This window comes from Aythya marila, assembly GCF_965140915.1.
Source record: "Aythya marila genome assembly, chromosome: 16".
Taxonomy (NCBI): Eukaryota; Metazoa; Chordata; class Aves; order Anseriformes; family Anatidae; genus Aythya; species Aythya marila.
In genome coordinates this window covers 14,375,188-14,435,447 of record NC_139057.1, presented here as the reverse complement: position 1 = coordinate 14,435,447, position 60,260 = coordinate 14,375,188, and the positions used below count along the sequence as shown (strand labels likewise).

The 60,260-nt window shown below is 55.1% G+C and overlaps 4 protein-coding genes across 6 annotated transcripts; 3 read left to right on the top strand and 1 right to left on the bottom strand.

Moving 5' to 3' along the window:
• Positions 1-525: 525 nt before the first annotated feature.
• Positions 526-17,627, top strand: PKIG (cAMP-dependent protein kinase inhibitor gamma). Of its 3 annotated transcripts, none has more exons than XM_082773107.1 (4): positions 526-732; positions 6,049-6,116; positions 13,822-13,997; positions 15,070-17,627. In XM_082773107.1, exons 3-4 carry the CDS (start codon positions 13,847-13,849, stop codon positions 15,147-15,149), a joined length of 231 nt encoding a protein of 76 aa, XP_082629233.1. In that variant the 5' UTR covers positions 526-732; positions 6,049-6,116; positions 13,822-13,846; the 3' UTR covers positions 15,150-17,627. The 3 variants fall into 3 exon arrangements, with proteins under 3 accessions (XP_082629233.1, XP_082629232.1, XP_082629234.1); XM_082773106.1 differs by lacking the exon at positions 526-732 and adding an exon at positions 740-989; XM_082773108.1 differs by lacking the exons at positions 526-732; positions 6,049-6,116 and adding an exon at positions 740-989.
• A 139-nt stretch (positions 17,628-17,766) lies between these two features.
• Positions 17,767-34,598, bottom strand: ADA (adenosine deaminase). The gene is made up of 11 exons (XM_082773105.1): positions 34,516-34,598; positions 28,150-28,211; positions 25,965-26,087; positions 25,725-25,868; positions 24,423-24,538; positions 22,442-22,566; positions 21,737-21,808; positions 21,518-21,619; positions 21,060-21,127; positions 20,657-20,786; positions 17,767-19,495 (listed from the first exon to the last, which is right to left on the bottom strand). The coding sequence occupies exons 1-11, from the start codon at positions 34,549-34,551 to the stop codon at positions 19,394-19,396; spliced, it is 1,080 nt and encodes a 359-aa protein (XP_082629231.1). The 5' UTR covers positions 34,552-34,598; the 3' UTR covers positions 17,767-19,393.
• A 15,904-nt stretch (positions 34,599-50,502) lies between these two features.
• On the top strand, positions 50,503-55,937 carry CCN5 (cellular communication network factor 5). The gene is made up of 5 exons (XM_082773135.1): positions 50,503-50,884; positions 52,896-53,103; positions 53,657-53,902; positions 54,063-54,256; positions 54,770-55,937. Exons 1-5 carry the CDS (start codon positions 50,825-50,827, stop codon positions 54,776-54,778), a joined length of 717 nt encoding a protein of 238 aa, XP_082629261.1. The 5' UTR covers positions 50,503-50,824; the 3' UTR covers positions 54,779-55,937.
• A 1,723-nt stretch (positions 55,938-57,660) lies between these two features.
• LOC309884203 (P2Y purinoceptor 1-like) lies at positions 57,661-59,507 on the top strand. The gene has a single exon (XM_082772943.1). It carries the CDS (start codon positions 57,750-57,752, stop codon positions 58,785-58,787), a length of 1,038 nt encoding a protein of 345 aa, XP_082629069.1. The 5' UTR covers positions 57,661-57,749; the 3' UTR covers positions 58,788-59,507.
• Positions 59,508-60,260: the final 753 nt, after the last annotated feature.

Sequence of the window (60,260 nt, the reverse complement as noted above, 5' to 3'; positions counted from 1 at the left end):
CACCCCACTTGGGTGCCCACAGCTGCCCAGCAGGGCTGTGCCAGAGGAGGACAGGCAGGACAGCACTGCCATCAGCTGTGTGTGACTTCTGTCACCCAGAGCCGCCTCAAGGCGGATGGGATGCAGGGAAGTGACACTACCCAGGGTGACATTCCTGGGCAGGGCTTCCTCTCCTGGAGCAGCCCGAGTTTGCCAAGAGCCCCCTGCTGCCCTCCACAGCGGGGTGGGCGCAGAGGCAGGTGCTTGGCACGCAGCGCTGCCTCGCCATGAAGACCTCCCCCCTTCCATTCGGATGCTGTCACCAGCTCTGCATTTCACCCCCAAATAAGGCTGTCACAGGGGCAGATGAGCCCAAGCACACTTGAATTTCACCAAAGATACCCCTCAGGAGCCCACAGTGCAAAAGGCGCTCCAAAAAGACACGGAGCTATTTCCTTGGGAGGCTCTTCCACCCGGCAAAGCCGCCCAGGCGGTGTCGGGTGCGATGGAGCCCGTGGCTTGGAGGGGACGAAGGGCAGGGGGCAGCTGAGCCGTGCATCCCAGCAATGCGCCCGAGATGCCTCGCGGAGCTGCGGGTGCTGCCGGTGACAGGTGGAGCCCGCAGAGGAAGCACCCAGCAGCATCGAAGGAAGGATGTTTGGGCACATGCAGCTGCCGGGAGATGAGGTTACAATGCACAGCTAAACAAAGATCCCCGCGAGAAGGAAACGGATCCCTCCTGCCGCCTGTAAGGTAGGAGCCGAGCAGCGGCAGCTTGACATCATCGGGCCGAGCATTGGATTACAGCAGGCAGGGACTCACCCGGCGGGGAGCAGAACACGCCCCTCGGCCCCACAAGTGCAACTTCATTTAGAGGCTCCCAGCACAAGGAAGCCACGAGTCTGGAGCTGGCTGCGGCCAACCTGGCTGGTGGGGCGCATTTCCAGCCCCGATCCCTCTGGCAGCAGCGGGGCTTTGGGACTCAAGCAGCAGCCGGAGCCGTCGTGCCTGTAAGTGAAACGCGGGGAGCAGGGTGCCAGGGGCAGGATGCTGCCAGGGGCTCGTCCGCGGCTGGGGGCTGCCGATGGGTGGTTGCTTTACAGACTTAACTTCTACCTAACGGACTGTCAGCAGCAGGATTTCGCTTCCCGCAAGCTGTGGGCTGAAAAAGCAAGGCTGCGTGCCGGCGTTGTGCCGTGCCGGTGGCAGGGAGGTGGCTGCGTTTCACTTTGAAAATTGCGTCGTGCCGGGCTTGCTGCGGAGGGGAGAGCAGCCTTAGAGATCACAAAGGACTGGCTCAGTGACCCCCGTGGGGATTTCTGGCCTCCTTTCTGCCGTTTGTCCATTTATTTTGAGAAACTGGCCAGACAGGATCCCTTACGACACAGGGGCCATGCTGTGCCTGTCCAGGAGCAAATGCCAGGCTGCCAGACACCGGGCTCCCTGCCCGTGGTGTGGGTTGGGGCCACCCCAAGCCCTGGCTCACAAATGGGGTGGAAGCAGGCTCAGAGACTCACAGGCATCCAGCTTCCCAAGCAAGTGTTTTAAAAGGCACAGAGTTGGGATAAAAAAAGAACTGCTGCGTGGCGATATTCTCAGGAGGCTTTGAAAATTCTTCCACCTCAGAGCTGCCTGGAGCTCTCCTCTCTCCGGTTTCCCCTAAGCAGCTGGTAGCGAGCAGCAGCGAGCTGGCACACGAGTGCAACACCTCAGTCCTAGAGGAGCATTTGGGAAGCATTTCCCTTGCATTGGAAGAGGTAAATGTGTCCACGGAACAAGAGCCAAGCTCAGCTGTATTCCCAGGAGCAATGCCCCTGGCAGCTGTGACCGTGGGACGAACAAGGAGGACGTGCCAGTGCCGGATGAGCAAGAGGTGGCTGTGGCGGGGTGGCTGCAGCAGTGAGGACAGCTCCAGGGGAAGAGTAGGCTGGTGGCAGCCCTCAGGCTCTGGGCTGTGCTTGCTCATGGCAAGATCAGTGTGCCCCATCCAGCTGGCTGGGGGATGTGCTCTGGCTTTGTGGGCTCTTGGCTGGAAGGGGCCACCTTGGTGACGTGGGGCCACCCAAGTGAGAAGCCATCACGTGTTTACTGTAATGAGGGACAGTGTCTGGGAAACGAGGATGCATGAAGGGATCCTCTAAGGCTGAATTAATTCATAGCATGGATGTGGATTAAATTGCTGTTTGCAAACACCAAAGCTTCCTGCACCCTGAGCACAGGACAGGGCGCTGGGCTCCATGTCCTCCATGCCATGGACACTTGCCAGAGGGTGAGGACCTGGATGCCCCAAAGAGCTGGAGGCCATTAAAATAAAGTACATAGGCTGCTGATACAAGTAGCATCAGAGTGGAGACGCTAAAACCCAAAGAACCCTGCATCTATCCAACCACTTGTAATTTCTGTGCTCATAGTGGCTGATTCTGATGAGGTGTAAAGGCTAAAATGAGCTAAAGTGCTGTTTCACTTCCCCCCATTCTCTTATACCAAAGAAAAGAGAATTTTGAGCCCACTTGGAAGCCTGCGCACAGACATGCAGCTCTGCCCCCCCCCCAAAACACAGCTATGAAAAACATTTCCCAGGTTGCTAATGTTTCCTGGACCTCCCGTGTTTCAGGGCCAGTTATTGCAGCACTGATCCCTCCAACCTGCCTGGCTAACCAAACACCAGCATCATCCCTGTTTTACCAAATCAGGTGCTTTTCCTGGGCTCATACAGGTCTGTAGCAGAACCAGGGGATGAATCTGAAATTCAATAAGGAACAGCAGAAGCTTCAACACTGCTTTTTATTTGCCTTACTGCACCACCCTGATCTCAATTTTCATATTCAAAGCCTCAATCCAGCTGCTGCTCCACACTGCGGAGGGTTTCCTTCGAGTCACCAGAGCCATACAAATGGAACAATCCAGCAAACAAGTTTTCCAACACAGTACCTGTTCCTTAGAGAGGATGAGAAGGGGAAAAAAACAACAACAAAAAAAAAAAAAAAAAAAAAACACACAAACAAACCAAACAACATGCTCCCAGCCAAGCCATAAAGGGAGGTGCTCCCAGAAGCTTACTGGTACCAGCTGGTGCGGTGGGGAGGGTCGGTGGCTGTGTGCACTTTGTCCCCAGCTCCTCCCGACGGCAGTGACAGAGACGCCGAGGTGTTGCTCCAGGGCTCAGCCTGGGACCTGTAGCATGAGCAGGAAGAGCAGTGGTGAACTATGAACCATTTATTCCCCCCGTTTCTAAACTTTCACTTCTTTCAAGCCTGCAGGGCTATGTACTTTGCACCACTCATTTCTGGCTTGCGCTGTGGGTTCCTAAATGCCTTCCTTCCCGGCACAGCCCCAGGAGGCACAGGGCTCTCTGCCTCTCCTCCATGCCTGCACGCTGCTGGCCACAAGCTGCTGCCTCAGGAACTTCCAGGCACAAAAACCCAAATGCCAACGTTTGTTGATATTGACAGTGACGTAATAAGCCAAACATCCCCACCAGAGCGTCATCAACTTCACTGGAATTACTCTTTCCACAAAGTAATCATTCAGTGGTGCTCGTTGCCTCTAGATAGCCCTGGCACTCAGTGCAGAAGGTGCTGTGTTGGATGCCAGGTCGCTATGGAGGTAACAAAGCTATCCTGGTTGCAGTTATAAGGATATTGCATTTCAAGGATTATAAAACCTCCTGGTTCATGGCAATTAGTAACTGATGAAAAATATCCCATCACAACTACGAGTCTTCTTGCATCTCTGAGCCAAGGATGCCAGCTGCTGTTGGAGACAGGATACCGAGCTAGACAGCCTTTCAGCCTGCCCCGGGAGGAGCAGTCTCCCATTCTAATCAGTGATGCATTTGGCCTGATGTTTACCCGTGAGTCAAGAGCTACGAGAACGACCTTCTGTTTGCTGCCATCACCTTGGTTGAAACCAAAAAAGGATTTCCTCTCTGGATCAAAAGCAACACCAAGACATCTGCTGTATAGAATAGGGCTGATTTCTGCCAAAAAGCACTCTGGGCTTCTTGGAACATGTACTCATTTTGAAGCAGTGCATTTGTTTTGTGTGTTCCTTCTGGGTAACAACTGAAAAACAGTGAGAGAGTCTGGACCTCAAGCAGTGTGTATGTACCATGCTGATGGCAGTGCCCTTGTAATTCCCTCCTCATTGGGTGTGGATGTTTAGCTATCCCTTGGACATTTCCACAAGGTCCCTAAATAACACAGTACCTTGATGCACTTTAGCACCAGATTAGGAAGAGTAAAATATTATTTTAGAAGTTACTTCAGCCCATCCCTACCCTACTGCAAGGGCTAGTCCCCATCACCAGCCCCAAGCTCCCAGACCCCCCATGTGGGATGCTGCCTGCCTGTGCACATGGGGTCTCACAGCTCTGCACCCCTGGGGCTGGGGGAGCCAACAGAGGACAGAGCAGGGCACCCAGCTGCTCTTCTGCAGGACCCCAAGTCCCCAAGGTAGGGCCATGGGGAGAAACATCCAGCTGGAGCCAGTGCCGGAGGGGTGGGAAGCCAAGATCAGTCACTAGTGGATCCCTCTCTCCAAAATCAGCTCTTTTGAGAGAAAACAGGGCTTCCCCGACATCCCCTCAGGACCAGGATTAGTGATGGCTCTTCTAGTTCAGAGCATCCTTGTTCCAATTTGCTTTAAGCATCTCCTGGCACAGGGCCACAGATTTGGAGAAGTTTCGCAATCCATGCGAAATGCCAGAGGTTTTGACACAGGAGCCGGAGTGAGGCAGGAATGCAAAGAGGGGAAATTGAGGATTGGGAATTTCCAAAGCTGGCTTTCTTCCTTCCTGCTTTTGTCAGCCCAGTTGGTGTCCCCAAAAGGGCGATGTGTATTCCCAGAGCTGTGGGAATGCTGTTTCTTTTCCTGTCTAGCATTTTCAATAAGCACTTCACTGTAAGTGGGGTAAACACTAACAGAAGTGTATTGTTAAACCCTTGCGCCTGTGCTTGGACACTGCCACGATCTTAATTAGTATTTACCACTTCTGTAAGCCTGTCATCTGCAGATCTCAAAGCTTTACAAATATTTGAAACATCTCATGAGGAAAGAGTATTAATAGCTCCATTTAACAGATGGGCAAACTGACACACAGAAGCAGCAAGTGCCCTGTCCTTGAGGTGGGGCTGGAGCAGGCGAGCAATCCTCAGCTCCAACAACGAGGCAGCTTTAGAAGTGGGTCAAGGAACGAAGAGGAAGTCTGCAGATCTGTCCTGGTTTGGAAAATGACCGCAGTCGGAGTGGCCCAGAGCCCAGGTGGACGAGGCAGAAGAATTGCTGAATGAGCTACTGCTTGCTTCCTTACATGGTTAATCTCTTGCTTTTTGTCTGATAGGATGTGTCCCTGGGACCAAGTAAAAAAAAAAAAAAAAAAAAAGCAGTCCATGATATTCCAAAAAGTCTGAAAGCTGAAACAGCTGCTAAAATAAGCAAGTGTCTTGTTGGCTGGGCTCTGCAGGTCAGGAGATTGCAAGTCATCCGCAGATGTTAAGGCCACAGAGGAAATGTCTTTGAGCAGGGCTTAGGGACAAAGGGAGAAGGCACAGCTGTGTGCAGAGAACCAAACAGCACCAGGCAAACCAAGGTGACTGAAGTACCAGACAAACTTCCCCCTTTCTCCCCTCAAAGCAGCTAACATGGAAGTTTCACTTCTTTAAATGGCAGTGGGGCTGCAAACCAATATTTATTTATACTTTTGTCACCATTACCGAACCCCCAGCCGTCCCTGTGGTGCAGGTCAGGGGACCGAGAGGCTTCGGTTCTTCCCAGCATGCTCAAATCAAGTTGTTGAAAGGAGAAGTAAAACCAAAAGGGAACTTCTGCGAGTACAGGCTGCTGGTTGGGCTTTCTTTGCTCTTAGACCCAGCAAAGCAAACCACTTCTAATGCAGAAAAACACATGCTGAGAACATTTCTGATGAACCTGTGTCCTGAGGCCTCTCACTGCTCACCAACCCCACGCTCCCTCCCCGTTACAGGTGGTGGAAAAAGCTGCCAAGCTTTCCACCTCCTGACATGAGCATGGACACTATTTTCTTATATTTATTTTATTTTCCTTCCCCAGAAGCCACTGCCCTGCTGTGTATGAAGCTTGTCTGACGTCATGTCCAGAAGGAAAGTCAACTAACCCAGGTAGGGATTCACGCTGCAGACTGATAAGATTTTTATTCACAGGGAAGTATTATATAAACAGGGAAAAGATTTTTCCTTCCTGTTTTGTAAGAAGTCATTTGACCTCCTCTGTATTCTGTCTTACTAGCTGCTAGGAAGTTGCTAGGAGGAAACCAATATCCACAGTCGTGCTGTAATGACTTCCCCGCTGCATTTTCCATACTTTGCAGCCACACACACCAAGCCGTGTCGTGGTGCCAGCTCCCTGGGCAGCCCTAGCATGAGCTGCATAGCATGGCCCTGCAGTGTGGCTGATAGCTCACTGCTCCCACGCGGCCATGCCAGTTTTGCTCTGTGGATAGGGTCAGCCCAGCAAGATGCAGGGAATCGCCAGCTCTGAGCCTTTCTGTGACACTTGTGTGAGTGGTGAGCCTGCTGGCTCAGACGATCCTCCCTGTGCTCTGTGTCTCCTGCTCAGAGCTTCTCAGCCCCATGTCTGGCTGTGCAGGTCACCTTGCTGCTTTCTCTCATCACTTACAGGCAGTTTGCACTGAGCAGGTGTCTGCAGATCTGGCACCAACACATCTCAGGGCTGGCTGGTGCACTGTCCTTCACCCTGCAGGTCTCAGAGCAGCTCACCTACACCAACACATTTCTGTGCATGCTGGAGACGCCCCATGCCCTTCTGTGCCCAGGCTGCATTTCAGTGGACCATAAAATATTTGGCAACTCATTTAATGTGGCACTTTTCCTTCTGAGACCATAGCTTGCAAGGATCTCTGCAAGTACACGCACAGTGTTTTGGTGCATCTTGAGCACCACTTCAACTCATGTCAAGATCTCACATCCCTGGTGACTCACATGCAGGGACTTACCCTGCCTGCAGCAAGGCTCAGCAGCTGCTACACCTAACACAAATGTACCAGAAGCCTCCCCCCACCACAGCAATGCTGTGAGGTGGGTGCACAGGGCTCCAGCAAGGCAGCACAGCCAAAGGGGCTGCTGCTTTCAGTGGGTCACAGGAGCCACAGGGTCACACAGAAGGACTCAGCTCAGCCAGCTCCTACCAGCTCTTCTTTTACTCCTACACTTCCCATTTCAGCTGTCAGCAAATCTCCAATAGCAGCAGCCCAGCCACTGACCCTTGTCACTGCTCCTATGGGGATCTACCCCCATTTCCCAAGCAACCACTACCCCTCTCCTCTGAGTTACATGTGTGATTCTTCCTCTGTGCAGCAGCATGAGTGAACCGGCCAGGAGAGCCCCAGGGAGCAGAGCTAAGCCCATTTCTGCTAATCAGCCTGCCTCATTCCATAGCGACACTTTTAAGAGCTGCCCTGGTTATTTTTAGGGCCCACTGGGAGCTGCCAGGGCTCTGGCCCCTCAGGAGGCTGCAGGGCTTCTCCCACAGCCCCTCACACCACACGGAGTGGGAACACGCTGCTCTGGTGTGGCTGTGACACCCGTGGGGCTGGATGAGCCTGCATGAAGCAGGGCCAAGCAGGTGTGTGCACTACAGCTAGGTGCACTTCCACACAGCAGCTGAACCCAGCTCTCCAGACCACAGAACAAGGCCACACAGGATTTGTTCTTTGTCCCTCTTAATACAGAAGTAAAAACCCAGGCCTACATACCTCAGTCTTCACAGAAAGGTCTTCCCCCAAACAGAGCCATCCCATCAAGAGCTGCTGGGCCTTCCCCTTCCTTTTATACAAACAAGGGCAGCTGTGCTCGAAAATAGGCCCCAGCTGCATCTCCTCTGGGCTGAGGGAAGTCCTCCTCACCTGGGGAGGCTGCAAGGTGCTGGTGTGCTGGGTGAGCATCCCAGGCAGGGATTGAGGAGGTCACAGTCTCTGAATTCAATGCCCTGAGGTAATCAGAAGAGCTGTGGGACGGTTGGGTAGTTTCCAGCCTTTGTAGGAAATTTGAGGTGAAAGACAGCAGGGACTTTTCTTCCATAGGCCTGGATGGCCTGGGGGAAGGCAGGGGATTCGTGGGGATCTCCACTGCAAAGGAACCCATCAAATGGCTCTGACGTGCTGGGACATCACAAGTGGGGACAATACAAGGGGTCCTCCTAGGACATGACTACAACAGCAGCTGTGAGACTGTTACAGCTGGAGGGCTTATAGTGTCTGGTCTGTGGTTAGTCTGTTTTGCAAATTCAGCCATTAGCAAATCTTCCACAGCCATGGTTTTGCTCATGTGAAAGTGCATTCGCGTACAAAGGCAGCTAAACAAGAAGTAGGGGGAAAAATAAAAATAATGCTGGGTGGAGCCCACCCCTCATGCTCTTTGCTTTGATGGGGTCTCTGTGGGGGACTGAGGGGTGGGGGCTCTTGGGACCAAGGGTGCTTGGATGAAGGGCTTGGACTTGCTGCTCCGCACAGCGCATGTGGTGGAGCCGTGTCTGCCTGCACTGGGAGGGGAAAACAGGGGAGAGCAAGGCACCAGCTGGCCACAGCCCAAGGCCAACATGTCCCCCACCATTTGGGTGCTCTCCCTGCATGCTGTGGGGCTGCCCCGGCCCCAGTCCATGGCACTGGGGCTCATCCCGACCGGCCCTGTCTCCCTGAGCCCCGAGGGATGTGTGGCTGCCCCAGGGATGGGGACAGCGGCACCTCAAAGCTGTGGGATGCAGAAAACAAGCTCAACCTGGGAACAAAACACAAATACAACCGCTGTCACGGCAACTGCCTCCAGATGCACGGAGAGACCAATTATTTCCATTAATCAACTTGGTGAGAAGCTGCAGAAGAGGCTTAAAATGCAGATGAGGTTTGGATGCTGCGGGAAGGGAGGAGCCCCAGAAAAGCTCGGTTGCCAAGGAAAAATGTGATTTTTCCCCTCACGGAGGGCAATGACTGGCATCTTTGTGCAGCCACCAACATGGGGCTGGAGCCAGAGCCAGGCCAGTGGGGAGATCGGCGCTGAGTAACGCTAACAAAGAGGTGTCATTGTGGGCTGGGGGGCTGAGCAATCTCCTCCGTTCTCCTACAGAGACCCAGAGCAGGGGTCCCCAAGAGCAGGCTGGGGATGTGCTGAAGGGCAGGAGTGAGGGAGAAGCTAAATGCAAGGGGTGTGAAGTCCTAAATCCTACAGGAGTCAGGCTGAGCCACATCTTAAATCAGAGGCTAAGCAGTGAGTTAGCAGCTCTACAGGCCTCCAGTGATCTTCCTGCCACAAAACAAGGCCAAAGCAACAGATGGAATCTGTTTTACACACTGAGCCGCAATCTCCCTGCTGTGCCTGTTCTTCCGCTCTATGAATGATATTTTTCCACCAAGTCCTGGAGAACCCTAAAAGCTCTGTTTTTGCAGAATCCCTGCAGTGGAAGGAGACGCCGTGATGTCGGGGCTGGCTGAATTCACTGCATTTAGTGTCAGAGCCAGAGGGTGCAGAGTTACTACGAGGAATCCCACAGCAAAAGCCTTCCAAAAATACCAATGTGACATGCCCAACCTTGGCATTTCTTCACCACCACAGCGCAGCGAGGCTTTTCCACGCCGCTCAGCACGTGAGATGGACACCCGTGCCTTGGCAGGAGATCAGGCTGCTGCCTGTTTTCTCTCCCAGGCATGAAATTGGGGGTCCCACAGCTTGGAGCCCATCAGTTCGGGTAGGGACAAGGCCACCACCATGTTTTGGAGGATGCAGGCCCAGCAGGAGGGCAGGGGAGCTCTGTGCCTCGTGAAGGCCCTGCTGCCAGCCCTACCAGCACCACCAGGACTGGAGACCCAGCAGGGCTTCTACAGTGTCATCCTGGTTTCTGGGCCTGGATCAAAGCTCCAGGACATGGGGGTCTTGAGCTGTAGCGAGGTCGTAAAGGCACTGGCACAGGTCTAAAAATACTCCCTAGCCCTGATAACCGCATTATGGAGCCTTCATCCTTTGGTGTGCAACCTCTCACGCATGTTCCCAGACAAGAGCCAGTGGAAAATTTGCTGAAATTCCAGCTGGAAGCTGTCAGACAGTTGGTGGAAACCCCCTGACCTCAAGTGCTGGCTATTGCCCTGTGGGATTTTTTCCCTCCTGGCTGGATGAAGCTCTCGCAGCAGGGAACCTCACAGCAGACCGCAGGGAGCACAGAAACCCCGGTGCTGCCGCCTCTGTGCTCTACCAGGCCCCCTCAGCAGCAAACCATCTCACGCTGTAAATATTTTACAAGCCCGGCAGGGCTGTTGAGTGTATTTTGCTGTTGTTATGGATCTGCCCCCAGCAGGAGAGGGCTAATAATAGTCAGGGTACCCGGGAATGAAAGGGCGAGGGGTGCAACGCGGAGCTCTCGATGGCATTGTACGTCTCCATGCCCTCATCCCTGCAGCTTGGTGGTAAAGGGAAGAGAAGCAGGATGCGAAGCCTGAACAGAAAAAAGGGTCCTTATCCCTCTTCCCCTGCAAGGTTCAAACACAGCAAGGTTTAGTTTGGTTTGGGAAAAAAAGCTTGGCTGGGCCTCCCGAAGTTCGTAGGCCAAGCACAGCAGTTCGATCCCCTGGTGTGACACTGGGAGAGCAGGATCCGGCCCTGTGGGCATGGAGCTGTTGGTCCCAATTGCCGCTCACAACGGGTGGTGGGAGCACTGGGGATGTAAGTGTGGGGGACTCCTGCACCTCAGGGCTCCGTGTCCCCTGCCAGCCCTTGCCGGCTGCCTGCTGGGGTCACTGAGACATTCCTCGTGTGTCCCAGGGGACAGCGTGCCCTTGAGGAACGGAGACATCTCTGTGCGGCCCCAGAACCAACGGCAGGCACAGGCCCTGCCCTGCCCAGTGCCACGCCTGGGAGTGGGGGAAGCAAGATAGGGCCCAATTCCATCCCCCCCCCGTGAAGGGAAGCCGTGGGGGCTCAGGCTCAGCGCTGCAGAGACACCGGCTGCTGTTTAACCTTCGTGCCTCCCCCCTTCTAGCCACCCGCTGGGCTGGGCTGGCTCCCTCAAGGGACAAGGATGTCTACGAAGTGCTCCAGGGTGTCCTGTAGCAGGAGGTGCCACCAGGAGGCGAGCAGGAATTTGTCTGACACAGACAGTTTATGCAGTTACTGCGAAGCCCAGTTGGTAGAGCAAAAGCCTGACAGGACCCTGAAGTAAGAGAGGCAGGCCTGGGGCAAGCTCAGCACGGCCATTCTGCCTGCTGGTAGCGTGCAGTCCAAAAATAGCTCCTCTTAGCCATGAAAATAGCTCTTGCTGGCTTACAGGTTAACCTAGATGAGGGACAGATGCAGTGTCATGCGAAGGGCTTCCTTTGAAACTGGAGTCCAGGGCTGGGTGTGACTGCAAAAATCTACCCGAGCCCTGCAAGCCATGGGACACAGGCCATGGGACATAGGCCATGGGACATATATGTGCGCTGCGGGCGCGGGGCCCTTGGTGTTTAACCCCCCAGGGGTGTTTCCAGGCCGTTGTCCACCTCCCAGTGCTTGCAGTACCTGCGTGCTCGTAGTGACGGGCCTGGGAGCTGCAGAGGAGCAGGCAAGGGGGGAATGGGAATTTGGTGCTGGCTTGTCTGTTGGATAGAGATAGAGAGGTGTGCCCTCCTTTCTGGCTCTCTTGCACACTGAAAGGCAGACGAATCGTTTAACCCTTTAATTTCTTAGCAGCCACACCTTCTGAATGGGTGAAATTCCACCTGGGTGTGAGCAGGGCTCGCTGGTCTGCAGCAGGGAAGTTCAGACCCCGGAGAGCAGAGCCAGCTGCTTCTCCCGCTGCCCACGAGCTCCCCGGGGAAGGACAGCGAGCCCAGCTGGGGTCTGGCACCAAAACCTGCCCCAAACACGACGTCCACAGCAGCAGAGCCGAGACTGTTGCGGCTCAGATCTCCCATTTTGTTCCAGTCCTCACAAGATGCTATGGAAAAATAAGCTTGAGCCAAACAGCAGGCTTGGCAGGGCAAGGTTATTTCAGCAAGGCGAGGAGCTTTAAACTGGGGAGCTACCGCTCCACGACCATCCATCCACAGTGACACGGCTCCAACTCTGCGGGCAGGAGGGAAGCGGTTCTTTCTGATCACTGGCCGATGTTAAGAGATTTTTCACTGGCTAAACCCCACCGAGCTGGTTTGAGCCTGCCAGGAGCTGCAGAAAAATCACATCTCCCCTGAAAAGTGAGGCTGTGGCTCCTGGATGCAGGGGCTTCCCAGCACCCTGCTGGCCATGGGGGCGGGCAGGGACCCCCCTGGCCCGGCCGGGGGGGGCTGCAGAGCGGGACAAGAGCTTGGAGCAAGGGGCCGGGACGAGAGCTTGGAGCAAGGGGCCGGGACGAGAGCTTGGAGCAAGGGGCCGGCGCTGCGGGGAGCGGCCGCCCCGGCCCCGGTGGCGCTGCGGGGCTCCGCGGACTGAGCCGGGCGGCAGAGCTCAGCCGCCACCTCCCGGCGGCTTCTGCCCCAGCATCGTCCCTGCTGCTCCCCACGGAGCTGCCGAGCTCCGAGGAGGACTTGCAAGGGGATGGCTGGACGCTCGCCGTGCCCCAGGATGGGGCGCTTTGCACGCTGAGGTCCGCCAGCCTCGGCGGTGGAAGCTGCGGGTTTGAGGAGCTGGGCTTCCCAGCAGGCTGCCCTGGTAGGGAGATGAGCACTGAGCAGGATTGGTGCAGGAGCTGAACAAGCCTCTCAGTGGCATGTTAGCCCTAAAACACTAAAGCAAGTGAATGCAAGAAACTGCATTTTTTCCATTAGATGCCGACGTTCCTGATTCGTTCACCTCCTCCAGGTGGAGGAGCAGGGCAGAAGGTGTTCTTTCCAGTGGGTGAAATAAGCCAACCGATAGCCTCTAACTTCCATGCAGGAAAAAAACAAAAAACAAAAAACAAAACAAAACAAAACAAAAAAAAACCAAAAAACAAACAAAAAAAAACGAGTGCCAAACTCTGTGAGCGGGAGAGGGAACCAAGAGCACCGGGTTTCCATTGCCGAGGCAGCATGGGACAGCTAGCTCTGTGCCCGGGCGCCAAGACGCTTGTGATACGTTCCTAAAGCTGCTCAGCTCCCTGCACTGTGTGCAGGACAAACGCTGGCAAGTTAAAGCCTCAGCTAAAATGAAAACCAACAGCTTAAACACCCACCAGGCTGGACCAAGAGCTGGCTGGCAGCTTGTGTTCATTGTGAACCTTTCTCTGCAGTCTGCACTTGGCACAGACAGGAGCGAAGGGATCCAAAAACCTCACAGAAAGGTTGATTTTCACATGGTAAAATGCTTATCAGAAAGCCGTCTCACCAAACTCTCTGTCCGTTACATGAATGTGACAAACACACCAGTACTGATGTGGAGCACTCACCGGCTCCTGGAGCTTTTGGGTGGCTGCCTCCTGGAGCCCCATTTCTGACTACAAATTCAGGTTGGATCAGCCCCCCCAGTGCAGAGAGCCAAATTCAGCCTCCATTCAAAGCTCCTCAAATGGCATTTGGAGGAGGAAGAAGGGCTTGGGCCAGGCTGATGTTGAGCTGAAATGCTGAGCTTTGAATCCAAGACAGCCTCCGTTCCCCATCGTGCTGGGAAGCCAAGCAGCAGGCGCGTGGTGTGCACTGACAACAAAGCTGGTGGCAGCAGAGCCAGCAGCGGGTTGCTACCTGAGATTTCAGTAGCTGCTCCACCTGGGAGCAGAGTTGTAGGGGCTTTTTTTTTTTTTTTTTTTTTTTTTTTCAGGCTGTAATTTACCTGCATAAAGTCATCTAACCTGGATGCAGCTGTGCATCCAGGGCCAAGCATCCTTGACCTCAGAGTTGTGTTTTCTCTACAGGATTTTGGATGTGCATAGAAATTCAATGGAGGTAGAGTCCAGCACATACACTGACTTTATTTCCTGCGATCGGGCTGGCCGGAGGAACGCTGTCCACGACATCCAGCGAGATGCAACCACCATCAGCATGCGCAAGCTGACCGAGGACATCAGTGACCTCACCGTTGAAGGGGCAGGTGAGCTGCTGCAGGCACTGGTAACCACAGCTCATAGTGCCCAGCCTAGGAGGACATGTCATGAAACTGCAGCAAAGCCAGGCGCAACGGGGGGATGCTCAGGGGATCCCATCCCTCACTGCAGCCAGCAGGAGGCTCACAGGCCGAGGGCCTCTTGCAACCAGCGGGGTGGTCCGTGGGGTCCTGGTGCAAGAACACTGCAGCCAAGATCCTGGTCCTGTTTTAACAGGATGAGCACCAACCAGCAGCCTTCTCAGGGCAACGTACACATCAAAAAATACCTTAGGCTTCATAAAATTCATGGGGTGGGAGCTATAGTTTGCTTTTTCCATTTCTCTAGTTATCCTTCAAATAGTATTTTAAATAGGAACAGAATTAATTTTAATCACCACCAGCCATCTCCATGCCTCCCCCATAGCCCAGACGTGGCAGGATTGCCCTGCTCAACGCTGCTGCCCAGCTGGCTATGGGATGCACGAATCCTCAGCTCTGAGCCTGAGGCTGGGTTCACTAACAAGCAACCAAACACAAAGCACAGCTGCAGAGAATAAACTCCTTTCCAGCCCTTTCTCCAAGCTGCACTCCATACCCATAAAAATGCTTTAAAATACATTACCCCAGCTGTACCTCTTCAAACATATCCCTAATAGCACGTGTCCATACACCTGTCTGCAATAAGGACAAACTGGAGCTCATCTAGAGAGAACCCGGGTAACTGCCTGGCTGTCTGCTTGGAGCTTGCCTTCGTCAGTTAGGCAAGGAGAGCTTTGAAAGGGACTGTTGGTGTAGGACTGCTGTATTTATGCACCCTGCAGTCATATAAACTCCTTGCACCTGCCTTTGAGACCCGAGGCACCCTCCCAGCAGCATCAGATACTCTTCTTTGAGATGGGTTTGTGCTCTGGGAACGTGATAAGACAAGCCTATACATTTAAGCCAAATATCCGGCCGCAGATAGGTGGCAATAGGGCTTCAGCTAGCGAGCTGCATGAAATCAGCTGTAGCAATGACTGATGCCTTGTGTCCTGAGCACAGCGTAACCATGCTTTCCTCCCACTCCTCCCTCCTGCAGACAGCGAAGCACCTAGCACCTCTTCTGAGAGCGACCCTGAAGCACGACCAAAGGAGCAAGAAAACAAACCCTCTCCATGACAGCGTGCAGGGGGTGGGATGGGGCAGCAGGAGGGATTGCTGTGAATGTTAAACGAGAATTTGCTATTGAATTTGTGGACAAAAGCCAACCTGGACCAGGCAGTTGTCTGTCACACGCCTCTGCAGCAGCCGTTTTGTTTAGAGCACCGCAAGATGCTGCACAAGGACTGGCACCTCCAAAAGACTTATGCTCCCATCCCTAACGATTTAGAGCAACACTGCAGTGTTTGTAGTGGTATGAGCCATTCTCAAGATGCCTTAGCTGCAATTTTCCCCTATGGGAAAAGGCAATTTCAGTAATAATATACACACCAGACTTTCCTGTCCAAGGTACCTTCCCACCATTGCAAATTTAGCCTATTATTTATTCTGTTTCCATAGATTAGAAGTTTAGACAATTGTTTTTTCCACACACTGCCCTCATCCTGCATCTCACAACTGAGCTGGCCTCTGGACCGCCCATGGGGCCGCTCTGCAGGGCAGGCAGCGGGGGGGCCCCCGTCGGTCCCACGCATCCATGGCCAGCCCCGTGCAGCCCCGCTGCTGCTGCTCAGCACCAGGAAAGGACCAAAGCACAGCCCCGTGTGGACAAGCTCCACCGACAGGCGCAGCAGCATCAGCCACAGGCATCTTTTCTTTGGGTTTTAGCATTTTAAGGTATTGTTAAGGGGAGGGGAGAAACATTTTGCTGTTTTGACTGTTGAAATTCAGGCTTAACTTTGCAAGCTGTTAGCTGAGATTATCTCCGGTAGGATCTCACACCATTCTCTCTTTTAGGAGACATGTTTTGTGTTAAAGATGGTTTGATAAAACTATATAAGCTGTTGGAATAAATAACACAGCCTTCAAGTACCGAAGGTGTTCTGCCTGGATGGTTGTTCTTCCTCTGTTTCACCTTGTAACAGGTTGGGCTGCAAGGAGGTTACACCAGCCTCTAACAGGGAGATAGAGAACTGTATGACATGAGAGTCCCTTCTGTTTGGGCCTGTGAAACCTCCCCAAACATTTGCAGCTCCCAGTTAGAAGCACATTTAAATATGGGGATGGAGGATGCCAAAAATCTGCCCCAACTTGCCCAGGTTTGCTGCAAGGCCGCGCTTTTCCACGTTTGGTGGAAGTCAAGCAGGGTAAAGCTGGCTTAGGACTTGGCAGAGCAGCCGAGACGCCAGGAGAGGAGATGCTGGTGGGAAGAGGTTTCCTCAGCACAGCACCGAGCTACAAGGACATCCATCACTCACGTTTCACCCACTCAGGACAGATGACCCCAGCAGAGCTCTGGGAGATGGCCCCAGCCCCACAGGCATCAGTCCTGCAATGGACAGGGCAAGGCAGAGCCAGCCTGAGAAAGCCTCCAGCAGTGACACGGGGACAAGCACCTCCTTGACAGCTTCGGGGAGAACTGAACGTTACAACTTTGAGATTTATCAGAGCAAACAAGGCCATAAATAAGCAGAGAAGTTGCTGCCAGACAGCGGGCGAATTGTCTGTGGGTCTCCAAGAAGCAATGGCCGTGGGACCAGGACAGAGATGGATGTTGCTCCAGCCTGCCCAGGAAATAAGGAGTTGGCAGCCAGGTAGAGGCTGCATCTGCTTCCTTGGCAGCCCTACACGAGCTGTCCCCGAGCTGCCTGAATACTATTGCAGCTCTGTTCCCAGATGGCGGCCAAGGGCCTGCTCCTTTTTCCCCTTGCTTGGGGGCAAACCAGCAGGTAGCTCCTGGTCTTGGCTGACATGCAGTTCAGTGTTTAGGCCCTATTTCCAGCTCTCGCCTCCACCGAGCAGTATTTTTGGCTCAGACACACATACGAAGCAAGCTGAAAGGCAGTGCAGAGGGACTGTGCACCACGCATGACCTCCAGCAGTTGAGAGAGGGCTAATCCTGGGTCTCCCTGGTCAGAAGATAGCTGCTGCAGTTATATTTAGGCAGATCACTAGTGATCCGCTGGCCAGCCACCCTTGGAGCACAGGCATCAGGTTCCCCCCACGAGTAAAAGAGCCGGGTCAGCTGCCATTGCTGCAGGACCAAGGGCACTGGGTGAATCCAGCGACGTCCTGACTCGCAGAGCTGCTGGGTGCACAGATGCTCTGAGCCCCTGATTTCGGCTGTAAATCCAGGCATGCGGGACCTCCGCCAGCTCCACCCGAGCGCTAAGCGATGGGAAAGTTGATCAGAAAGCACCCAAAGCACCCTGCTGCCTGAGCTGATGCCACAGCCCAGCAGCCTCGCGGCCCAGACCGTACCGCTTCTGGCTCTCAGCATCAACAACGCGTGCAAAACTCAGGAAGTGGGGAAAAATATCAACTATTTGTGATACATGATAGAAAAAGCGATAAGGATGCTGCTTCTAGGGGTAAGATACGCATTTCTGTGGTTACTGAAAAGACACGAGGTTGGAACAACTTGCATCAATAAATCCAGCTTGCAAGTCTAACAAGGGAGCACGAGTACCTTCCCTCTTCTGTGCCCTACATTAAAACTTTCAAAGCTACCTGCTAGCAGCAGGAGGCAGGAACTGGGCTGCCACACCAACCGATTGACCCCTCTGCCTCCAGCAGGGGTACAATGACTCACACTGCAGCCCATGGAACACGGCTCCTACTGGTGTCCCTTGAGCAGAAAGGCGAGAGGATTTCTGTTTTAATATAAATTTGTTATTTTATTAAATGGGATTAACAATCAACTGTCCAGAATCCAAACAAGCAGCTTCTTCAGAAACAAATTTTGGAGAAAAATTAACTCAAAAAAGCCTGGCTCCAACAGCAGCCATATTCTTAAAAGTGATGATTTATCGTTTGCTTTTTAAAAAAAAAAAAAAGGAAGAAATTCACTCTCTCCTATCTATCTAGGTATATGCACCACGTATTTCAGAGACGAGTATTTTACTCAGAAGACAAATATGGAAGTCTAGAAAGAAAGGAAACATTCCCAGCACTCGGTTGCTGCTGGCTGAGGCTGAGCAGCCACTGTCCAGGACCACCACGGCCCTTCACCAAAGGCAACTTTTTGGTGTAGTATCTTTGGAGCAAGCACCTTTGTAGACGCCTGGGATGCTGAGGCATGCCACACACACTACGCTCCCTCCTCATGTGCATCGAGGAGCTCTATGTCAGTAGGAAAACTGTCACTTCTCTGGCTGCATGGCTCTATTGCATAGTAAGTAAAAATACTGTAATGCACCAAAACGGCTTAGGAATTTTGGTGAATATTTCCTTGCAAGTTCTCCACCAAACTGAAGGTCTGACTCCTAGCCGGTGTTGTGGTTAAGCGAGAAAAGCAATTCAGATGGGACCTGAGTCAATATTTGATATTGGGCCCTAGCTTATTAATCACTGAGTTTAATAGTGCCGTAAGATTATGTCACATCAGGAAAAGAGCAGAATGGTTAAAACAGGCAATCGAGCACAATTTTTCTAAGGTCCTAAACTAGGATGCAGGAAGAGCAAAATGCAGTTTACAGCAATCGTCTAGGATGAGTACAAAACTGGGAAAGTCCCAGAAGGCAGATTTGGGCCCAAAATGGTAAGAATCCGTTCCAACTTCCTATGCATGTGTGAACACGCTCACGGTCAGCTGTGAGCTCAGCTGCAGCCCACGGGGTGCGCTTCTGCGGCAGCGACGTTGTAAGGCCTGATACACACATCTCCTTAGCTGAGGGAGGATGCCAAAAAAGGCCTTTTTTTTTATATTAAAAAAAAAACAAAACACCTTCAGACCTGTGCACCAGCTTCCAGTTTGTTCTTGTCCTGGGCTTGTTAGCACAAGACTAACCACAGGTAAACACAGCTGCAGCCAAAGCTCCCTACCCGCACGGATGGGGATAAACCCTCACACCTACTCACTCCAGACCTGGCACACCTTTTTCCTAGAACGGTGGAGATTAACCCTGACAGTCAGAGCCAGAGGAGATTATTTCTGCACCACAGGCAAGGGCTAAGGCAGGTCAGCAGGACACAAGAGGTCCTTCTGCTCTCGGTTACAGTACAGAGGGACCAGCCGCGAAGGGAGGTGTTAGGGTCTGCGTGCACAGCAGCAGAGGAAGCTGGATGTCCATTTGGGAGACGGTTCACGGGGGTGACGGGGGGGGTGTGATTGAAGCCTGATTCTGCTTAGCACTGTAAAGGTTTACACGGGATGCCAGGAATGGAGACTGACCCCAGGCACCTTCTGGCGCTCCCACAGCCCAGAGGAGAGTTGAGCACGCACGAAGAAGGGCCGCGGCTCCACGCTGGCTGGCAGGGACGCATCACGATGCGTTGGGCACCATCCCGTAGGCTTCATACAGCGTATTGAGAAGTTCCTGCTTTTCTTTCTCGGGTAAGAAGCTGGACTGAGCTGCGTTGATGTTCTGGAAAGGCAGATGGGGAACAGAAGGGAGACGTTAAGGCACATCGGAGATGAAGATGTCGCTGTACACATCCAAACCTCTCTCTGACCATCAGTGAGCCAGGGAAGGTGAAGTTTCCACTCCAAGATACATTTCCACAGCCTCATTTCCCAGGGCAACCATTTTGGCCCACCACCAACAACAACCCCAAAAGGAACAGGGCAAGCACAGGGAGGGGGCCTTTCAATACTCTGGAGTTTGTAGGGTACACACTTTAGAGCTGTTCCTACACACCAGGTGTCCCTTTGTGCCAACACAGCTGGTGCAGGCAGCCTGACGCACGCTGCTGTGACAAAGCCCAGCTGCACAAGGGCATCTCCAGGGACCTTCCTTCGTTACACAGAGCCAGGACGGCTTTTGCAAGGGCAGCAAAGGACAGCAGGCAGCCAGGGACCCCAGGCTCAGAGCTGCCCTTGTTCTCCTGCACCTGGGGAGCCAGGTCTGCAGTCGGGGCTCCTTCCCTGGGGGGCTCCAGGCAGGACAGCACACCCTTCAGTGCACCCTGCATTTCCAATTCCAAGCACGTGTCTTTGCAGACATGGAGGTGGCAGTCATGAGCATGACTGAACGCTAACTTGGAAAGCTCCCTGGGTACACGGATAAGTCAAACCCCCAACAGTTATCCTGTCTCTCTGCCTTGGGTGAGTAATTCGGAAAACTAATAGATAAAGCCAGGTTTGGGGATGTATTGAAAACACACAAGTGGCTGCGCACCAAGCCAGCAGTCGCTTTGTTTTCAGTTCAGTTCACAAGCAAGCTCTTTTGTGCATGCTGAACCTTACTGACTTTCAGGCCAGGCCTTGAAATAACCTCCCTGTAATTCCAAATCCATGGAAAAAAAAAGCAACAGGCAGCTTCCTTCCTACAGTTCAGATCTGTTTTGAAGACTTTGCTGGACCATTTCTACCCTAACCCGTTCTCCCCACAGCCCAAAGCAGCCACACGAGGGCTGCCACCCCCAGTGCCCCCCCCTGCACAAAGCCATGCTCAACCCCTCCAACTCTCTGCACCCCCAGCAGGATTTTTATTTCCCCTGAAAACTCTTCAGCTTATAAAGAAAACAAGCAGATGTCTCTGGGCTTCACCAGGACCCCTGCAGAGCACCAGCTGAGGCCAGCTTACCACTCTCTTGAAATCCTCCTCGGTGAAGCCCATGTAGTCCTTCGTTATGCTGTAATCCGTGTCGATGGTGGAATTGAAGATGAGGGGGTCATCGGTGTTTATCGAATAGTTAGCCCGATCCTTCCTAAATCTGTAAGGGAATATAAAAATGGTGGGTGAAGCAGTTCATGCACTTCAAAGGGTGAGATGTGGTAAAAGCAAAATCCTCCCAGCAGCAAGGAGCAGAGTGCGGGGCGCCTGCTGCGTGTGGGTCCGGGCACCCCAGTATCACTCACCCACACCCCAGGGACGTACCACATTGTCCCAGGTGGTTTGCATTTCCCTCACACAGCAATAAAGCAGCTATAAGTAGCCAGGATTTGGGTTAATGACTTTGAGATTAAGCGTTACGCGCGCGTCTTACTGCACGGCTGGGTGTTTCCTGAAGTCTGGCAGACATGCTCCTGTCAGATAACTGGACCAGGGGCAGACCTGGTTGGGGGAGTTAAAAGAAACATGAAAACAGCATCAGCCACACAGATCTGAACTGCAACTGTGAAGGCAGATAGCGGCGAGCAGGCAAACCAGACGGAGGTTCAGGGCTTTGTTCACAGCCTGGGGAGCTCCCACCCTCCACCCAGCCATGCTCTGGTACCGCAGCCTGCTTTGTGGGATAATTCTGCAGGCTTGAGGTCCATAAATCAGCAAATAAGCTGTCCAAAACATATCCTCAGCCAGAACAGGATCCGTTTCCTCTGCCACATACTTGCTGTGAGCCGCTGTGTGCTCTGTGCGGCCCAGAGCCCGGCCAGCAGCCAGGCACCAGCGCCGCTCCTGCTGCGGAGCTCGGGGCACCCAGCTTCCATTGCGGGGCGTCCTCACCTCAAAGTGCATCTTGGTTCTCAGCAGCTCCTTGTAGAGCTCAGGGTCCTCCAGTACGTGGTAGCCATGGCCGATACGCTCGGTCTTCAGGAGATACACCGCCTGGAGAGCACGGGGGAGCAGCTACAGCCTCCGAGCCGCAGCCCAGCTCCCTGCCCACCACCTGAACACCGAAACCCCTCGGGACTTCCCAACCCCAGTGCCCCGAGCTCCTCATACCTCTTTGATCATGGCAGGCGGCCCAGCCTCCCCGGCGTGGACGGTGCGATGAATGCCGCATCGTTCGGCCTCCTGAAAGGCGAGGGAGGAAACGCTTCGGTGTGAGGGCAAGGTGAGCAAAGCTCCGGCACAGCCAGCAGGCTCGGCTCCCGGAGCTCCCAGCCCATGAGGGGTCAGGACAGTAAGGCCAGCAGCAGCACTCAAAAAGCTGGGTCACCTCCCACACAAAACTCCCAGCCTTTCTCCGAGGTTTTTTAATAAGCACTGGGCTGTCCCCTCCCCGGGGGCAGCAAGCCCGGGGCGCTCCTTCCTCCACCCACTGGCCTCTGCCCATGGACTCACTGCAACTCCCATCTGTGGGGCTTCTTCCTACTCCAGCAGCAGCCACGTGGGGGGATTTAAAGCTGCCGGGGCAGGGGGAGGTGATGCTCGGCAGCCTTGGGGCTTTTTGGCTGGATGTGCCTGGCACTGCACACTGAGCTCCAGCTCTCAGGATGTGGTTAGGCAGCGATGTCTGCCTTTAATCACTGAGATATAAGATGGGAGTAGCTTTGCTATTTAACAAAATATTTTTAATTGCTAAAATCAATTTTTAAGCTCTCCCAGCTGCTTTGTGGTCTGGATACAGTGCTGCATGTCGCCTAGCCAGGAATAACTCAGTGTGTGCTTTCTTATCGCTTCTATTAAGAAGCTTATCCGACAAACCTCGTAAGCCTCCTTATGGCCAGAGGTATCCTCCACCTTCAGCGACTCGTCCCCGGCCAGGTCTATGGCCACCACAGAGTTGTTTCGATACTTCTTGCAGAGCTCCACCACCTCCGGAGACCAGCCTGGAAGAGACATCAGCAGGATTCAGGATAAAGCTTTTGTATAGTCACACTTTGAGATTTTTTTTTCTAAATACAGAAAAAAAACGTGCTTTCACGGTGTGGTGTCATGGAATAGTTGGGGCACCTCCAGAGGCTCCCTGCGCAGCAGTCACCCTGCCCTGCTGCACAGCATCCTCCGCTCCCCCGGACAGGATGAGGGATGCTACTTCTGGTGAAAAGGAGCTGCACAACCTCCTGAAAGGCTGACCTTTAACACACGGTTTTATCTTTTTGGCATCAGTGGGAGAGAGTAACAAATGGCCAACAACCACCCAGGAGTTATCTCTGATCAGGATGCAGTATAATCTCTGACAAAGCAAACCCATCTATTAGCTGATACTTCACCTAGCCTTAGCAAGAAGGCCAAGAAACAGAGATAAACTGCAGAGTTAATAATTAACCAGCACCTGCTGTGCACATACAGTCCTGAAGGCATACGAACACACAAGAAAATGGGTGCAACCACAACTTCTTTTATCACCAGTTTCGAACTCGCCAGGTCAGAGCCATTATTTCATTGATAACTGTGACGTAGCTAGCTCTTGCTGGTATTTCTGCCTCTCCCTCAACACTTCCCAAGTTTTGGGGTGGCTTCCCAGGACGAGTTTGTGCCCAGAGCCACCTCTTCAGGTAGCACATGCACAAAAACGCAGACTCAGCTGTTTGCAGGAGGAACTCAGCCACTGTGCAAGCGCACACTGCACGTGCTGCTGGCTGCCCCCACAGACATGTGGGACAGGGTCACAGCTTCCAGTTTCTACAAAGAAATAAGTTTTCTTCCTAGAAACCAGAAACCCAAGGGTCAGGGTTTCAGATTATTGTTTGGCCTTTTTTTTTTTCCCCCCTATCTCTACCTGGACACCCTCAAATCTTCCAGTTTCCAGGAATATATTTTCTTTGTATTTCTAGGAACAAATTAGCTGTGTGTTTGTTACAAAAACTTTTTGCCCTATTAAACGTGCCTAAAATTTGTCAGGATCTGAAGGCATTTGTAGCAAAGTTTCAGTGTAAGACAACGGTGTAATGCAACTCATTCTGTCCATACTTTTCCTTAGGTGCAAACGTTCACAAAGCTCAGCAGCTCAACAAAATGCTGAGAATTATTTTTTTTTTCTATTCTGTGTCATAGCACCTGACACAGAATGACACGGAAGAATTTCAGAGCTGCTGGTTTTAGGAATAACACTTTATATTTGTGACTTAAACATGTTTTGCTTGTTTTTCCAGCTTAAACCAACAGTGAGTTAGCAGCCAGCAGATTCTCTGGCTAACCCACACTGGAGCTAACTAAGGCGCGTGCTGCTGCAGCGGCATGATGGTGAGCTGGAAGGTTTAATTTCTGCCTCCAGAGCTGTGGGACATCAGCCTGGCCCTCCTCTGGGACCATTTCTTCCAGAGCCATGGGATGGTCATGGCAGATGTGGCCGCTGGCTTTGGCAGCGGTTTCAGCCAGCCCAAGGAGAGCTCCGAGCCCTGGGCAGGGAGCAAGGCAGGAGCAGAAATCCCAGCTCCAACAGGAGAGGCAAAAAGGAGCTCTGTGTCCCTTTAGCAAGGCCTCCAGCTAGCTCTCCTGACGCTGGCTGCGCCTACAGCCCTGCTTTCACTTCCAGCTTCACTTCACAAAGGGTAAGGGAGCAGAGGACCCTGATCCAGAAAGAGCAGCCCGTTCTCAGCACCATGTGGTCCCACGTCACACACAGGGCCACGGGGCCGGTGCTTTCCCCACATTTCCGCAGGGACCTGAACCCAGGGGACATCCCCCCCCGCCGCGCGTCAGGGAAGGGGAGCAGAGCAGCAGGGGAGCTGCAATACATTACTTGGCATATGGCGCATGCAGCATAGAATAGACCTGGCTTTGATGTGGAAATCCCTTTCTCCATCCTGCAGTCCCTGATTTACGAGGTGAACAACTTCATCCGGAGTGAGGTCTCCCCTGCGGGGCAGAAGAGGTGGTGGTGAGAGGCTGGGCACCGCCTGGGCGGGCGGGCAGGAGCTGTGGGGACCAGTCAGAGACCCCACAAAGCCCAGGTCCCGCTGGTGGCAGCATCTCCTGGAACCCAATAGAACCACCCCAAGCAAACAAGCACCTTTTGCACCCATGCCATGTGGACACGTTCAGGAAGATTTAGAAAAGCCTCAGGGAATTAGGTGCCACTGCTGCTTGGGCACTTCTGCAGCAGTAGGTGCCCAGGGAGCTCTGTGTCCAAAGGGCTCCCCCCATGTGGCTGCCCTGCAGAGCGCCTGGGCCAAGTTTTGGCCAGCGAGCCCTGCAGGGGCAAGTTGAGGCTTTGGTCAGTGTCTGTCCAAGTGAACGCCCCGAGGAGCTGAGCCCAAGAGCCTCTCGTTTGCCAGGAGAGCTCATTAGGCTGCACAGCTCCCTGCGGCGTGGCGAGCACAACACACCCAAAGCCACCACGACACGTCCTACAAGGCGCCGCCAAGCCCAACACTGATTCAATGAGCACCAGGCAGCAGCGCGGGGGTGACATTTAAACAAGGGAGCAGATTGCCAGCCCCTTGCAACACTGCCCGCTGGCTCAAACTTCTGCTTTGCAGGCAGGCAATCCCGCTCCGAGCCCGGCTTTCCCTCGCAAGGGGAATGGCTTCAGCCAACAGCTCAAGCGCAGCTGCCTCGCACATGCTGAATTAAGTGCCTGCAACAAGGCACATCAAAACACGACAGCACACAGAGGTATTACAAGAGGAAAAACGCTACGGACAGGGCAGGGAGAGAAAAGTGCCAGAGCTGGCTGCACCGGCAGAGCGAGCAGCCCTGGGTACCCAGAGGTGCCGGCTCACCCACACGGGTCCCAGCTCCTGGGTGCTAGCTGAGGAGCTCAGGCAGGAGCACATACAGGTATGGGGCAATTAAGTTAAAGGCCGTGACGAAACCTTACTAATTAACGCGCTGTGGCAAGTTGTGAGAGGGGAAAAAAAATTATTAGTCTTTACATCTGACTGCGTTGTGACACCTTCCCTGCAGCTTTTCAGAAGAAAGGATGATGGGGTAGCCAAGCAGAGCCGAGCCCATCCATTGGCACGGCCCTGCCCTGCTGCCCCTCTGGGATGGGGTGGGACGGGGTGGAGGGATGGAGGGGGTACTCGGGGGGGTCACTCACTCAGCTTGTCCCCAGGGGATGGGGCTGACGGAGCAGTTGGCCAGGAGGTGAGGGCTGTAGCGGATCTCCACGTAGGTGACACCTTCCTTCGCTTTTGTCTCCACCAGCTCGTACGCAATCCTCCGCACCGCCTCGCGGTCCCCCCTGCAGGGACAGCGATGGGACCCGTCACCCACCGGCACCAGGAGGGGACCCGCAGGGACGCCACCAAGCGCGGACAAGCAGGCAGCGGGCACTTACGCGATGGCGGGCATGTAGTAATTAAATTTCTCTAGAAACTCAGGAAGTGACAGCGGCGTATTGTAGCTGATGTGCTTCAAGAGCTCATCCACAGTGTCACCGGGGAGAGGAATCCCTCTTTTCCTGGAAAACAAGTCGTGATTTACCGACGGGGAAGGCTATCGTGTTTTGAAGAGGTCTCTAAGCGCGGCCTTAGCTGGCAGCATCGGCCTCTGTTTCTTCACAGAAAAGATATGGCACAAGCTGTCCTTCCAAAAGCTCCTCGCAGACGTGGCCCTGGATCTCCGCAGGGAGCACAACGATCCAAGACACCAAACAAACACGAGCACATCGAGATGGAAGCCCAGGGTGACCCAGCGGGAGCGGGGCCAGAGGCCACATTTCAGGCTTAAGATGGAGCTCCTCGGAAGGGGCTCTGCGTTATTTCTTGGCATCTCCCCCTCCTAGAATTGCCAACATTCCTTAGAAAAGTTAATTTCTACTTATGGAGGCTCAAGGGCCTGAGAAATGACAGGGAGGTGCGTGGGCTCGGGACCACCCGGCTTTGCTGCGGGGGAGCCCGGCCCCAGCAGCAGCTCCCACCAGGGGGCTGTGGGTGCCGAAGCCCACCCAAGCTCTTCACCATCCCCACACCACGTCACCTGCCCGCGGACGCCAGCCTAAAATTGGGAATAACAACCAGACATTTGGTTCTAATCCCCTTTCCTTCCTTCCCGGCGCTGCCGCGATGAGTTACGGCCGGCTGATGGATGTCCCCCTGCTGACGGAGACCAAACCCCAGCCACAAGTCCAGCAACCTGCTGCCAGCAGCTGTCCCGAGAAGCGATCCGCAGGAAAGCAGCCCAAACGCCGCTGATCCTGGGCTGAGCGAGCGCTGCTCGTTTCCCCATTCGGGCAGAAAGGAAAGCAGCCCCGGGCGCAGCGTTCAAAGGCAATCTGTCGGGATTAAGTTGCTGGCGCTCAGCGGGGGCTGCTCACTGCTGCCAAGGCATCAGCTTTCCCCCCCGCCTTGCCCTTTCCATGGCAGTGACACATTGCCGTGTGCCCCAGGAGCTCTCAGCTCTTCCTCTGCCGAGGGAGACACTAAACACGGAGCCCCGCAGCCAAGCTGCTCTCCTGCTCCCCTCCACACACCCCCAATGCATCACCAGTGGTGATGGTGCTTTGGGATGACCCCCAGCACGAGGATGCTGGGGCTGGCTCTCTGTCAGAGCAGGGTGGTGGATGTGGCCACCGTGGTTTTGGAGCTGCTGTGGAGCCCAAACCCCCAAGAACTGCAGAGTTCAGGGCTGCCCCTGGGAGTTCGTGCATCCCAGCAGCTTTGTGCTACCTGTACGTGTCCAGCCACCACCTGGTAAATTGATTCCCAGCTCTTTGCCTTTAAAAACAGACCACAAACAGCTTTGTGTGTCCAGGGGGAGGTTGCAAGGCAGTGTCCTGCACTGCCCCTTTGCTTTGGGGTTTGTGTACACACTTGTTTTAGAGCCTGCAAATAGCACAGCCTTGCTCCACCCCAGCTGGGCACCGAGGGCTGGCAGCGCTGGGCTGCTTAAAAATAGGAGGGAGCTCAGCATGCTCCTGGGGAACCAACGTTCCTGCCCTAGGCAAGTGAGGAGCAGGGGATCCTCAGCCAGGTGCTGTCTCCTGGGCCTCCAGGCCCCTGCTGCCCTGCCAGGCACTGCACCAGCAGCAGGGACCCCATTTGTTTGCTCACAGGGACTTTCATCCCCACACCGCAGCCCTGCAGCAGCAACCTGACCCCACAGTGAGCAAGGGGGATGTCTTCAACCTGGCCTCTGTATTCGACTGATGAATCTGTGGCCATTCCGCATAGAAAAAGCAGCTTTAGAAAGAATAGCTCCCCCAGGATCACTTTGCCCAGGACCCACTAGGCTCACAGGATGCCAAAACCACTGCCCACCCTCCCCAGATTGACTTCTTCCCCGAATTACCAGAGCTGTGCTTAACAGCTGTTTTCTGCAGTCTCTAGGCTTGACACATCCTTGATCAGCACGTATCTGCTTTTTCAGTACCTTTGCTTTTTCAGAAATCTCACTGGAGGAAATCCTAAGTTTATTCTGCCTCCAGCTACAGAGCCGGGTCCTCACCCCGGTTACTCAGCCAAAGCTAACCAGCTACCCACAGCTAACCCATTACTCACAGCTTTCTTCCCCCAGATACTCACTTGCCAAAGTATAGGATTGTTTCTGGTCTAATGGCTCCATCCAGGTGGATGTGAAGTTCTACCTGCAGTAAAATAAAGAGAAATCAGTGTTGTACTCCTAGAGCTGCAGCAGAAGCTTACAGGTAGGTGGGTGGTGCTAACGCAGGCATAAATGCAGCTAACACAGGGCAAAGTCATGAAAAGGAAGTGCAAAACCATTTAAAAATGATTATTTTTGAATATCTAAGTATCGTCCAATTATTTTCTTATTCCTACTGCAGGTCACAGATTTAAGAGATCTTTCAAATTTCTTGTGTCTTCAGTAATCTGCACACTGCTTCAGGAACTGCCCTACCCATACTTAGCTTGCATGGCTTGGAGTTTGGGGAGATCTGAAAACAAGAACAGCAATACCGACCCTCAAACAAGCATCAATTAACTTGATAGGAGCGTCATTACACAAGAAGTCAGGCTTCACTTCCACGAATCTGCTCTGGGTTTATTGGTAATTACCAGGCATTATCACAGCCTGCAGGATTTCTAACGCTACACAGAGTCCCAAGATACAAGGTGCTGTAAGCAAAAGGACAAGAGCTGTCCCATAGTGCTCACAAGCTTCTTTCAAAATAAAATGGTTAAGTTAAAACGGGACAGTAAATGAATTCAATCCTGTTTCCTTATTATTGCTTACACAATGCATTTTGGAAGAGGCACCATAGAAAAGAGCCAGCTTTCTCCATTAGTCAGCTGTGACTTCGGAGGGACATGACAAATACATGACAAATGTAATTTGGAAGTTGAGCTGGGAAGGAAAATCTTAGCTGTAAAATGTTACAGCTAGATCTTATTTCCAGAACTGTCTGCTTTTAAGCAACAGAATAGCCTACCACACATACATGTATATTATATACATTAAAGGAAGGACAATGAAGCACAAAGCAGTTACTGGGAAGGAATGGCTGCAGGACCAGCTTTGCTCATTCCAGGTCTTTCAGATGTCAGTGAATTCAGGCATCTGAGAACTAAGCTACCCAGAGAGAGACTGCCACACTGTACAAGATACAACTGGGGCCATTACCACCTAGGAAATAGGTTTGTAAGAGGTGACTCAGGGACATTTTCTCTAGTCCTGTAACGCCCCGTACAAGCCAGGCGTGCTTCGTGCCCAGCTCATGGTTGGGGTTCTCAGCAACCAGGACTGCTACAGAAGTCCATGGCTGCTGGGGTGCAGCAGCACTCAGGTTTGGAAGATGGTCGTAAAACTACTGCTGAGATAGTGCCTGCAACAGTGCAGCAAATGCTGAGATGCAAAGTGTGGGTACCAGGCTTGGGGCAGTGCGAGCCACCAACCCTGTGCTGCTGCAGCCAGCCAGCCCAGGGGCCAGGAACATGCCCACAGACACGGCAGGCTGTAAAAGGATATTGCTGTCACTTCTCCTACCCTTAGGACACGATCTGAACCTACAGAGATGAAGATTTTTAAAGGGCAAAGCTTGATCTTTCCCCCTGCCCGGAGTTGTGCAATTCTGCTTACGAGGACTAAATGTCCTGAGAAGCAGCAGATAAAGTAACAGTTTGTGGACACGATCCGCGCTGCCAGATGTGGACGCCTGGCACGTTTTCCACTCTTGAGCTCCGATTCCAATTTCTAAACCACGCGAGCTCCATTCCTTGAGGTTTTCAACAGCCCTTGTGACCTTCTGGTGGAGTTACAGGCTTGAGACGCACTCGCACTGATAGGAAAACCCAGCGAGCCAAACCCAGCGGGGTCTGCATACCCCAAACATCTCTCGAACGATCCCTACAAGAACATCCCAACGTGACACTTCCAACAATGGGACAACAAATTTAGTGGTGTCCTTCACCACATGAGCCACCTCCTGCTGCAGGTGAAATGCTTGCAAAGCAGCAAGGCTGCTCTCTGACACCAGCAGGCTCGTCCTCTACGAACTTGCATTTCTTGGGGCCTGGAGGTACCCAAGCAAACTGCTAAGAGCCTTGGACTCAAGCTAAAACTTTGTGGGGTTGATCCCAGGGGTCATTTCCTGCAGCTGGCAGCTAACCTGGGCTATTTAGATTCTTGGGACATTTAGGCAAAGAATTAAAAGCAAGCCCATGAGGGTGAACATGAGGCTCAGCTCCCCAGCCGTCTCCTGCGCAAGCTCTGCCAGCCCTGGGTCCGCAGGAGGCTGCAGAGCTCCACTGCAGCTCCCAGCTCCCTTCTTCTGTGTTTGCTCTGGGCAAACAAAGCTTAAGACTTTTGCAGATGGAAGTGGGCGACACGACCTTGCTTTAAGCCCAGTGCCCAGATAAAGATGAAACAGTTTTCACTGAGCTGTGGCTCCAGGAGATGCAGCCTGAGCAGAGGCCAGGCAGAGCTGGCAGACCCAAACACGCGGATCTCACCCCGAGCCCTCTGATTGATCTGAGGCATGTGCATTAATGGGGATCTCCACACTAGGTCCAGGACCCAAGCAAGTCAATAAAATCCCCCAGTTTTGCTAGAGAGAGGTCCAAAGCCCAAGTGATGAGTTCAAAGGACACGAAATGCCCAAATGTATGTGCTCTGAACACACAGGACTCCTAGTAAGGCTGTGAGAGCAAACAGTGCTTGCTGTTTCTATGCAAAAATAAGCAGTTTTAGATCAGGCCCAGTGCCTGGCACACTAGGGCAGTTATCAGCAAGATGTTGTGGCTTTAAGCAAAACAAAGTGAAGCTTTAAGGGTTCTGGCTTGACCTCTCTCTTCTGAAAACATTGTCATGTTTTATTTCCAGCCTAATAACCTTCAAAATAAACTCAAACCCAGAATACAGTACTGCAAACAAACACGTTCCAAGTCGGATTATTTTCAATTTAGTAAAATGAGGAGGAAAAAAAATAAGTAAACATTCAAAGCATTTCCAACTACAGCCAACCCAGCAGTTCTCTCTTACTCTATGGTTTGCTCAGCGGACCGCGACAGAGCAGTTCGCTGCTCAGCCTGCCTATGTGGCGAGGAAAGCACCATCCAGCCCGGGGCACTCGAGGGGTTTGTGTACCAGGTGTTTGTTCTTTTACTTTAATTTTGTTTTGATACAATGACCACAGTCAGCTGGTTGGGGCACAAGCTGAAGAGCCCTAAAGCCGGGGTAAAACCTTCGCCTTTTTATTTTGACCATTTCTAGCAGATGTTAATTGATAAGCCAGGCAGCACCTGAGGTTTCATCACTTTAAAATCCTAGCAAGTGACTTTGGTAAGGATTATTTATCAGCACATTAAGAGGTGATAATCTGAGGTTTGCTTTATTGATTTCAATAACGGAGTGATTACAGCTCTAACTGGTCAAGATGCAAGGGAGAACAACAGTAATCAAAATTCCACAAGAGATAAGATGAATGCTAACCCCTGCAAAAAGAATGAACTGTGTTCCTGAAATATAGATTTTTTTTCCCCCAAATATAGATTATTTTTTTTTCCTGGGAGATACACTCCCAGGAGCTAAGCTGTGAACTTCATAACCTTGCCATAAACCCCTATTTTGGAAGCAACAGGTGAAGCTGGACCAGGAGGGATGTAAAGGCAGCAGAGACACGGTATTCCCAAGCCCAATGAAACCCCTAAATGCCTACTGGTGGACAAACCTGGGGGTTTGAGTCTTTAAAAGAGAAAGGGGTTGGACTGCAAGACCCAGGCGACCTGCTGCTCCATGCAAGAGGTGTTTGTGCTTTCTAGGGAAGCATTCACACAATGTGTTGTGGCTTTGGTGGCTGGCCAGGAGGATGCTGAGTGGTGTTTGGTGCCTCCCCTCGTGGCATGAGCCACTCAGTCTCCCTGCATGGAGCTCCTGGTGCTGCTGAGCCACGGGATGCTGATAAGAGAAGGGGGCTCTGAGTCACCTCCCAGGGACAGCAGTGCCCTGTCCCTGCCTGAGCCATGTGGGGCTGGAAGGAGGCAAGCTGTCAGAGCAATAAAACCAAAATCCTTGCCCTTCGAGCGGCACCAACCAGCCTCAATTAATGCCATCAGTGATGGGGTTATCAGGGAATGTGCCTGCGCTGCGTACCGGAGCACGAGCATGCACAGCACTGCTCAAAGCACAGCAGAGCCCAATGCAGCCGAGGGTCTCCAGGATGCTGCCAGCACCACAGCTCAGCCCCTACTGAGCTGGCTGTGCCAAAATAAATGTCGTCCTCCTTGGGGCAACCAGCTGAGACCTTGTGCACTTGCACAAAGCAGTGTGAAGGCAAGGGGTGCCCAGCCAGGGAGTGCTGGAAGACCGATCCTATCTCCCTGCAATTACCAGCAAGTTATTATTATTATTTTAAGCTTTGCACCCAAGGCAAAATACCTGCACTATCTGCTCAGCACAGCCAGGCTGCTCTGTCTTATGCAGCTGGAGGACAGGACCCTATGGCAGAGCTGGCACCTTAAGTGACTCCTGGGTCAGGTCACCTGGGGCTCTGCTGGCCATTGATGGGGACACCGACAGCTACAGCAAGAGGCTTTTAGGGCTGGGATTTCAGCTGTGTCAGGCTCCCCGTTTTGGTGGCAAGCCACAGGAAAAGCCCCCAGGTGACCCACAGAAGTGGTGCAGGGTGACCTGCAGGATGAGCACCACGTGTCCCCAGCCCCCTGCGCGGACACGGGCTCTGCTTGGGGTTCAGAGAGCCCGGCCTCAGAGGAAAGAGGCTGATGGTTGGTGTCCTCAGTCTCTTCTGCTTTTTTATGGCCTACGATAAGCAGGGGTCAAAGTCACCCCACAGCAGCCCCAGCAGCTCCCTGCCTGCCTGCCGCAGTGGCTGGGAGTCAGCGCGTTCCCAAAAAGCAGGCGGCAGCCCCGGCCCCTCGCCTGGCTACCAGAAACGTCCCTAATGCACAAAACTGGCTGTTCCCAATGGCAGGGGGTCCCGGGGGATGAATAGGGGTGATCAGGGCTCATTAACTGACTTCAGATCTCGTTTTTTCTTCCCAGTCCTGACTTAGCAGGTTCGCAGGGCTGAAAGGGACTGCCTGACTCATGAAATCCGGGCTCGTAACCGTCGACAAGCAGACAGCACAAGTTTGACCTTAGCGCACAAACATGGTGTGGTTTCCCCAGGTCTCTCTCTTCTGCATCCTACTGCCCCACACAGAAAAATCAGGAAGAAACATGACTGAAAGAAGAACTTAACTTGCTTCTTTTGGACCAAAATGTAAAACCGCTGGGGTAAACCAACAGCTTTTGTTCTCAGCGGAGCTGATGAAACGCCAACGTCTCCTAAAACTGAAGCAGCCTGAGAAGAGCTTTAACCACTCACAGATATCAGTGCCCCCTGGATTTCGGTATCAAGGTTTGCCTGCTGGTGGATGGGTCTCCTCCCCTGGGAGGGAAACCTCAGGCAGCAACCGACTGCGGCGTGTGTCGGACGTGTGCACGGAGGCTTTTCCAAGTACGCCGTGCTGCTCTGGTGCAAGCTCAAACAGAGTGATAAACGATTTAGGGGTGGTGGGGGATGCAAACAGTAGGAAAAAAAATAATTAAAAACAAACAAACAAACACACACACACTCAAAACCACGCTCTGAGGTTTTCAAAGGCAGTCTTCTTCCCCAGGAAACCACACATGCTTGCTGCCTCTCATGTTCTCCCAGAGCTGCTGGGAGACCCCACGCTGCTTTCTGTCTCCTCTGCCCCTGCCCACAGCCACGGAGCCCAAAGACACCCAAAGAAAAAAACCCTTCCCCATGTGCCAGCTTACCCGAGACCTCAACCCAAGAGCAGAGGTTTCCCAAGGAAAAGGCAGTGCTCTGCCACCAGATGGGTGGCTCTTGCTGAACACACCTGCTTCATCTTCTCTCACCTCTCTTATAACCCGATTAAGAAACATGTTACTGGATGATCCTATCTGGGGGATATTTATACAGCAAATAGTGAGACTGGAACAGCGGAGCACCCTCAGATAGCAACCACCGGGGTGGTATCTTAAGAATAACAGAACTGAGCGCTTAAGAGATTGAAAGAGAAAGAAGAAGAAAACAAAACAAAACAAAAAAGCGGTGGGGCTGCCGGACCCCTCAGCGACTTGCCACTCCCTAGACCATGCCCAGCGGGGATCCCAGCGCCTCGCCTGCCCCGGGACGCACAGACCCCGGCCGGCACAGGCGGGTGGCACGGCACGGCACGGCACGGCACGGCACGGCACGGCACGGCACGGCACGGCACGGCGCTCGCCCCGGCTCCCAGCGCGGTGCACAGTGCAAGGACCTGGGGCACGGGGCACAGACCCGGGCACGGAGCCGGTGCACAGCCCCGGAGCACGGCGCCCAGCCGGCTCCCAGCCGTGTGCCCGGTCCCGGTGCGCGGTGCACGGCTCCGGAGCAGGGCGCGCAGCCGGCTCCCAGCCCGACAGCACCGCAGCCGCCTCACCTTGGGCCCGTCGAAGACCCGCAGCCCCTGCTCCATGCTGCCTCCTCAGCCTCCTCAGCCTCCGCTGCCTCCCCCGGCCGTGCCCCGCCCCGCTCCGCCCCGCGCAGCGCCGAGCACCGGAGGGAGAAACCCGGGGGGGCCCCGGGGACTCCCCGCCCCGCTGCGCCCCGGCCCCGCGCCCCCCGGGCGGGGCTGCACCGGGGGCAGAAAGCGAGAACAGGCAGCCTGCCCTGGCTGCGGTGCTCAGCCGGTGCGGGGATGCGGGTTTGTGGGGGTTTAGCCCCAAAAGAACTGCCTTGTTCTTCGGTTTTAAAGTGCTCAGCCCTCACTCCTCTTCTTCTGCTTACAAAGACGCCGCTCGGCTGCTCCCTCGTTTTGGTTGATGGCTTTTCAGGATTTTTTTGGCCCATTTTACAACTCCTGCTCAGAGTTTAATTCCTTATTTTTAGTCACCCGGCCACATTTCCTGCTTTGCCCCCCTCCTTGCTCTTCCCCAAGTGATGCCCGTGGCAGCCAACATCACCGAGGGACAGTGGGGAAGAAAACCCCGCTCCTCCCGGGAGCCGAGCTGCACTCGAGGAGCACCCGAGGGTGCAGGAGCAAGAAAGCTGCTGCACGCCTGGAGCACCCACGAAGCAGCACCCATTCGGCACACACCAAGCTGCAAGGCAGTGGTCCTCCCTGGTCCTCTGGGAAATGTCCCCTAGGTCCTGAGCTGCCCGGAGGGCGCTGAGCAGGCAGGCAATGTCCCCAAAATCACTGCTGAGCCAAGGACCGTGGTTTGGTCCTGCCCCACTGGAGTTCACCTGCTCAGTGAGGCTGTCCCCAGCCCTCGGGGCTGGTCTGCGGGGAGCTTTGGGCACAAAAGTCACTATATCAGCGTAAAACATGATTATTACTTTTGTGGTATGTCAGCACACAGAGCACTTGGAGCCATAAGCGTGAGCGCTACCACAAATGGACAGAAAATAAAGTTCCCCCTTCTCCTTGCCCAGCTGTGTTTACAGCAGAGGGACAGTGTTTGGGAGAGCCTCTGTGGGGGATTAGCAGTGCAGCAGCCCTGCACAGGGGACGAGGAGGGCTGCGTGCTCCCAGCACCACAGCAGGACACGTTGCACAGACCTCGCTCCACAGGGAAACATCACGGGTGATCCCCAGTCCCTCTTCCCTGGCTTTGATGGGATTTCTGCCCCAAAGCCATGTAGACACTGGGAAAGGCCATTTTTCAGCTCCAGTCCCAAGCTAATTCAGGTAAGCGCACTGCAGCAGAGCCTGTGGGAAGAGGATGGAGCCAGGCACCAGGCTCGGCTGGGGAGGAAAGCTCAACAAAACGTTCTTTGTCATCAGCAGCACCTAGCAGAGGTGCCCTGACCGCCTGCCACATCAGTATGGCCCAGATAAAAGCCAAAATTAAATGGCAAAAAGGATCCTCAGAGACTCAGCAGCTGGCATGGAAGGTGACCACCAGCTGCAGGGCATGGGGACAGCGGCGCTCGGGGATTTCAGGAGCCTGCAGGATGCAGCCACGCTGCACCAGGCCCTGGGAAACCTGGGGAAAGAGCAGTGGGTATGTTCTGTGCTAAAACTTGTGATTTCAGGAGCCACCAAGAGGTGGCATTTTCCAGGCTCCCAAAGCTCTACAAGTGTTGAATTCAGGTAAAACTACTGCGTGTGCCCAGAGGCTCTGGGCAGAAATTAAATGGTTGAATGTGAAAATTAGGGGGGTGAAATCAAACTGCCCCTTAGAGCTCCAGCTCCCATGGCCTGCTTCATCTCTGGGTCACGGGCTTTTCAGCATCCACTTGGAAACATCTGCTTTGCCTGGAGAGCATCGCACAGCACCGCACGCGTGGAGCTCAGGCTTCTGCAGCAAAGCAGCCGCAGCACAAATGGGCCCAGGGTGAACCCACGGGGCTCTGCTGGTCCCCTGCACGCACAGCCATGCTGCCTGCGCCACCTGTGCCGGGAGGACAGAGGTCACTTACAGCCCTTATTTGATGTTAAAGGAAATGACAAGGAAAAAGAGCACGGAGGTAATTTTCTGATGGGAGAAACATTGTTAGCAAAGGTCAGGAAGGCGAGCGGAGCTGAGCCAGACTGGGGGCTGGCATGGTGTGGGGTTTTCCTTCTGCTGAGCAAGTGCTTCTGTCTGCAGACTCAGCTTTTTCCAGGCGAGTCAGCATCAGGACTGTTATTGGGAGCACCCAGCTCTGCCGGAGACTTAGAAATGAGCCTTGGGCTGGTCTTAATTACCCTCATCCACTGCATCGATCTGTACTGCTGCCTAATCAGGCAGTCGCAGTGCTGCTGAAATGACGTGAATGCTTTCCAGCTGAGAACATCCCAGCCCCCTGCAGCCAGGAGGCTCAAGCACAACAAAGCTTTGTGCCACTTCATGGCCGGGGCTGGTTTCCCACCTGGGAAACTTTGTTTTTTTTGGTTTCCCAACTGTGAAACCAGGGGGGCACAGTCAGGGACCTGCCTGATCCCAGTAGCTGCTTGCTTTCCTCAGGGGACATTTATCAGCCCAACACTTCAGGTCCCCATTGTTCTCCCATTTCAGTCACACCTTTAAATCCTTCCTACAAAGGAAGACGTCCCCACACTAAGCTCAGTTTTGGGGAACAGCACCAGACACTCCCCATTCAGAACAGAAAGTGAAACAAGTCAGGGCAAAAACCAAGGTGATGAAGGGCCCCAGTGTGGTTTTGCTTGCTTGGTTCATATCACCGCCCCAAGTTCGGAGGGAGGGAAGAGAGACGGGATCACCTCCAGCTTGGGGGGCTCTGGGCACACACTGGGGCTGTCCCTGGGGGGAAGAAACAGGCTCTGCACAGCCTGCCCACGGCTCTGGTCTACCCTCAACTCTCCTCTGTAATTGTAGGAAAACCCCAGGCAGTAAATTAGGGGGGGGAAGCATGATCTTGGTGGATATTCCAGCACTTATTTCCTAGGGGCTATGTTTAATCCTGCTCCCTTCCTCTTGCTCCCACAGGTGAAGACCAGCTGGGAGCTGGTTGCTGACACCTGCTTCCCCCAAACAGCTTTCCAAAAATACTGGAAGTGTGCTTGTGCCAGACTTAGATTATCCAAAAAGACTTGTTTTCACACCTTTGTAGGCTTTTGTTGTTGTTCTTTAACAAAAGACACCAAAGAATGTCACACTGCAGCCCATTATAAGTGGCCAAGCAAGGGAAAAGTGTTTAAATTCTACCAGTAAGGGACTGTAAATGCTGATGCCGTGTATTGATGTGACACTTCAGCAAGAGTGGAAACTCTCAGCCCAAACACCCATTGCAAAAATGTTTGAGGCAAAGCCCTCACTCATACCAGCATTTATCATTTAACTCCCGCAGCTCCCCTGCAGGGCAAACCCCTGCCCAGGCTGAGCACACCCTGGTCCCTGTGCTGGAGCCACTTGTTTCCTGCTGGGAAACCTCAGGACCTTGCACGGTTAGTGGGAAATGCAAAGAAAGCCCCCTGCTTCCCCAAGGGGACTTCATTCCCACACCACATCTGGAGGAGTAGAAGCAGCCCGAAGGCTGAGAGCAGAGGAATGTGCTCAGGGGCTCTGGGGGGCCACCAAGCACCCCTTGGGGCTGGAAGCTCCTGGCCTTGCCCAGGAGATGCTGCACAGCCAGCTGGGGGCAAGTGCCTGGTGCTGCTCCAAGGGCAGCCACGATGCTTGCTCCACGGGATGCATCACTAGCCTAAGAATTGGAAAAAATAATTTGGTTTTCATAGTGAAAAAAACAAGCCACTGATAGGTACCCTAATGTACCAGTGGTGCAGTCCCAGGGACACCAGGGGGTGCCCAGCTGGGTGACAACAAGCCCATGGGTGCACAGACACCTGCAGAGCCACGTGGGGAGCTGCGAGCTCATCCTCTAAGTGGATTACGGATAAAACAGCCAACTTGCACTGGGCATCAGGCCATGCTGAGGTATTGTGACCTGTCCTGGACATCTCCTGGGCCAAAAAGCAGCTCCAGGATGCCAGGACACTGGATTTGGGGGAGAGGCAGCAGAGAAAAGGCAGGGAAACAATGTCACTGCTTTGTGCCAAGGAGAAGAGCAGCGGTGTGGGTCTGGCAGTGCTTCAGACCTGGAAACACCTCCAAGGCCTGCTCAGAGCCACAGGTTATCCCAGGCCAGCAGCAGCCTGCTCTCCCCCAGCTCTGCATCACACGGAGCCCTCAGCACCTGCAGGTGAGAGCAGCACACGGTGCCTGCAGCCCGGGGTGTCTGCGCCATGGCTCTCTGCATCTCCAGAACCAGAGCTCCCCTGTGGGCCAAACCTGCCCAGGAGCAGCAGCAGCACTGTGCCCAGGATGGTGCCTACTCAGCCCCACAGCATGCCAGGACCATCCTGCTCGCAGGGAGGAGCAGGAGGAAGGGAGCCAGGTCCCCTCCCTGCACGCTTCACTAGGAAACGCTGTGAGGAGCAGGGCGGTCACAGAGCAGCTCAAATGCAGCTCCTGCAGCTAAGCGCTAGCCCAGCTGTGGCTGCTGAATGCATCGCTATTCAAACCCATTTCTGAACAAGTGATCAGGAGGCACACGGCTGATTTTATCTCTGCAGGATGGGGCCCAGGGAGCTGAGGCTTGTGCACTTTTACACGTAGGCAAAGCTCTGCAGACCAAACCCCATGGTGCTCCCACAGCTCTTCCTCCCATTATCCAGGGCTGCCTTGGGAGTGAACTTCCACGCTCCCCAACCACTCCAGGCCTAAAAGAGCTTGCTCAGGCTTCACACCCCAGCACCACCTGCAGTCCCTGCACAGGGCAGGGTGACACGAACAGCACAAAACCTCTCCAGGCTGCTGCGTGCACACCTGAGAGCCACCCACAGCAAGCCAACCTCCTCCAGAGCAGAGGAGACCCTGCGTGCCCGGGGTTATCTGCACGTGTTGAGCAACCCCGGCACACGCCAGGTAATTGGATTATCAGTGCTCGGCCATATCCTGCCACCAGGGCCACCAAAGGACAGAGTTGCCCTGAGGACAGCACCCCTCCGGCAGCCTGCGGGGCTGGAGGCCAGCACCACAAATCCCCACTCCTGCTATAGAAAACAGAAAATGCTCTCACCCAGCCCGAAATCCTCCAGGATGCTTCTGTCGGGCCGGAGCAGCGAGCACGGAGGAGTAACATTGCCCCCCTCAGACACTCCGTAACATCGCAGCTGCATCCCCAGCAGCAAAACCCAAAGCCCAGGGTCCCCAGCAGGCAGGACCCGGGGGCTCCCATCTCCTGCTGAACCCCTCAGCCCTCCCGAGGCACGTCAAGGGAGCACTTTATGGAGGCCGATTTTTTTCCCCAGGGCTCCACGCAATCAACTTTGTAATTCTGCTCGGGGTTTAACTGGGCTCCCAGGCCCCCCCTCACAGCATTTGGGATGGGGCTGTGTACTGGGTCTGGCTGGGATGGATTAACTCCTTTTTGATGCCCAACGTGGGGCTCAAAGGGCTGAGATAACAGTAAATTTGATCAAAACACTTACAATTAACATACTTAGTTGTGAGTCACCATGTTTTCTGGCTTGCTGTTAATATTTTATGTGATCATGTTTTATGTGATCCATGCCACATTCTTCCTCCTACTGCATATCAGGTCAGAGTTCGTTAAAGGCTTTTTTTTTTTTTTTTTCTCCAGTTTGCTGTGCTATAAAGCGCTGGCCTTGAGCCTAATCTGGTATTCAGGCCCTGCACTGCTATCATCTCTGTCCCTTGGAAACTTATCTTTGAGAAAATTAAGAGCTACACTCTCTTCTTTTCCTCCTCTGGACATTGGTTTGTGGATGGTATCAGGAGTGGTACCGCCTCTCCCTGTGGGCTAATTACAGCAGCTTTGGAGTATTGTGACCAACACGCTCCTGCTTCAAGGTCTGCAGAATGCGTTGCTTTTCTCTCTAAGGTTGAGCACTTGGTGAAGGATACCACCCAAACCCCTGCACAGCGTGGTGGAGGGTGGCAAGGTGTGGGGCAGGATATGGGCAGGTGCCTGTTACAGGACCTCCTCTGATGGGTTTGAGCTTCACCCCAAACCACAAAATCCTAAAAAAAAAAATAATAAAAATGATGGTGTCTGAAGAGATATGCCCTGCCTCTGTCAATGCCAGAGAAGCACAGCTGGCAGCTCTGTGATGGGGCCTGGCCTGTGCCTACCCAGCAGGAATTAGCACTGCCCAGTTACTGCCTCCCCTTCATAACTAGAGCCCCCTCTCCTTCCCCACCTTGTATTGCTCTGTGTGACACCCTACAGCTCAGCGTGACGCCCTCCTGCCCTGCCGTGGCCAGGCACTGCCTTGGAGGGGAGCAGGGCTGCAGTAGGATATGGGAGCCACTGCATGGGGCACCCCAGCACCAGGGGAAGCACCCCGTGTCTGAACCCCACCACAGCAGGGTGCAGCACTGGGTTATCACAGGCTCCAAGCCAGGCACCCAGCTCAGGCTGTACATGGCACTACCAGAGCACCAAGGGCTCCTTGCTTTTTTTAGTACCACCTGAAACACAAAACTAAAGAGCCCAGCACCATTCCTACCTTCACCTCCATCCCCAGACAGACAGATGGATGGGTGCCCAAACCCAGAGGTGGCAGCTAGGGCCAACCAAGAGCACAGAGCATCACCACAATGTGACAGGTCCCACGGTGAGCCAGGCAGTCCATCTGCAGGCCCTGAGTGATGGGGCATGGCTAGCACCGTGCCAGGAAGACAGCAGGTTAGGGTCAGGCTCAAGATCCCCAAGGCCAGGCTGAGCTGGAGACCAGCACACCCCTCCTGCACAGCCCAAAAGAAAAGCAAGCTCCTGAGATGAGCTTAAATAGAGCTCCTGGGCTGGGCTGTGGGGACCCAGGTGAGGCTGGTCAGGGCCATGAGGGCCCTCAGTGACACCTGTGGCATCATCTGGGCACATTTGCTGACGCCTCTGTCACCCCGTGCTGTCAAACCCAGCAGATATTGGGGTTTGGGGTCCACAGGGCTGCGGGTCTGGGCTGTGTGCCTTCCCCAGCCTCTCTCTCCAGTCAACCTGATCTGCTGGGAGCCAGGAGCATCCCCCGAGGATGCTGGAGACATGGGGATCATCTCTCCTACCCCAAAAATCTCTTGGCACTAACAGCCTCTGTATCACGGGCAGCCCATGTAACTATTACTGCCAGGCACTGGGGTTATTGCGTGGGGTGCTGCACCAGGGAGAAGCAGCAGGAAGGGACAGAAAGGCAGGTGAAGGGGAGGAGAGGAGCAGGGGGCTCGTCCCCTTATCCCTGTGCCCGGTCCCATGGGGGATGGTGCTGGGGGGGCACCCGGGGTCCGCCTGGCCGCTGCCCCGGGCAGACTGGGCACGGGCTCCTGCTCCAGCAAGGAATGTCTGCAGAGAAAGCGATCCTCCCTGCCTCGAGCTGGGAACGTCTGGAGACACTTTAATTCGCCTAATCCAGGGCCCCAGCCCAATTAATATTCTATAGGATCTCCTGGAGCTCTTGTTTTGTTCTGTTCTTGGCTCAGAGGGCTGCCGAAGAAATTGAAAACAGATTATTGGGGAGAAAACAGCCTCAATTTTTCGACAGCTGTCTCTGGCGAGGCTGGCTGCATTTCCAACCATTCCCCGGGCATGAGGCAAGCCTGGCTGCGGTGCTTATCCCCCGCAGCAGCAGGGGGGCTTTGCTGGAAAGGCGAATACCCAGGGATGGTGCCGGCCTCGTTCACCCCCAAAACCCCTGACAAGACCCCCTAGGTGCTGCCAAGGGAAGGCAGAGGCCGGAGCTGACAAGGGGCTGGGCGCAGCCTGCAGGGGGGACTGGGATTGGGGTACTGGGGTCAGCTGGGGACAAGCAACCGAGCTGTGGCCATATATACGAGCTGTGCTTAAAGGGCCTCCGGAGGGATGTCTGCTCCTCCTGTGTGCCGGGAAGGAGCTGGCAGGGTGGGCTGTCTGTCCCCACGGCCATGTCTCTGTCCACCAACAGCCCCCCACCAGCCCTGGTTAATTCTGCGGCTGGGTGCAGGGGGCAGCTGGGGACAGGATCCCGTTCCCCCTGTGGGCTCAGGGTCTGCGACAGAAGCAGCTCAGTAGTTGGGCTCCTGATAGCCCTGTGACATCTCAAACACCTCATTTCCACCTAACCGAGGGCTTTGGGAAGAACAACCTGGGGTCAGGCAGGTGAGCTGACGGAGGACGGGGATCTCAGCCTTTTGGGGGAAGGATGCTGCGGGTGGAGCGGGTTCCCAGTGAGGCTCCCACCCAGGGCCTGTCGGGGCTTCCCAGGACAGAGCAGGAGCCCAGGGCTGCCCGCCCAGCCCTTCACCACGTGAGGAAGGAGCAGGGAAGGCAGAGGAACGTGCCCCAGCCCCATGGGCTCATTCATCCTGCTCCCGGCTGCAGGCAGCCCTACCACAATGCTGCCCTTTGCTCGCCGCGATCCACCCAGCTGCACGCCCGCCTCTCATCCCCTGCCAGGGCCTGCTCTCCCGAGGCACCTCGAGCACAGCCTGCAATAAATCAGCCCGCAGCCTCCATCCAAGACACACAGAGCCTGTGCTGCCCCGCTGAAACACGAGCATGGAGCTTTTGGTCTGAACACCTGCAGCGGGCAGGAAACTGCGCTGCCCTGGGGGCGGCACTGCCTGCTGGATGAAAGGCACGCTGCTGCTCTCAGACTGCCTCCTGGATGGATCGCCGTGCTCCAGCAGTGATCTTTTCCCCGTGCAGGGCAGGAGCAGGCTCCCATGTCCTGTTCCCTCGAGCTCTCGGGTGCCTTGGTGCAGCCCAGCGCTGACAAAGTGAGCTTGGACCTGCGGGCCTCTTGCATTCGGTGGTGCGGGTGTTGAAGGTGGCATTGCAAAATGACCTGGTAAGAGGCCAGCAGCAACCTCTGCACCCAAGGGTGGCTGCAGAGAGCCCTTGGAATGTACACATGGTGTGGGAGGGATGTGCCTGGGGGCTCCTACCTGACCCCAAGCACCCAGGGAAACGTCTCCAGTAGGAGGGATGGGCGCAGGTGCAATGGTGCACCAGCACATCCAGCCCCAGGGAGAGCACAGCTCTGCTGGTCGTGGCAGGAAGGGCCACATCATGAAGGACCACACCAGGAAGGACCACAGCAGGTCCCTCCGCAGCCCCCCAGCCCCTCTCCCTCTCCCCTTGCCCACCGCCCCAAGCTCCCCATGCTGCTCAGCGGGCACAGTCCTGCTTGGGGAAGCTGAAGCTGCAGCCAAAACCACCTGGTGTGGCTTTGCTTGCTGCTGAGACCTTTTCTTTTAGGTTTATTTTCACATGGATCCTCAGACTGCAGAGACAGGCAGGATAGTGAGAGCTCCAAGAAAACAGGAAAAAGGCAGGTTCTCTGGATTTCTATTTTTAACACTGCAAACAGCATTAGTGTCATTATATTTAGAAAAAAAATTCAGAGCGTTTCCTGGCTCCCCTTTCAATACCTTCAGCTATTTCCTTGCAGATGTTTCCAGGGGCCAGCGCTCTGAGGCGGGAGGAGACGGGCTGGGCTCTCGCCCTGCAGGCTGGCCCAGGGAGGGGAAGGTCCTGCTAGGGGAAAAACGGCTCAGAGCAGGTGTCCGTGGCCATGCGTGGGTATGGAGATGACAACCAGGCTGTGCACGATGTGGCCAGGTCCCAGCAGCCAGCAGCTCCATCACCTCCTCACAACCACGTAGCTGTTGTGATGGGAACCATCCCCACCGGAGATGGGTGGCAGCAGCAACAGGAGGTCTGAGCAGGCACGGGGAGATGGCAGAGCACGGCACTTGCTGCTCAGCTTCATGTGCCACGCTGCTCGGGGGAGCTTCCCCCAGCTTTGACAGCCCTCGGCTCGCTGCCCTGCACTCGAGGAGTGCGGTCGGCACAGGGCTTGTGTTTAATTCCCCGGCAGGCGAAGCACAGCTTCTGGAGGGCAGGCAGCAGCGTGGCTTCGCGCGGGCGGGCGGCAGACCACATCTCAGCAGGACAAGGGGGTGTAAAGAAAACTGGGGTTTGATTGCAGCCAGCTTGTGGCTGCAGAGCGTGCTGAGAACCACTGGGAAGCGGCGCTCCTAACCCCAACCCTGCTGTGCTGCGCGTTCCCAGCAACGTCCCGGCCAGGATTTCTCCCTGTGGCCTGGAGAGCTCTGTGCTCGGGGGAGCAGACACCAGAAGCGCAGCACGGACAGCGTGCACAGCAGCCAAAAGCACCTGGAGCGCATCCTCCAGCCGGGCTGCGAGCGAGGTCTGGGTGCACAGAGCGCTCTGCCTGCACTCCTGGCCTGGCAGCACCTGCAGAAGACTTGTCCTTTGCCCAGCCAGAGCAGATCTGTGTCCCTGCTGCTACACTGTGGTTTCTGGAGCCAGGTCCACAAGAGGAGCTGCCTCCTGAGGTGCTCCCTTGGGGCTCTGGTAACACCAACCGGGTGAGGAATCCTGGCTGGAGCAGGACGAGCGGAGCCGCCACCGCCAGCCCTGTGTGTCTGCGTGCAGGCAGACCCCACAGCCAAACCCTCCTCTTCTGTATTTCCCCCCAAAGCCCTGCTGCAGGTGAAAACCCAGCCTCAAACAGTCTGTATTTAAGGACTCCAGGAAGGAAGCCTTGCAATTCCCAGTACAGCCCACCCCGTCCCAGTTTCCAATGTGGCTGGGGTGCTGCGGCCAGCTGGGTGGGGTGCTGGTGCTCAGCAGGGTGGTGACGCTTGGTGGGGCAAGGTGCTGGGTCTGACAGGGTGCTGGGTCTGACAGCGGTGCTCCGTGGGCTCCTCTCACCCCAGGCTGCCCGAGCCCCCTCCTGGAGCTCTCCAGCAGCAGCCCTGGGGGAGCAGAGCTCAGGGGCACAGCTGGAGGCAGGGAGGAGCCGATCTGCATGGAAGAACCAGAACCAGCCCAGTTAAACAAGCAAAAAAGGCAACCTGTGGCAAAAGGGTCCGGCTCAGAAGTAGATAGAACCCGACACATCCCCCAGAGTCACAGGGGGCTGCTTTGCTTTCCTGTGGTCACCACAAAGTGCCCCATGCAGAAGAGCAAAACCTTCCAGAGCAGCCTCCCCTCACCACCGAGATACAGGGAACCTGCAGGGACCTCTTTCCGTGGCACAGCACGGAGTTTTGTTGGCCAGAGGGCAGGGCTAGCATGGTGAGAGCCAGCAAAGAACTGTTAAATAAGAGATGGGGAGTTTGTTAAGCCAGCATCTCATGGGAGTACCATCAGGGCAAGGCAGGTGGTGGCCGTGCCTTGCAGCCTCACCCTGCTGGCTGAAGGTGGAGATGTCACCAAAGAAGGTGGAGAAGACACCCCAGGAGATGGAGAGGACACCCCAGAAGGTGAAGGTTCCACCCCAGGAGGTGGAGATGCCACCGAGCAGCAGCAGCTCAGATCCGCAGAGCAGCGTGGGCTGCTGAAATGTCCATCTTCCTGCTCCTCCTGCTCCAGCAGTCCCTGGGGAGCTCCCAGCCCTGTTGTTCTTCATCTCCCATCGCTGCCTCTCCACGTCGTGGTGCCCAGGGATGCTCTGTGGAGGAGGAGAAGAGGAGGAGACCTCTGCAGGGGGGTGCCCAGTCTCCCAGGGGATCAGCAGGACAAGAACCCTGTCACCCCCTTCCCTCACCACCTCAAGGAAAGCACCGCTCTGCAGGAGACCTCCACGCCCTGCAGGGGTGCCAGCCCCCCCAAAGCCCCCCACGCCACAAGGGGGGCAGCGTGAGGCAGCCTGGCTGCGAAGGGCCAGCCTCGGCTCTCGCCTTGCGGTCGGGGTGTGAAACCAGCCCAGCCCAGCCGTCTGCTTGCTCCTAATTAGCATCGGGACCTACGTGAGGCAGCCACCTCTGCTCCTTCTTGGGGGATTCTCGTTAGGGGCTGTGGGTTTGCAATTAGCCAGCCGCCCCCCTGTCATCCCCCCCGCGGCAGGTCCCCTGCCCATGGGCAGCCTGACAGCAGGCAGGAGCCCGGAGCCAAGCACCTTCTACAAATCACCCTGCATAGCTCGCATTCCCGGCCGGTTTATGAGCCTTTCAGCTCCTCGTATTGATCAGGGCTGGAGCCGGAGTAATTACGTTCAGCAGAAATCATTTCCCCTGATTTTGAGTCATATTTGAGCCGGTGCCCACCTCCTCCGCTCACCCCTCTCGAGGCAGGCAGCGCTCCGCTCGCTGGTACATACTTTCCGGGCGACATCGTTGCTTTTATAACCGTAGTGAGACCCAGAGGCTTGTTTTTCTCGACTGGATCCCACACACACACTCAAGGTTTCGGCCGTGCCTTTATTGCCCTGGCTGCGGATGAGGAGAAGAGGAGCTGGTTTTGGGGATGTGCGTGCTTGGGAGATGGCTCCGGCATTGGGATGGGGCGTGGGGGAGAGCTGGGGGCCTGGGACCCCTCCGTGCACACAGGCAGTGCTGCTCTCAGACTTCTTAGTCTGGTGGGATGCTTGTTTAGGAGATGCAGAGCCAGCCCGGTGCTGGCTTCATTCCTTGGGTGCAGGGAGGAGGCAGGGCTCGCCCCAAAGCCTGCAGTGTGAGCCCCAAGGAGCGGCAGCATCTCCTCTTCCTGACTGGTTTTGGACAGCAACAATTTGGGCTGGTGGTGAACAAAGCAGGGGTGCAGGGTGGGTGGATGGGCAGCTCTCCCATCCTCCTCACAGTGCCCACGGTGAGCCCTGTCAAGGTGCCCAGTGCCAAAGCTGAAAGCCCTTCTGTGTGCTCCTCCACCCTCCATGGGTGCTGAGATGTGCCCGTTGCACGGGGTGCTCGGCAGGTCCCTGCAGTGCCCGGCACCTCCTCTTCCTCAGCATGGGTGCAAGGCTCCTCTAGGTTCATGCTCAAGGTCTGCCAGGCCCTCAGCCCCTGCAGCCCGGTGCTGCAGGACGTGGGGAAGGGGTGGGTGCAGCAGGGCTGAGCACCTGGCCAGCTTCTGGAGAAGGAAACGGCCACAAAATCACAGCCACACCTCGTGCACCATCCTGCAGGGGCCTCGTGGAGTCCCGCACCCAGGGCCTGAAGGAAGCACAGACATCACCCAAGCTCTCCCTCCAGCAGGCAGAGCTGGCTGCGGTTCGAAGGGGAGCTTGGTGAGACCCCAAGGCACCGCTGGCTCTGTGCACGCCTCTGCTTGTAGCACTGATGATGCTGCAAGAGACACGGCAGTTGCCTGAGAACACGCAGCACACCCCACCAGGACAAGAACCAGAGGAAAAATATGGCTTATTTTAGCCTGAAACCACAAGAAAAAACAGAGATAGCTGAAAAGCATGAGCAATTTGATTGGGAAACATGAGTTAGCCATGCAGCTCGATGGAAAATACGAAGGGTCTGTCAGGAACCACACAAGGTCAGGGTCTGGGTTTTATATCTTGTCTGAAAGACAAAACTTGTAGTGAGATTTTAAAAGAAGCTTATGCTTGGTGATGCTTCGTACCAAAAATAAACTCTCCGAGGACCATAATGTTTGATACGTGATGATTTCTGACAGTTTTCCAAATAATAATGGGAAGACTCATCGGGCTGAGGTTTCCAGACTTTGTTTTACAGAATTCTTATTCCGTGGGTTATCTGGATGTTTAACTTATGGGGACGAGTACGAATTGCTCGTCTGGACTTCAGCAGAGAATCTCACAGAATTCTTGCCCAGGGTTTGATACGCCTATTGAGAAAGAGCTTTCTCCTCTCACAGCAGTTGATACATGGCTGGGCTGTGGTAGGGATAAGCCCTCTGTTTGAATTATGAGCTTTTCCCATAGTTTTGGCTAAGGAAGCCATTTCTCAGCTGTGATAGTCCATTCACTCCCCCGGGCAATCTCTCAGCTCCTTCCTCTTGGCAACTGCAGGGTTTTGGTCACGAGCACAGAGACCCATTTATCACCTTCTTTTTAATGCAATCTCCTTCAAAGCACCCCAAAAACAAGCCAGGACCATGCTCCCATCCAGCAGACCCTTTAGGGGTGGCAGAGGGCTGTGCTCGCCCCCAGCCCCGTGCCTGGCAGCCTGCAGGGGTCGGCCGGTCCCAGCCGAAGCTGAGGTTTCTGCTGCCGTTGCCTGACCATCAGGAACTGGACGGCAGCCCTGAATTCTTTTCTCACAAGTCACTTGGCCGGTCACCAGATGGTAAATACTTTCAGTCTCTCCTAGCCCGGGCTCGGGGTGGAAGCAGTGACCTCAAGGTAAAGGATTGCCGGGCCCGTCCCTTGCCCCTCGCCATGGCCAGTTGTCCCAGCCCGCTCCCACCCCGGTTAAGGTGCAGGAACCAGGGGGGGTAAAACTGGCTGGATGGGATGGAAATGGCCATAACCAGCCCTCGGCTCTGCTCTCTGAAGCTGGAGCAGGATTCATTCTGGGTAGGAAACAACTTCACCATCCTGCCAAAAACATAGGTATTTCCAAGGTTCCCAAAGCCAGGCTATTTCCAGAAGTCTCATGAAAAAGAGCCAGCAGCTACCCCAAAGGGCTCAGCAGCCAGGGGAGACCTGGGGTGTCTCCTCTTTATCTTGGGGCTCCTGGCTCTCCTGAGTGTGATGTCTGCCCAGTTTGCCCACCAGTGCCACCTGCCCTCCTGCAACCACCCTGCTGCCCTGCCACGGGGATTGCGCCTCGGCTGCCAGGAGCAAGGAGAACGTCTTCTCCTCCAAGGTGTGGGGCTGCTCTCGCCCTGCCTATGACAATTTCCCTGTTCATACAAAGAGGAATAGACCCAGCAAGGAGCAGGACAGTCTCAGTGCCCAGCAGAGACCGACGTCCAGCCCTGCTCCAAATTCAACCAGCCCAGGGGACGCCCAGCACCCGGCACAGAGCAAAAGTGGGGAGACTCTGAAGCAAAAAGAAGCTACAGCTTGTTGCAGATGGGTGCGATTCCAGATGAGCAGGGTGCACGCTCAGTGCTATTCACAATGGCACATTAAATGGCACAGCCATGAAAAAAAAAACACAGCTGTCTAAAATGTAAATTCGCAGGGTGAGTTCCTTCATTCCTATAGAAACAGCAGAGTCTGCCAGCGGCTAACTCAAAGGAGATGTACTCAGATCCCTGTATCAACTATTTTCTTGCACAACTGACCACAAAAAAAAAAAAAAAAAAAAAAAAGCTGACAATAATACCATGGAAACTGTGGAGCACAACATGTGGAATTAATTAGTAGCTATGAAATCACACGCATGGTACAGGACACATATGGGGTACATGCTCCGGAGGGGAAGGGTTGTGAGTGAGTATTTAGAAAGTGAGCTGTTAACGTGCTGCTTCATGAACCAGAACCTGTGCGAGGGCTCCTGCTCTGCCCCTCGCTGCCCACAGCCCCACACGGTGACCTGGGGACATGGGGACACCATGAGCCTGGGGACATGGGGACACCGTGAGCACGGGGACATGCAGGCAGAGCCCCGTGGGTACAAGATGAGGCTTTCCTTCCCTTATCAGCACGTGATCCCAGTTTCTAACTGGAAAATGAAGCCATGCCCATTAATCTGGATTTGCAATAAACAAGCCCGGGATAATGAATTGAATTCCCTGTCCCCTGCAGCGAGGCTACATCAGGGCTCTGGCTCCTCTCGAGCCACTGCTGGTAGAGGCACTGCGGCTGCACCGCTCCCCGACACAGAGGGGTGACCAGCAGCATGGGCTGCCACAGCCTCGTTAACAGCCCGACAGCAGCTAACGAAGCAGAACCAGAGCAGAGAATCCTGGCGGTGACCGCAGAGCTGGCCCTGCAGCCTTCCTGCCCTGCCCTCCCCATGCTCGCATGCGGCAGCTCTGTGCCCGGGGGGCTGAGCTCAGGGACGGCTCTGCAGGAAACTGGGGACCTGTCACCTGCTTTGAAGTCCTCGTGGACTCGGTCACAGCTTTTTCAGGAGCTGAGTTTGGGTTTACAAGGCTTGAAATCAGCAGTGCCAGAGTTGCATTTCCCAGACTGGATTTCGGGTGGACAGCTACCCCAGACCTTTCACAACCCTGAAGAACAGTGCTGGCTCTGTTTGGCAGCCAACACGTAGCAGGCAGAGGCTTTGGCCATCTCTGTGGGCACCGTGGCCCCCTCTGCCATGCCCACATCCCTGGGGACAGCGTCCCTTCCCTTCGCTTGCTCTCCTGGCAGGCAGCACGCTCTCACCTTGAGGGGAGTGGAAATGTCAGCTGGAATGTCGGCTGGAAAAAAAAAAAAAAAAAAAAGAAAAGAAGCAAATCTTGAGGCTCGTCCAAACCTACTCCTGTTTATATTGGAGCCTGGGAGTGACATCAGAGCAGGGAGAGTATAAACACCAGCAGGACCCACTCAGGGCTTTAAAGCCCGCAAACACGCTGCTGCCTCTGGCCGCCCGGGGGGCGATGTGCCCAAGTGCCGCGGGGCGAGCAGCATGAGGCTCCGGCTGGAGAAACAGCTCCTCTTCCTCTCCCTGCTCTGCATCCTCTCCAAGGTAAGGGAGACGGGGCACCGGGTGGCTGTAGCCTCATCGGGGAAGCACCCGGCTCTCCCAAAAGGAGGCTCAGGCTCCGGTGCTGGCTCGAGCCCTAGCTCCCGCTGGCAGGCAGGCTGCCTTGCTGCAGCCTCGCAGAGGCAGAGCTGTGCTTGGGAGAGAGCTCGAATTAACCAGCGGGGTCTTAATGCTTGTGGGCCAAATGCTGCCGTGGTGCAGGCAGGAATAGCAGCGATGTGCTCTGCTTGCTCGCCCCTTCCCTGTGGCTCCGTGCCAGCTCCCACAGGTTCCTCGCTCTGTGCTGGCCGGGCAGCGAGCACCAGCCCCAGGGGTGCCCAGCCATCTGCTCATCCCAGGATGCTCACATGGAGCTGTCGGATACCTCTGACAGGATTTGGGTTGTTCTATGATTTGTTTTTTCCCTCCTTTCTGCGTGGCATCGCTCCCTGTGCAGAGTTTTGAAAGGCGGGGGGGGGGGGGGGGGGGGGGGGGCGCGCAGCTCCAAATTCTTCTCATCGCTGCTTGAATCTCAAGTCAGACATTGTGCAGGCAGGGACATCTCAGCAGCTTCGTGCCCATTTCACTGCTTTCCCAGGCACTTAAGATCTCTAATAGGAGCCACATTTTCATCTAATGACGAGTTAATTACAGGGAGCAAGGGGAAATGGATTAATGGAGTTGGCTTGGCTAATCTCTCTAAAATATTGTTCTGTAATAGAAACCTGAAAGATGAAAAATGCTCTTGGCTCCCTGTTAAGCTGTGACTGAGGAATGGCTCCTACCCCAGGAGTACTCGGTGAATTTCTGGAACATCACCAGCAGCCTCTTGTCCCCAGCCCAGACCTTGCCATCATATCACAGCTGGTCCTCCAGTCCCTGCCCGGGTCTCGCTGGCTTCTGCTGCTCATTGATAAAACTGGAACAGGGATTGCCCAGCCCTTTTTGGGCATATTTTATCTCTAATTCCTGGCACTGACACTTCTACAGGTCAATAAAAAAACATCTGGTGAGCAAGCAGGTGAGCAGACAGCACACCTGTACCCATCCCTAGCTGGTCATGCCAGGCTTGATGCTGGAGGGAGAAATTCTAAAAAAGAGAGGAAGATGGTTTGTAAAATCCATGTGCTCCAGCTGAATCCATCATCTCCTGGCAGGCTCAGCAGACACCCATGTCTGGCTCAGGACAGGGCTGGTTTGGGTTGCGCATTCACTGAGCAGGTGCTGGAGGTGCCATGGGCGTAGTGCTGCAGGAGGGGAGCACGGGGCTCACGTGCAGGCAGGGCTCACATCCATACCGGCATTGTCCGGGCCAGGATTGGAAAGAATTCGCTTCCAAATGGCAGGTCCAAACCATTTGGCTTCAGGCCCAACATGCAACAGCCCCAGCAGCCGTCCCTGTCGGACACGAGACGAGCGCTGCCTGCAGAAGCTGTTAGTGCCGGGGTAATGGTGTGTGCAGCACAAACCACGGGCATGAGCACCTACCTGCCTGGGTCAGCCCCTGCAGGCACGGCCCTGGAAAACAGCCAGCAGGGCAGGCAAACAACCGTGGTGCACAGACCTGCCAAAGTCATCACTCCACGTAGCTGGGAGGAGAAATTTGGCTCCCAATCCCTGAAAGCCCATCTATCTACGTGCTCCTCACCCAGCGAGCCGGGCAGAGGAGGCAGGTGGACCAGAAGGGACAGCAGTGAGCTTCATTTGGCTTCTGCTCCCCCACTGCAAACACGTTGCCACATGTCTTGGCACAAATGAGAGCTGTTAAGCCTCCTTCATGCAAAACATGCCTTGTTCCCCCTGTTTTCCATGGGAGCTGCAGGTGCCCATCACGCCCTACGAGGACGGCACCATTCCAGGCTGCCTTGCCGTATTCCTATGGATGTGTGGAGCCTCCCTCCACCAAAACCCTGCCCCCACCCCACCGTGACCGACATTCAGAGCGGGTTCCCTGGCCGTCCTAGTGAAATAGCAGCCGTCAGCCAAGCAGCCAGCGATGGTTTTGTCCCCGCAGGTGTGTGCCCAGCTGTGCCGCCGGCCGTGCTACTGCCCCTGGGTGCCTCCCCGCTGCCCCCGCGGCTCTCCCCTGGTCCTGGATGGCTGCGGCTGCTGCAAGGTGTGTGCACGGCGCCTGGGAGAGCCCTGCGACTTCCTCCACGTCTGCGACCGCAGCCAGGGCCTCGTCTGTGACTACAGCACGGGCACCGGAGCCACCTGCAACTGTGAGCACCGCAGCGCCTGTGTCCCCCCCCCAGGAAGCCCTCAGGCTCCAGGCACCATGGAGCCTGCAACCAGCGACCTGGACACATCCTCAAGAGCAGCTCTATTGAGGATGATGCATGCAGATGGCCTTGGGGCTGTGCTGTTCCTCCAGCCAGTGGTTGCTAGATGGGTTTTGGGGGTGATTTGAACCAGGGTGGGCTCAGGGATGCTGCAGTACCAGTCGCCCTGCTGGGGCTGGAGGCTGAGGTGCTGCAGAGAAATTGCAGAGAAATTTTTTTTAAGTCTGAAAACCCTGAGGGATATAGGCAGAGCCAGAGGGCAGCGGGTTTCTCACCAACTGGTGAGCTACTGCTCTGAAAAAAAACACGTGAAGAGCTCAGCAGAGGGAGCAGGGAAGGGGAAGAGGGGTGATGCACACACTGCTGCAGGTGATCAGCAGCAAACCCGCACCCACCCTGCACCTCTGCCCCTTGCAACCCCTAGCCACCCTTTTTACCCCTCCGCCCTCCCCCCCTTACCTGTCCCTGACGGGCTCCGGGGCTGTCGTTGCAGTTGAAGATGTGGAGGAGGGCTGCGAGGTGAACGGCCGGATCTATCGGGACGGGGAGGTTTTCCAGCCCAGCTGCAAGCTGCAGTGCCGCTGCCTGGACGGGGGCTTCACCTGCGTCCCGCTCTGCCAGGAGGACGTGCGTCTGCCCACCCCAGACTGCCCCCACCCGCGGCGAGTGGACATCCCGGGCAAGTGCTGCCCCGAGTGGGTCTGCGAGGCTGGAGAGCGGCTCCAGGATGCCAGGGCAGGTAAGAGGAGGACATGGTGGTGAGGGCTTGGAGAGCACCAACAGGAGGCACCTCGCTGCACGTCTCCCCGCCGTGCAGGATCACGTCGCAGCACCCATCCTGGCACGCAGCGTGGTGCTGGGTTCCAAGCTCTCTTTCTCCATCCTCTGTGTCCATCCAGCCCCCGCAGCAGCATCCCCGGTGGTGCCGTACCCGTGCCGGCCGTGGGGCACGGAGTGGAGCGCCTGCTCAGCCACCTGTGGCGTGGGCATCTCCACCCGTGTCTCCAACCAGAACCGCTCCTGCCGCCTGGAGACACAGAGGAGGCTCTGCATGGCCAGACCCTGCCCGGCCCTGCCAGTGGCACCCCCTGCGGTAAGTGAGGGCCTCGGGGCAGCCAAAACCTCGGGGCAACAACTCTGACCAGGAACGGGGTGTTCCAGCCAGCACGAGTACCCGTGCACACCCCAGCCACAAGCCAAACCTATCCCTGGGCAAGACAAACCACCTGCTGGTGGTGGGTGCGCTTGGGACGTACCCCAGCCACCCAGCAGCAGGAGCAGCCCTGAGTTTGGAGGCTCTGGATGTCTGAATCCGAGAGCATCGTGGGTCCCGTGTGGCTCTGCACCCTGCAGCCAGGCTGGACCTGTCCCTGTGGCAGAGGCTGTGCTTGCAGCTCCTGCCTGGGTACACTGGGGCTGGGCTCTTCCATCCCTTTCATTAGCCTGGCATGACCCTAGTGTAAACACACTGCACAACTGCCTCGATCACATGCAGCCAGCACTTTCCTGCTCCATGTGTCCCTGCTGCTGCATGTCCCAGCTCCCCAGACGCGGGGAGCATGTCACCACCCCTCCACCACCCCATCACTCTGCTCTGCCTTTCCAGAGGGGATGAGGAGGGCGTTTGTGGCCGTGCCCACCCTGGTTGCAGCCCGGAGCCAACGCCTCGCCCCAGCAAAGAGTCTGGCACAAGCCCATGGCACCGTAGTTTCGGCGGAGATGGAGGACTTGTCCTTGGGGAAACTGAGGAAGAACTGACAGATCTTGCCTACAAAGGAGGGTGGAAATAGGGAACAGGATCCCTACGCCCACCACGTGCACCCTGTTGCCCCAGGCCGGGTTACTGGGCAGCATCCCCAAGTTTCTTTGGCTGCATGAAATGAGGAAACCTCGTCCCAAGCATGAACCCACCTGAGAAGCAGGGACTTGGTCCTTTCTTGGGCCGGTGGGGCTTTGGAGAGGGCTGGGCAGTGCTGTTCCTTTGCTGAGCACCACACACACCGCTCTGCTCTGTGGGGGTTGGCACAGGGAGACCCCCAACAGGACTCCCAGTGCCAGGGCTCGGGCTGTGGGGCTCAGCAACGCGCTCACCCATCCCACTGCCAGGCAGCCACTGTGTGCCTGGGTGTCGGCAGAGGCATCCCTGTGGCTGCTCGCATTCACCTTCCCCACATCCCTCCAGGATCAGCAGGACCCTTCCTGCCCCGCCTGGCCTCCTCCTCCCCAAAGCCCCGGCGGTTTGGCAGGGCTTTGGCGAGCGAGGAGCTCAGACAGAGGAGGCACCACTCCGTGGCACCAGACACCACCAAGCACCCAGGCACGTACCCCCAAAGCTGAGGGCCAAAGCAAAGGCAGGAGAAGGGAAAACAAATTGTGACAACAGGCTGGAGAGCTGCTGAGCAGCTCTGCGTTTGTTTTTCCCCAGCAATAAGCCTCGTGGGGGCCATGCAGAAACGCAGCCCAAATGCCCTCTAACGGCCTCGCAGAAGTGAGCAGAGGCATCGCACAGCCCATGGCCAGGAAGCAGTGGTCTAGGCTGTGTGTCCAGGCGAGGGATGCATGATTTGGGTGTGTATCCATGGAATTAAAGTGTTGAAACCTCTGTGGCAGCGTGTCGGCCTGGATTAAATACATCCCTGGGCCAGCAGCAGGAAAAACCAGCAGGGCTGAGCAGCTGCTTGCCCGCTCCCCCAGTCCCTGAAAGTGCTGAAAATAAATGTCAATGGCACTTTCAGCCACCTCTTTGAGGAAAAAAAAAATAAAGAAAAACAAAATCTCACTGCTCACGCAGTAAAAGCAAAACCTTGTTTACAACGAGAATTATTTACCGTGATCATCTGGTGTGCTGCCCGAGTGCAGATCCTTAATTCAGTTTGCTATCGGAACACGGCAAACCTCTGGCAGGCAGCAAACTGCAGAGTGAACTTGGCCCCAGCCACAGCTTTTCTGGGCCTTTTTTCTTTCTTTTTACTTCTGTGGTGGCTGTGCCACAAAAGCTGTGACATGAGGCTCACATAGACCTTAAAACCACAATGTTCCTCTGTTGACACTGAGAAAACGTGTTCGGTGTACTGAAAATCCTGTTTTGAAGCCAGTTCTCATGGTGGGACGAGGCCACTAAGGTGATTTCCCAGCTCTCAGCCACCTCTGGATGACAACAAACACCAAAAAGGTCACTTTTTAAGTGGCAACCTGCAAATCCCACACAGCAATGACTCTACACACCTCTTTTTTTTGTTTTTGTTTTGTTTTCCTGGCAGCAAAATGTCACTTCTCCCTGATTCACTCAGCAGAGAACACCTAAACAATAAATTAACGAATCCAAATAAATCAGAGCTATTTCTCCCCAAGGAAAGAGGGAAATCGACTCTTGAGATTGGATTGTGAGGCTCACAACATTTGCCGTTCCCCCTGAAGCCCTGCTGCCCTGGAAACATGCCTTTGTGGGGTTTGTGCTTGTCGCAGCCCCCGACACCGTGACTTCTGGGCTTCGCCTGCCCTTCGGGGTGTGGATGCAGAGAGTTTATCCCACAGATAATTGTGGTCACCCCTAATGCTCAACCCCAACCAGAACCCAGCTCCCCTCACACGCCACCACCACATCCGTGCACGAGCAGTGGGTGATCCGGCTGCGCCCGCGGTGAGCCATGCATCGCAGGTCGTTTCCTAGCAAGCACATGTAGCCTCCGAAAGAGAAACTGTGAGCCACTGCATGAGTAAACACCATGCAGAACCTTTTTTTTTTTTTTTTCCATCCGGTGATTTTTAAACATGTGGAGATGGCTGGGAAAGGGCTGGTGAGCCTCTCGGTAAAACTAAGCACTTTTACATACCTCCCTGGGCACAAGGGTGCAGTGCTCAACAACAAAACAAGATTTTTTTTGCATTTTTGGTATTGGTGCACCTCTAGTGTGAGTGAATTTCTGGACGGAGTGGCATGCCAAGAGCACAGTCCCACAAATACCCCACCCTGCCATGGTCGGAAAAGCCGTGTCCCCACGGGAACCTCTTTGCAGCTGCACACCCTGGGGATGCCTGCAGCCCTCAGACTTCACCCCACAGGCAAGCAATAACAAAGTATGGATCAAAACTACTCAGAGGAGGAGGAGGATTTCTGTCTGTGTTTGGGGGAAGGATGTAAGATGGGCAGCAGCAGTAAGCTGTCACGGGGTGCTTAGGCTGTTTTGGGGGATGGGGTGACCCCCTTCACCCCGATGGGATGGGACAGAGCCACAGCAGCGAGCTGCAGAGCTCTCCCACCGGCTGCAATTCAGGGCCACCCCCGTGCATGCATCCCTTCCTCCCGCCCCCTCCAGCACCACCAGAAATAGCTGGGGCCCTGGCGCCGGTCTCAAAATACATCCAGGGGCTGACAACAGGGTGCTGAGCAGGGGACGGCCTCAGCCATCCACCTCCGGGCTCTCTGCTCCCCTTGCCCCCGGCCAAAGGGCATCAGAGAGGGGAGGCGAGGACAGCCAGAGCCCCGGGCCGGATCCTGCTGCTGCTGCAAGCGCCGCCTCAGGCACCGCCGCTGCCAGCACCGCCCTGTTTCCTCCCCAGTCCCCGGCCAGCTGCTGCAGCACCCGATGGCGGCCCAGGCTCCGCTTTCGGGCAACTCCAGCAGCGCCCCGTGCCCCATCAACGCCGCCTTCGCCCATCACTTCTTGCCCGGCGTCTACCTGGTGGTGACCCCGCTGGGGCTGGTGGGGAACGCGCTGGGGCTGTGGCACCTGCGGGCCACCCCCCGCGGACCCCTCAGCCTGCTGGTGGGCAACCTGGGCCTGGCCGACCTGCTGTACGTGGGCACGCTGCCCTTCCTCATCAGCTACTACCTGCGGGGCAGGACCTGGCCCTTCGGCAGGGCCTGGTGCCGGCTGACACGGGGCCTCTTCCACCTCAACCTCTACGCCAGCATCGGCTTCCTCACCTGCATCAGCCTCCACCGCTACCTGGGCATCGTGCACCCGCTGCGGGCGCGGGGTAGGTGCCAGGAGCTCTTCTCCTCCGCGTGGCTCAGCGCCGCGGTCTGGGGGTGGGTGGTGGCGCAGGTGGCCCCCGACCTGGCCTTCAGCAAGATGAACCCCACGGGGACGCAGTGCCACGACACCACGGAGCAGGACAGCCTGGACAGGTACCTGGCGTACACCGCAGCAGTCACCGCCACCGGCTTCGTCGTGCCCTTCCTCATCATCGTTGGCTGCTACTGCCACGTGGTGGTGGTGCTCTGCAGGAACGACACCATGGACCCCGGCCTCAGGAGAAGGAGCATCAGACTGGTGGTTCTCGTGATGGTCCTCTTCTCTGTCTGCTTCCTCCCCTACCACGTCTTCAGGAACCTCAACTTGCTGTCCCGGCGCTGGCAACTGCAAGGGTCCTGCACGCAGGCTTCAAGGGACATCTACGTCTCCTACCAGGTGACCAGGGGCCTGGCCAGCTTCAACAGTGCCCTCAACCCCCTGCTCTACGTAATGACCAGCAAGGACTGCACCTCACGTTTGAGAACCATCTACCGAAGGGCCAAGAAGTCCCTGGAGTCTGCCTTCACAAGGGAAAACTCTCGCCAAGCGCTTGAGACGAGGACGAGCAACATCTCCGGTGAGCAGGAGGCTTCTGATGAGCTCTGAGGCACCCAGCACAACTCCTTCCCCAAAAGATGTGCTGCATTGGCTTGTGCTTGGCTCCTTCTTGGTATCAGCCCCTCGTCCCCACCACCACACCTGACCCTGGTGCCAGGGACAGACAGGACCACGGGCATCAGACACCGAAGCGGGGTGAGGTTTTAGAGTAAAGCTACCAAACCCAACTGCTTTGCCTACAACATGCCAGGAGATGGAACAAAATAGATGCTGCCTTTACCCCATTCCTGAAATATTTCTCAACCCTGCCTCCAATGCAGCAGTCTGAGGGGGGTTAACAGCCCTTGGCTGCATTTTGGGCTTCTCGACGAGTGAGGAACGGGGACAAGCGATGCTTGGCCCCGCAGCACCCTCAAGCTGCCAGACTTCTGGGGGGGACATGGACTGGAGGTGGGCTCCCTCCCTCACACAAGGAGAGGGCAGTGGTAATTGAACTACTATTGCCGGGCTGCTGAGAGAGGAAGTGCTTTGGAAAAGGAAATATTCATAAAAATAACTCAGTTTAAACGTATGACTAAACCATGCCAGCTGCTGGGCTAGATGTTCTGGGCGATTGAGCTGCTTCAGGATCTGTTATCCTCCGCTGCCCACCTTCTTCATGGACAAAAAAAAAAAAAAAAAAAAAGTATTTCAACATTACTCACTCTCTTCTGGAACACCACATAGCAGGCAACAACAAATTGGCATTTAGAAGTTTCCAAAGTTTTTTTTTTTGTTTGTTTGTTTTTTTTTTTTTTTTTTTTTTTTTTTTTTTTTTTTATCCTTATTGTTCTGTACAAAGCAAATGTCAGCAGCAGCCCGAACCCGGGGCTCGGCAGGCAGCTCCCCGCAGAGCCCTGCAGGTGGGCGGCTGCAGCTTGTTCTCCCATCCAGCCCCACGAGGATGTTCAAAATTAGACGTGTCTGGTGCAAATTAGATGTCCAAATGCCATCTGAAGAGAGGCTCGAAGACTTCTGGAGATAAGGGTGGCTGGGGAGGGCAGGATGTGCACCAGTGCCTGGGGGGTGGCCGTGGGGCTCTGCTGCAGAGGCTCCTGAGCAGTTCTCCTGCTCTCCGTGTTCCCCACCACAAACAGCTGAAATGTTTTGGTCCTTGTGAAATGGAGACTGCCTTCAGTCCTGCAAAGTGCTTTGCAGCAGCAGCTTTCGCACCCCTGCTGAAGGAGGGGGGCTGTGAGTTAGAAACGCCCCGTGCTGGGAAAGCACCAGCCCAGGAGCACTGCGTGTCGGAGCAAAGTCTTACCAGGCAGCAGCTGCTCACAGCCCCACCTCACTGCTCTATGCAGGAAGCCGTGGCTGGCTTTCAGGCAGAGCTAACACGCCTAATGTGCAAATAAACACTTATTGCTTTCAGTCCTGAGTCGTCTGACTTCTGTTAGAGCCTTACAGGGGCACAGGAGCCAGCTGTCGGGCAGGCAGGAGCAGCAGAGCTCCCCAGGCTCTGCAGAGAGAGTGCCCAGG

Excerpts from the sequence above, each read along its gene's own strand:
- ADA (XM_082773105.1), bottom strand. The coding sequence starts at position 34,551 with ATGGAGCAGGGGCTGCGGGTCTTCGACGGGCCCAAG. Across the intron at positions 21,809-22,441 it reads GCCATAAGGAGGCTTACGAG|GAGGCCGAACGATGCGGCAT; the intron begins GTTTGTCGGATA and ends CTCGCCTTTCAG. Across the intron at positions 21,620-21,736 it reads CGCCTGCCATGATCAAAGAG|GCGGTGTATCTCCTGAAGAC; the intron begins GTATGAGGAGCT and ends CGTGCTCTCCAG.
- CCN5 (XM_082773135.1), top strand. The coding sequence starts at position 50,825 with ATGAGGCTCCGGCTGGAGAAACAGCTCCTCTTCCTCTCCCTGCTCTGC. Across the intron at positions 50,885-52,895 it reads TGCTCTGCATCCTCTCCAAG|GTGTGTGCCCAGCTGTGCCG; the intron begins GTAAGGGAGACG and ends TTGTCCCCGCAG. Across the intron at positions 53,903-54,062 it reads GCTCCAGGATGCCAGGGCAG|CCCCCGCAGCAGCATCCCCG; the intron begins GTAAGAGGAGGA and ends GTGTCCATCCAG.
- PKIG (XM_082773107.1), top strand. The coding sequence starts at position 13,847 with ATGGAGGTAGAGTCCAGCACATACACTGACTTTATTTCCTGCGATCGG. Across the intron at positions 13,998-15,069 it reads CCTCACCGTTGAAGGGGCAG|ACAGCGAAGCACCTAGCACC; the intron begins GTGAGCTGCTGC and ends TCCCTCCTGCAG.
- LOC309884203 (XM_082772943.1), top strand. The coding sequence starts at position 57,750 with ATGGCGGCCCAGGCTCCGCTTTCGGGCAACTCCAGCAGCGCCCCGTGC.